Source organism: Cavia porcellus, unplaced genomic scaffold (assembly GCF_034190915.1).
Source record: "Cavia porcellus strain 051 isolate PalLab524CR breed Dunkin Hartley unplaced genomic scaffold, mCavPor4.1 scaffold_5, whole genome shotgun sequence".
In the NCBI taxonomy this organism is placed as follows: Eukaryota; Metazoa; Chordata; class Mammalia; order Rodentia; family Caviidae; genus Cavia; species Cavia porcellus.
Window position 1 is genome coordinate 12,897,481 of NW_026947488.1, and position 50,512 is coordinate 12,947,992.

At 54.2% G+C, this 50,512-nt stretch overlaps 1 protein-coding gene across 1 annotated transcript; it reads left to right on the forward strand.

The window, feature by feature from the left end:
• The first annotated feature begins 8,530 nt into the window (after positions 1-8,530).
• Positions 8,531-42,306, forward strand: Ptgis (prostaglandin I2 synthase). The gene is made up of 10 exons (XM_063248193.1): positions 8,531-8,679; positions 16,939-17,062; positions 18,499-18,677; positions 19,494-19,637; positions 22,619-22,770; positions 28,875-29,056; positions 35,502-35,670; positions 36,552-36,733; positions 38,150-38,301; positions 40,648-42,306. Exons 1-10 carry the CDS (start codon positions 8,603-8,605, stop codon positions 40,790-40,792), a joined length of 1,506 nt encoding a protein of 501 aa, XP_063104263.1. The 5' UTR covers positions 8,531-8,602; the 3' UTR covers positions 40,793-42,306.
• Positions 42,307-50,512: the final 8,206 nt, after the last annotated feature.

A 50,512-nucleotide genomic window follows, 5' to 3' on the forward strand; every position in this document is an offset into this window, starting at 1 on the left:
TAGCTGGACTTTCTAGTGCTAAACCAGGAAGATGACCAGGGAGAGTCAGTTACATGAGCTGTGTAGCAGAATCCTGATGTGTGCTCCTGAGTCACGAGGGTTATTTGTCCACTCCTAATGTGATGGGGAGCCCACCTTACCCTCAGGTCAGCCTGGCCTTCACCTCTCTCTCTCAGGCCTCCCCCTAAACCTCTATCACCCTTCCTGAATTCCGCTGAGCAGTTTAGCTGGGCCCCCCAGCTCTAGATCTACTCTGCAAGCCCCAGACGGCTAACCCACACTGCATAGCTCAGCTTGGTGTGACTGTCTCCAGAATAATTCTTTAAATTCTAAAGAGAAAAAAACCCACAAAAATCAAGAAGCAAATACACCTAAAAAACAACAATAGCTATGTACGTTTTCAAAATAAGATGGCAGGAATTTAACAGTGGTTGTTATGTTGCATACTATTATCTTCAGAATGGTTGCTCAGGTTACCAGACACAGGGATAAAACAAAACAATAAAAGAGATCAAAACATTTGATTTCAAAAGTGAAACAGAAGGAAATCCCTGACAGTTGCCACAGTGCCCCCTTCCACCCTCCAAATAGACGCCCAGACCTCCGGCCCGTGGCCTTCAGACCACACAAGCTCCCTTCACCTCAGTCACTACCACGTCACCCTGAGTCCTAGTGAGCCAGCTGCTTGCAGGGGGTGAGGAGGGAGGGGGCTCTGCTGGTTTCCCAGTCCAGGCAAGGGAAGGTGTGTTTGGCTCCTTGTGGAGTCTTCCTGTCCCCCATGGCAGACCCTGGCTCACAGAAAGGCGTGATTCGGCTTCTTCCCAGGTTGCTTTGCCCTGGATAGTTTTCCAGCAAATAAATAGATCAGACCGATACAGGAAACTTTATAACCATCCACTAATGCTAGGTATGTGTCTGACTCTTTGATATTTGCTTAAGATAAATTGGATGCATCCCGGCTTGGGTGAGGTCGCTTTCGTCTCAACCCAGCCTTCTGCACGCAGGACCACATATAGGTCAGTAAGTCCCCAGTACATTACAGCCTGCAGCTCCGAGTCTGTCTGCCTGTTTCTTGGGTCTCCAAGCACTTGGGCCTGGTCATCACTCAGAGAACTGTGAACCAGCCCTTGGCACAGCTGGATTCCAGGCCCACAGCAGGGGGTGGATGTGTGTAATCGGCCTCACCCCCCGCCAACCCACTGCCGATGTGTGTTGCTAGGGGACCGACCCCATCACATTATTTTAAAATAATCCGAAGCATTATTCTGGTTTCTTTGGAATCAGAAGGCATGGCCGCACCGGGTGTGTCTTCCTGTATGGGTGTAGCAGGCAGGAGCTGAGTTCCAAATGGGACGGCACCTTGGGGTGTTCTACCACCGCCTCCCCCCCCCCCCACTGCCTCCCTGAGTACCCGGCTCTGCCGTCCACTGCTCATTCTCACACGGAGACCGCAGCTCTCCACCCTCTGTTCAGCGCCCCGATCTACAGGAGCTTCCTCTCCACGCCTCCCTCCACCTGCTCCTGCACGGTTGCAACTGTGCCCACAAAAGCATGGACAATCGGCTTTGTTGCTGTTTTAGTGGGCAGCTGTGTCCCTCCTGCATGCACTATATAGAAGGGTGCTTCTCAGCGCCCCTGGGAGGGAGGCTCACTGGCTGCAGGCGTCTGCACAGTCGGGCACTGCCAGGCTGCCCAGGGTCTGCTCCACCACTCACCCAGGGTGGCGGGGCAAAGCCAGGCCTGTTCCCTGGAGATCAGGGTCCCTCCGGAGCCTCGCCGAGCTCGCAGAGCTGCCTGTGCCTGTGACACACCTCCCTCCCCCCTTCCCTCCCTCCCTCCTGTCCACGTCTTCCGCCCCTTCCCCCCAGGGCCCTGGCCCCTCCTCGGTTTCCTCCCCAGCATTTCCTCCAGTCAAAGCCACATCTCATGCATCTCGGCTTACTCCGGGACCTGAACTGACTAAACTCCTTCCCATCACGCATTAGTAGAAGCCCAAAGGCAGAGAAAGACGGGGCTTCCAGGTGAGAGCAGGGCCAGGCAAGCAAGGAAGCCGTAAAATCCCCGGTGTGCGCACGGCCCGTGCGGGAGCAGGGCCTGTCCCAGGGGACACCGCAGTCCCGGCTCCAGCCCATCGCAGGAAGTCATGTGTGACCTGGGGGAGTGACCGACCCTCTCAGGCCTTGCGCCCACCAGCCGCAGTAGGAGGAATGACAGTGTTCCCTTTACCGGGCCTGCATAGCGGCTGAGTGACTCATTAAGAGAAGAATTTTTGGGGCTGGGGCACAGTGCCTCCTGGCAAGTGTGAGGTTGTGAGTTCGATTCCCTGAATAAAAAAAAAAAAAAAAAAAACAGAAGAAAAGAAAATTTCTGACCAGGGTGTGCAGCACAAGCCTGTAATCAGCATTTGGGAGGCTGAGGCAGGAGGATCACTGTGAATTCGCAGACAGCGTGGGCTACAAAGTGAGCTCAAGCCTGCCTGAACTGCATAGCGAGACCCTGTCTCAAAAAAAAAAAAGAAAGAAAATTTCAAATGTGTAAGTTGCTAACTAAAATTAATATTCAACACTGTGCTTTGCTGATGAGGCTGGTTTTCACCTTTTTTTTGGACAGGGTTTCACTATGTAGCTTAGGCTGACATGGAACTCACAGCAATCCTGTCTCAGCCTCCCAAGTCCTGTGATTACAAGGTCGTGCCACCATGCCTGGTCAGGTTTTCAGCTTTGAAGAAGGCAACATATACCATATTTTCCTTTCCTACCGCAATTTGTGTGTACTCTTCAGGATGCCAACAAAAACACAAGCCAGACCTTGTTGCCAGCAGGCAGGAAGCCGGGTGTGGAGTGGGAAGGGCTGCCCTTTCCCAGGCAGAACGCTGTGTGTGTGTGTGTGTGTGTGTGTGTGTGCTGGTGGGGCGGGAGGGGGTCCTGACATCATGCTCATGACCCCGTAGGAACCAGATAAGAGAGCAGAGCTGCTGCGGGGAGCCTGTCCAGATGTCTGTTTTCCGCTGGACAGTGGACATCTGGATACTCGGAGACTCCTCCAGCGGCACATCTGGGGCTCATCGCCGAGGGTGGAGGGTTTCCTGACATCCTCTGTACCGACCTCACTCCCCAGATGAAGGCTTAGGAGCCTCCTGGGTGACGTCCTGCAGTCACCACGATAAAACGGCTGCACACTCAGCGCAGTGAGGCTCAAGGAGGGGCCGTGGGGCAAGTGAGGGGTGAACTGGCTCTCGGGTGGGCTGATCTGGGGTACCTTCCCCATCCCCCAAGGCCACTCCAGCTCTGTGCTCAGCAGGCACCTCTCACCCTCAGCCCAGGGAGTTAGGATTTCTGTGCCATAGCAGGGAGCCGATGTCCTCTCAGCCTGATGTCCACAGGGCCGCACGGAGCTCTCACAGCTGGGGGTCGAGGCCTGAGCGTTGGCCGGGTGATGTTGTTGCATCCTTGTGCCCTCCCCACAGTTATAAGCAGAAGGTCATTTTAGGGATATTTTTGGCTTTACGTAAGAGAAAAACTGATTTATGATGTCTTAACATAGGCATTTGATTATTGCGTTGAACAGGAAGTCTAGAGGCCAGCGTCTCCAGGGCTGGTTCTTCAGTGGCTCTGGTTCAGGGTCCTGGTTTTCCTGCTTCAGGATACTGCTACCCCGCACCCATCACCTTCCCATACGATGGCAGGGAGGGAAGCAATTTCCGGCAGCTCCCTACAGGTGTCTGGGCTCACACCAGAGGGCCAGGGGCAGGGCCTGCTGGAGAGCAAGGAGCCAGGCGCGTCCACATTCTTCCTCTGTTGAGTGTGCGCAGCCGAGGTGCCCTCTCAAGCAGGGTTTTGCCCTGAGTAGAGGTGGGAAGGAGGCAGAGGGAGGATTCAGGCTGCGTCCTGAATTGGGGGTGGAGGAGCTGACACCCACTGAGCGCCTGCATTGTGCCAGGCCCTGCACTGAATAATCCATTCTCTCACCATTTAACTGACCCCTGTGAGGAAGGACTGGTTCTTCCCATTTTACAGATGAGGAAACTGAGACAGAGTCCTGATCACAATATTGGGAGAAGCTGAACCAGAATAAGCACCATTAGTAGCTAATTTCTATGAATGCTGGCTGTGTCAAACACTGGGATGGAGGTGTCTCCTGGATTAGGTCACTGCTCTTATCCTGAAGCCATGAGATTGTTGTCTTAGTTTCTTTTCTTAGCTGCTGAAACAAAATACCCAACACCCAAAGTTAAAGGGGAAAGGGTTTACTTAGCTCCCGGTTTGTAGAGGTTTCTATCAGGGACCTGGCTAAGATCTCCAACCACCTGCGGGTGGACAATGACAAAAGGGTGAAATAAGAGACAGAGACAAAGTTAGCAATGCATGACAGGTGGAGGGGAGGTCAGTGCCTCGGGTGGGCGGAGAGAAAGGCACTGGGAGGGAGCAGCTGTTCAGTGGGAGCATACAGTGGTCCAAGGGATTATCAGGACTCAGCCGGGCATAGTGAGTTCACCCTGATGAGAATCTCTATGCTGATGAGGAAGAGGAACGAGACAGGTACAAAGTTTGTCCTTTTCCCAGGGTGAAACTATGTTTATCACTACTGGGGTCTCAAGGGCATCCTTGGCAGATGTGATCTCACCCTGGGGCATCACAACATCTCGACACCCCACTGTGACCCAAGGCACCCGGAAACTGTGTTCCCACATTCCACAGCCCGCCCGTCTCACAAGCTCCAGGACTCACCAAAGCCCCAATCACTGTTTAATTCTGAAATGATTTTTCCCAACAATTATATACATGGTCCTCGACAGGTTCAGTCCGTCATCAGCTGGCTCCAAGGTAGGGTGGCCTGGCAGACAGGGGTCGCAGCAAGCAGTTCATGGATGGCGGAAGTTAGCAAAGGCAAGCAAGAGATGACCACAGCTTTTCTGTCCCTTCTGTCTCATCCAGGTGACTCAGGGCAGGTGGCAGTCTCAGCCCTAACCCTAGTGCCCTGGATGCTAGCGTTGCACTGGGAATCAATCCTACACTCTACACCCGACCACCCGTGGAGGAAGGAGCCCACCCATGCCCGCACGAGGCTTTGGGCAGACATCTAGACACAAGCATGATAGCTGTCTTCCTGCTTCCACTGAGATGGACCTGCCGCCTTCACCGCTGGAGTGGACCACCCCAGGCCACAGAGCTGGGTCTGTGCTGAGCAGGCTGGGAACCCAGTACCAGAACACAGCCTGAGCGGCTCAGATTTGGAGAGAGCCACCCAGGGCCATCAGGCAGTCTTCTGGGGACTGCTGGCACCATGGGCAGACAAGAGGTTCATTTTCTTACTTGCTATTCTGAATCCTGGAGGCAACATGAACAGGGTACATGAGGTTCGTCCAGCCGCATCTACTGCTGAGATTAAGTGGGCAGTTTATAAGCTGAATCTCTAAAATGTGAAGTACAGAAGCTAAGCGTCATGGTTAGCTGGTTGTGTCAACGAGAAGTTTAGAGGCTTATCTAAATCAACCCAGCTGGGGATTTAGCTAAGCGGCATAAGCGCGCCTGCCTTGCAAGTATGTGGTCGTGAGTTTGATCCCCGGCACTGATAAAAAAGAAAAAAACAAAAAAACAAACTGAATTAACCCAGCAATCCCACACCCTACGGGGTAGAAGACCATGCAGCTGGTCGCCTGGATGGCCCAGACATGAGAGAGGGCAGATCTGCTTCTGTTTTTTGGAGGAGTTCAGTCTTCACCTGCAGCCTGGACAACATCTCCTGGCTTCTAATTCAGATTCTTTGCGTTCCTGGGGTTCCGCCAAGGATCCTTCAGCTTTCTACATCCTTTGGCCTCCTGATAAGGACTTGCATGGATCCTGCAGGGCGCTCCAGACCCGGGACTGAATTGTTCGTCTCCAGCATGCACACTTCCTCTTGTGACGCTGTGGGTGATCCCTGAAAGCCGACCTTGTCATTTCTTATATATTTGCATAACTTTCTAGTATAACACTGACTGGTACACTGTTAGAAATTAATATACAGTCAGAGAGGACCTGGGCCCTCGTGGAAGTCAGCACAAAAAAATGAAGACATTGAGGCTGGAGGCCCAAGATGGAGACCAACGGCCGGACAGGACACCTCCCTAAGGGACAAGCAGCATCTTGAGGTTAGAATGCATGAGCATTCAGGTCCAGATCAGCATCATCAGCCAGAACCTCTGGACCCATCTGGACCCAGCCCGCATGGACCATAAAAGCCTTTGTTTTCTCCATGTACCCCCGCTTCGTGACTTCTGTCCCTCTTGGGTTGACACCAGCTAAGTGGCTCTATGGTGATCCTACAGGTTGCACTCACGCTGTATCAATTACTCAGGACAAAGAGTCTTGGTGACCACACACTTGACCCCCCCTCCCCAAATCCAGGAGCAATTTCTTCTCCTCATTTCCAGTAAAACTTGCCTGCTCCCTCCTTCGGTATGGGACTTCATCCTCCACGTTGAGAGACAATGAACTCAGCACCTTTGACAGCTTACTTGACAAGCTCTACTTGTCCTAAGTCACTGACACACAGGACTAAGTGGACAATTTTATAAACTGAATCACTGATGGTTGGAGGAAGCGTGAGGTACTGAGGTTACATCACCCTCAGCAAACAGGAAAAGCCAGGAGCCCCGGTGTACTCCCCCCAGGGAGGCACGTCTGAGCAGAGGGGTGCTTCTGGGGAGGGCAGAGGTCCTGGGTGCAGTGGACCAAGTCAGGGAGGGAAAGGGACTGGCAGGTCGAGCTGGTCAGCTGTGCTCTGTGCAAGTCTTGGGACTGGTTCTGACGAGGTTCTGGTGGGAGACTTTGGACTTCTTGGGGGGGACTGGACTCTAGGGAGACCAGAACAGAGACCAGGATGCCAGAGACCAGGGTACCTCACAAGATGACGGGAGTCTGTCAGACAGAGCAGGGCGAACTGCAGGACAGCGAGTACAATGCCACACTTCCCGGGTCCCAGGTCCCATTTGGTCCATCGTTTCATAAAACGTAGCCTGTGCCAAGGGCTCCACAGTCTGCAGTTCCCAGCTATTAACAAGCTGGCCAGCTCCTGACGCCAGCGGTGGGTGGGAAGCACGCTCTGAGCCATGTGTTTGGAAGGAGCTGGACCCAGGGAGGTTAAACTGATACAGAGGAAGGAAATTCCTGACCTACCATATGTCTGGAATGAGTTTATGCTTTAAAATCAAATGAATTTTAGGAACAACGGAGGTTAAGAGCAGAATGTATGTATTGAGAGAAAGATTGCTGCTCTCTGAGGCAGAGACAGAAGGGGTCCCGAGTGGGTTGCCAGGGACTCTGTCTTTTCTAGGGGGTTTATAGAGGTGAGGTGGGTCTAAAGTGGGGAAAGCTGGGAACTCGCCAGGTGTTAGCCGGGGGCACAGGTGGGGCAGAGCTGTGGTCAACCAACAAGTTTAATTGTTCAGGTAAAATTGACCAAATCAGGGACAAATGGGAAAGAGAGTCACGTAGCAAGCCAGCATTCTATGGATCCATGACTTTCTGTAGGGGTTTGGAGGGGTGACTCCCAGCTTCTCAAGGTGACCCACAATTAATCCCTAAGGATTATATTTAAGGGTGTGGTTGCATTTGTTTTGCCTTCTGTCCTGAGATCTGGCCCCCAGCAAGAGGTGTGTGTCCCTTCCAAGGTCACCAGACACCTGGTCCTCTATGCTGGCTTCTTCGGGATCCTTCTGGCCGCCTGTGATATTTCTAGCTGCCCAGGTGTAAATGGGGTGGGGTAGTGGGCCCAGCGCAGGCTCCATCTCCCAGGAGTCCCTCTGGGTGGTGTTTCTCCATCTCCCAGGAGTCCCTCTGGGTGGTGTTTCGGGACAGCAGTGCTGCCCACCCAGTGACAGCCCGGGGGCTCAGCCTGGCTTGCAGGAGGGGACTGGACGTCTCCAGGGCCGGGGCAGGGCGGGGTCGTTGCATTGGTGCGATGGGAAGGGGCGGGAAGCAGCTCCACCTTGCCCTGGTCTCCCATCTGCACCCCCTCCCCCTGCACCCTCCTTGCACCCCCTGCACCCCCTACACCCCCTCCCCTGCATCCCCTGAACCCCTGCACCCCCCTCCCCCTGCAGCCCTCTGCATCCCCCGCCCCTCCCCAGCCCAGCACTGCCCTTCCCCCTGCACCCCCCTCCCCCTGCATCCCCTGCACCCCTCCTGCACCCCCCCCTGCACCCCCTGCACCCCCGCCCCTCCCCAGTCCAGTGCTGCCCCTCCCCCTGCACCCGCCTCTCCCTGCATCCCCTGCACCCCCTGCACCCCCCGCCCCTCCCCAGCCCAGCGCTGCCCTTCCCCCTGCACCCCCCTCCCCCTGCATCCCCTGCACCCCTCCTGCACCCCCCTCCCCTGCACCCCCTGCACCCCCGCCCCTCCCCAGTCCAGTGCTGCCCCTCCCCCTGCACCCGCCTCCCCCTGCATCCCCTGCACCCCCTGCACCCCCCCCTCCCCCAGCCCAGCGCTGCCCCTCCCCCGGCAGCCCCCGCCTCCCTCTCCGTCTCCCCACCCTCATCCCGCCGCGCTCCCCGCCCAGCCCGCATTCTCCTCCGGCCGCAGCGGGTGCAGCGCGCTGCCCTCGCGCGGGACCGGCCGCCTCCATGTCCTGGGCCGCGCTCCTCGGCCTCCTGGCCGCGCTGCTGTTGCTGCTGCTGCTGCTGAGCCGCCGGCGCGCACGGTGAGCGTCCCTTCCGTCCGTCCGTCCGTCAGTCCGTCCGTCCCTGCCGGCCCGGAGCCGGTGCGCGGAGCGGGCTCAGGTGCGCGGGCCCCCCGCGGGCTCAGCGCCGGGTCCCCGGGCGGGGGTGCGGCAGCCCGCCCGATGGCACCGCCCGCGTCCCGGTGCCCACAGCCGAGCCCGCGGCGAGGTCCGGGGCTGCGGCTGGAGAGTGGAGGCCCGGGCGCAGCACCCCGAGCCTCCTCCCGCGGGACCCCGGGCGCTAGCGGGGAAACTGAGGCCCCCAAGGCGTCCCCAGCCCTGACCGCGGGGACGCGGCAGAACCGGGCCTGCTTGTCCCAGCCTCGCGGGCCCCCAAACTTTGGGACTCTAAAACGCAGCCAAATCATGGTGCTTGCGGTAGGCTTCCTTCCTGTTAGAAAGGAGTTTTAAAATGAACCTGAATTGCCCGAGGATAGCAGAATCTATTTCCCAGCCACTTATCCTGTTCTGGGGAAGACCGAAGCCCCTCACCCGGTCCCAGGCCTCGCTCTGCTCGGTCTGGGCGGAACCTCACATTTCTTTTTCCCTGCATGTTTTCTGGGAGACCAATTTGAGATTTACAGAAAAGGTGCAGAGACAGTAAAAGAGTCCGGAGCTCTCCGGCTGGCTCTGCGTCTCTCTCTGGTCGTTAAGCTCCTGCATTACAAACATGGTACATTTGTCAAAACTGAGAAGCCCACGCTGGTCGGGCCATTACAGTTAACTAAACTTCAACCGCTACAGGAGTGTTTAATCAGCTGCCCGGCTCCGGTCCCAGTGCAGCGGCTTGCCTTTAGTTCTCCTGCGCTTCCCCAGATGTTTTAATGTTACTCCTAAATGCATAGAATTTGTCAGTGCAGTGTGTGTGTGTTTACCTCAGTGTCTGAAAATCCCAGAAACACTGGGGAATTTTCATTTTTAAACAATGTTAGTTGATTTTTCAAACAATAAGTTCTCTGTAATTTTCTTCATTCTTCAGACACTTGCAGGCTGAAATTTAAAACTATGTATTCAAATATTCACCTAAAAAAAAAAAAAAAGGAAAGAATAGAGTAAGTTTCCCTGCAGAGTCACGAGTTATTTTTCTCAGCTTGTCAAGTTTTCCAGCGCTCTGTAGGCTTGCTCTCAGAATGTGCTTTGGTTTTTTTCTTTCCGTCCAGATTTCAGATTTGACATTGGTTTGTGCTGCTGCGTGGGGATCTGCTGGTTTTTTGAGCTTCTGTAGTCCGTCGTTTGACGGAATGAGGTTTCATACACACACCCCAGTTAACTCATGTCTCTGCTGATGGCCTTTGTGACCCCTTCTGGGGCTTTCAGTCTTTCAGACACGTGCTGTAGTCTCCGGCCCGTGGGCTGCACTTTTTCTGAGATAGATGAGGCAGCTGGATGGGTCAGGAATCTGAGTGTCTGGCCTTCTTTTCTTTCTTTCTTTCGACAGGGTCTCACTATGTAGTTCAGGCTGGCCTTGCACTCACTTTGTAGCTCAGGCTGGTCTCGAACTCGAGATGATCCTCCTGCCTCAGCCTCCCAAGTGCTAGCATTAGAGGTGTGGGCCACCATGCCTGGCTGTGCCTAGCATCCTTGACATGTGGAAGTTAGGATTCTGTTTTCTGGGCCCGCTGAAGCTGATGAGTCCATGTACGTACTAGAAATTCTTTTTGTTTTCTGGGCCTCAGTGTGTCCGTCTGCATCTTGAAGTTGCTCGCAGAGGTGTCCTCTCAGTCCCTAGCCCCTTTACCAAGCCGAGGACAGCTCCCTCTTTGGGCTTGCTTGGCCGCTGCAGGAGGCATGGACAGAGGTCCCTTGGGTGGGGCACCAGAGGCCACATGGCATTGGGAAAGGATTCCTGTGGCTTGTGGCTGGTTGGGCCCCCATAGGATGCATAATTTCTAGGATATAAATAAATCCGCTTTACTTTAGTGGCCAATACCCGAGCAGAGGTCAGTAAACAGTGGGCCACAGCCTGGTCAAACCACTGGTTTTTCTGTGTAGTATGAGGAGAGAAAATTGGGGGATTCTGTATACAAAAACTCAGGTCTGCAGCTGTAGCCGCGCTTCCCAGGGACGCGCTAGCAGTGTCCTCTAAACCTCCCCTCTGTCCCCACTGCTCGCTGTCGCCCCTCTGTGGTGCACCTGTTCTGCTTCCTGTGCTGTTCTTCTGCTGACTGTGATCCGAATCTGTCTATCTCAAAAGTAGAAAATAAAAAACCAGAGCGAGAAGGCTGTGTGCTGTTCCTCCACGTCTGGAGGCGGGGTCGGTGTGGAAGAGGTTAAAGGAGCTGCCTGTTTCGGGTAGGAGAAGCCCCTGGCGGGCTGTGGGGCAGCCCCGGGGAAGGAGAGGCAGAGCAGGTTACTCAAAAGTGGAGGTAGCTCCAGCCCAGCAGAGCAGAAACCGGCCCTCCTGGCTGCAATCAAATCCTCCCGGAGCCTGAGACCCCGTGTGCCAGGCACCGTCCTAGGCACTGTCTGCTCTTCTGGAATGTCCCTCCAGGGAGAATGCCATGGCTCAGGGGCCCAGAGCTGCGTGACAGCCCTGCCCTGGCATGCAGGGGTCTGGAGGGACAGAGACTCAGGCAGGAGGCCAGGGGGTCTTCGAGTGACCAAGGACATTTCTAGGTTCCTGCTGGGAATCGGAACTCCGGGGAGAATCAGAAGGGGCGTCCTGCCTCTGAGCTGCGTTGAATGGGCCACGGTCGCCGTGTGAGTCAGGACTCTCTCTGCTCCCACTCGGGGCTTGGCTGTGCCCCAGAAGTGAGAGTGTCAGCGGGCAAGGCTGGAGACCACAGGCGCTAAAATAGAGCTCCTTTGCCTCAGCTGGCCGCAGGCTGAGTCATGCTGGAATGTGGCTGGACCTGGGGAGGCTGGGGCCCAGGACCAGGGGAGGCGGCCAGCCATGGTGGGGCTGGACCAGGAGCCTTGACTCCCGCTTCCTGCCTTTGTCTGTGCCACCTTGGGCTTTTCTGGGGAAAGAGGCCAGCTGACAGGAATAATACTTGGCTTGGTGGGCAGTGCGGGCCACCCAAAGAAAGGGCAGGCCAGGAAGCCTGTCACCCCAGATGTCTCAGGGGAAGACCTCAGCCCACGTGTAGATAGGTCACTGAACTCTGTCTTGCTTTGCCTAGCAGTGTGCTGGGGTGGCCTGGGGCCCCGAGGTGTCCAGAGCTTGGGCTCTGCAGCCTGCCCTAGATAGCAGCCTGGGATGGAAACCCAGCTCCTCCACAGTGGGTCCCGGGCAAGGGACTCAGCCACTCTGCCTGTTTCCTCCTCTGTAAAATGGGCCTGAAGCTCTGGGTTCGGGGAGGAGGCACAGTGTTAGTAGGGAAACTGCCTAGGGTGGTGCTTCCCGTGGTCAGGGCTTTGTGACTTGGTCATTGTTTTTTTTTTGTTTTTCCTTTGCGCCAGGAGTGGAACTCAGGACCTTGTGCTTGCCAAGCAGGCACTTAGACCTCTGAGCTACATCCCTGGTTGAGTTGGTCATTCTTACCAAGCAGGGAGACAGGTGGAAAATGCCAAACCTAGAGCCTGAGGTGTAGTCAGTTCTCAATCTATGTACCTGGGAGGCTTCTTGCAGGAAATTTTTTTTGTACCTGAAGTTGAACTCAGGACTTTGTGCTTGCCAGGCAGGCACTGTGCTACTGAGCTAAGTCCTCGGCCCCTGGGAGTCTTCTTGATCCTGTGTCCTAGCTGCATCCAGGCTACAAGTGCCAGGTACTCTCCTAGGGGCTCTGTGACTCCCTTCATCCCTTTCACAGCCTGACAAGGTCAGTGATTAAGTGACAAGGTCAGTGTTAATCCCATTTTACAGACCAGGCACCTGAGGCCCAGAGAGGCTGTCACAGAGCCAGAAAAAGCTTGGCTGGGATTTGAAGCCAAGAAGTGCATGGCTAAAGTTTGGGCTCAAAGCCACCAGGCCCTCCTGACTTTTATGCACAACTCCCCACCGTTCAGGTCCTGTCTCCTGGGCTCCTGTCCCCGCATCTTCCCTGGTCAGAGGGTCAGCCCCATCTTCCCCCGACGCTAGACCTCACGGCTGGCTGTCGTCTCCTGTCTCCCCCCGTCCCACCCTTCGGGTTATGCTCAGGGACAGGTGTGGAGGGGAAGCGGTGGAGCAGAGGGGTGCTCCCCTGAACTGCTTGTGTGGACGGACTCCTGCCCTGGAAGTGAGGGGCCCGGGCACCAGGCCTGCCCTTTGGGGTGACCACAGGGGTCTCCTGGTGTCTCCCTGCCTCCTCTTGGCTCTCTCTGATGCTGCCCACAGCCGTGTTGACAGAGATGAAAAAACTTCACTCCCGGCCTGCGAGAAGTCAGATTCACCGAGTTTGAGTTCACCAAAATCAAAGAATGTATTCTAAGGAATTCAGAGGTTAAAAGTGGGAAAAATTTAGTGAGAGAGAGAGAGCTCCTGGGAGTCGGGGCAGGCAGGGGGGACCCGACAGTGGTCGTGACAGAGTCCACTTCTCAGGAGACGTTTTATAGAGCAAACAGGAGGTGCATACAAAGTCACAAGGTGAGTACGACATGGGACAAAACTGCTCAATAAGATTGCAAATATAGCTGCTTAGGTAGCCTTGACCCGACGGGAAGCAGGTCACATAGCAGACCTATGTGGAAAGACCAAGGGGCTTTTTGGGAAGAGAGTCAGGAGGTCCTGTCACCCACTTGGGTGACTGAGGAACTACCTACACTTGATTGGATCGGGAGGAACCAGTTATGGTATGATCTTCCATTTATTTCTTCCCCCCCCCTGGGGAGGCAGGTGGGCCTGCTCACCCCGTCTTTATCTTGAGGCCTGGCCCCCAGCCACAGTCCTGATTCTTCCCATCTTCTGCACTGACTCCCTGAGGGCCTGGCCCTGTCTGCCTACAAAATTTCTACCCAAAGTAGCTGTCTACAACAACATCCTGATACCCGTTCCACACCTTCCACTTGGTCTCCTCACACTTGGCCGAGAAGCCACACTTCACCTTGACATTCAGACCCTCAAGGTCATCTCCAGAACACTCAGCTGGATATTCTCCACTCCAGCCACATTACTGCTATGTCTTGCTCACCCTATCCGATTTGCTCCACCACAGGGCCTTTGCACCAGAGGTGCCTTCCACCTGTGGCACTCTTCCCTGATCTCCCAGCGTCCCTCATGTCCTTCCGGTCTTTGCCCATGTGGACCCTCCTTGGGGACCCTCCATTGTCCACCTACTGTGACCTGTCTCCCACTGTTCTAATCACACTTCTTCCCTATTTGTTCTAGAGTGAAATGTAATTCACACACCATAAAATTCACCCCTGTAAAGTGCACAGTTCAGGGGTTCTTAGTATGTTCACAGGATCGAGCAGTGACCACCACTATGAAGTTCTGGAATATTTTCATCACGCCCCAAGGAAAACTTGTATCCATTTGCAGTCATTCCCAGCTCCCCTGGCAACCACTGATGGCCTCGTCCCTGTGGGTTTCACCCACGTGGCTATTTCTCTTCAGTGGGATCTTGTGTTGTGGTCTCCTGTCTGGCTCCATGCACACAGCCTAGAGGTTTTGAGGTTCGCCTGTGCTGTAGCACGAACCAGAACTCGGTTCCCTTTTTTGACTGCGTACTGTTCCAGGGCATGGATGTACCACACTTGGTTCCTCTGTCCGTCAGTCAGTGGGCATTTGGATGGTTTCCCTTGGTGACGACGCCGCTATCAGGGGTGGAGTGCCAGCCCTTGCATCACCCTGAGCCTGCCTCACCCTGAGTCGGTCTGTGTTTAACTTAGTGAGGAAACCGGCTGGTGACTAAGGCGGCCCCACCCTTCCCCACTCAGCCAAGGTCCCAGCTTCTCCACGTCCTGGCTCACATCTCTTTTCCTTTTAAGTGTTTCATTGGCGGCCACGCTCATGGGCATAAAGTGGCACCTCGGCCTGCTTTGGATTCCTCTTTCGGCAGTGATGCAGGGCAGTGAGCATCTGTCTGTCTGCTCCGGGCACTTTGTGTACCCGCCCTCCGCCCTTCACTCATGCTCGGGCCCCGCTCAGCTGCTCCTCAGCCCCTCGGGGGCACCGGGCACCTGGGCTTCCTACACCCCCGCTCCATTGGGTTTCTTTTCTTTTCCTCTTTTCCCTTCCATCTTTTCTGTGCCTCCTTTCTTTCATTTCCTGTATTGCGCTGTTTTCCTTGTTACTTTTTTTCTTGAAACTGTTTTCTAACACTGTCAGTTGCCAGCCGTTCTAAGGCTGAGACAGGGTGCTAACCTGCTTTTAGAGACTTCAGGGATCCAGTCCTACAACACTGTGAGCCTCAGAGCCTCGTTCTGTGATTTTGTTTCTGTTTTTTTCTTGTTTGTTTTCAGAGACAAGGTCTCGTTATGTAGTTCAGACTGGCCTGGAACTCTTCTTTGTAGCCCAGGCTGGCCTTGAATTTACAGAATCCTCCTGCCTCAGCCTCCCCACTGCTGGGATTACAGGTGTGAGCTACCACATGTGGCTCATTCTTCGATTTTGACGGGGACTCTTTAGCTCATGGTGGTCTTTCCTTCACAGGGTGACAAGGACAAGATTATGACGTAGGGCAGGGCCCGGTCAGGGCGCTGAGTCTGAGTGTAGCGGTTATTTACTGCTGTGGAACAAATTGCCACAAATTTAGCAGCTTGGGCAGCAGCTGGTCAGTCACTCACAGCTGTGACCAGAAGTCAGTGAGGCCGCTGGGCGAGGGGCCACAGCTCGAGAGGCTGAGATCGATGTGGTACCAGCTGGGAAGCTCACGGCGAGACCCAGCTTGCAGGTGGGAGACCAAGGCCCCCATCTCCCTGCCCGCAGTCCGCTGAGGTCCCCTCACAGCTCCCGGGGGCCCACAGCCCTTCTGTCCTCCAAGCCCACAAGAAAGCTTCCCTGCCATGGACTCTGCTGTGAAGCGAGCGGTCCACCTGGCCTCGGCCGCGGTGCTCCTAACTCCTCTCTGTTTCTTATTCTCTGGCTCTCCTCTCTCTACTTTTGCTAGTGTGACAAGTACAAATCTCTAGATGTAGCAGCGAGTTGCCTGGATGCTACAATTCAACGCTGCTCTATTGCTGACGGAGGTAAAGCTCTTCCGTGCAGTAGGGATCTGCTGCGGGTCAGTATTATTCAACGTTCACCCTGTAACTCTAGATCTCTTTCCTGTGCTTAAGGGTGGTGATTATTGTCCTTAGAGTTTGTCAATATTCGGTTTGTCTTTGATGCTGTTATTGTTGCTGATTTTGTTGCTGTAGCCAGGTGACAGGGCTGTTGCTGTCAGCCGGTTTTCTCTGGACGCCAGTCTCTGGCCCGCTTTGGGTTCCGTGCCTGAGACCTGGGGACCGAGCCACACACACTGCAGCTTCCCTGGCCAGGTCACTGGGGGTGGTTCGCTCCTGGGACACGGGCAGAGACAGCAGCCAGCCACACACACAGGGCACTGAAAAGTGGACACGGACTAAAGGGGTCTCAATCCTAGTGATGAAGCTTGCTGTGACCCACGAACCTGAGCACGACAAACAGAAATGTGGGGTGACAAGGAAACTAAACGCCTCCCAGAAGTCCCAGCACCCCCAAAGCTGATCCGTGGGGTGTGGGAAGGGAGAAAACCCAGAGCTACACACAATTAATTGAAAGGTAATAGAATGGGTCGGGGAGGCATTTGGAAGACATAAATTACCAGATAATAGGCCAAATGAAACAAGCCAGCCAGTCTATTAAAAAACCAGCAGAGCTAAACAAAATGATGCAAAACATGAAAACGAGTATAGAAAACAATTAGAAGCTGAAAGAAGGTTCTAAATAGAAACCCATGGGACCCCGTAGTATGGCCAGATGTTAACTGCTCCCCTGGTGCCTGCTCTGACCCTGTACAGTCCATTCTCTACCCAGCAGCCGGAACAATCCTGTGAACACCTTGTGTCCCTTCACTGCTTAAAACTCTCCCCTGGCTCTGCATCACTCAGAGGAAAGGTCAAAGTCCTCACAGCTGCCCCCCATCACCCCTCTGGCCCCAGTGCCTCTGGAATCTCATCTCTGTCTTTAGTCCAGCCACACTGACCTCCCTACTGAATACACAACTCAACCCCAGGGCCTTTGCACTTACCAGAAAGCCCTTCTCCTGGATGCCCATGTGCCTCCCCACCACCACTCCAGCCTCTGCCCCGTGCCTCCTCAGTGGAGTCTGCCCTCACCTACCCAGTGACCTCCCGTTGGCAGCACTCTGGCTCCTTTCTTGCTTTGTCAAGCAGTGCTAAGTGCTGTGCCTTCCACAGGCGACCTGGTGAACCTCCGCTGGACCTGGGCAACATCCCATGGCTGGGCCACGCCCTGGAGTTTGGAAGAGATTCGGCCAGCTTCCTCACTAGGATGAAGGAGAAGCACGGTGACATCTTTACTGTAAGCACCTCCCGGGCCTCTGGAGGGAAGGGGATGTGCAGCTGGCCTTGTGCCTGGTGTGGGCTGCCCTCCCCGCCTCTGTCCATCGGCCGCCCTCCCGTGCACACCCATGGGTCAGCCCTCTGCCAGCTGTGCACCCAGTGCGCCTCTGACTTCCGTTCTTCCAGCATCATCAAACTGTATGGTCATTCAGCGTCTGCCCAGTACTCGTTCATCCACCCCGCCGGCCCCATCCATTCCTTAGGCTTCTGTCTCTCCAGCGTCCATCTGTCCATCTCGCTCTACGCATCTGCCTTCTCAGCATCTTCCCAGCACCCTCCCCCCACCCATCTCTGTCCATGCGTTCACCCTGTTCATTTATTCATCCATCCTTTATCCTTCTGCCTACTGAAATTTACCCGGAATTCTTACACCCATGTCCTGAGCAGCTATTGAAATTTCACCCCTAAATTCAATTCCCACTAACTTCCATCTTTCTATCCAATGACCACCGTGTACCAACATAACCTGCCTGTCCAGTCAGTATCTTGTGCCAGCCCTCATCTATCTATACCTCCATCCATCCATCCATCTATCCATCCATCCATCCTTCCTTCCCTCTGCCCGTCCATCCATTCTACACAAATCCATGGCATCCACCTGCTGCCCCTGGTAGGCACTGTCTTGGCTGCTGGAGATACAATACTAGCTAAGATAGCCATGGTCAGTGCTCACAGGCGAGGTGGCTGTGCTTTAAAAATACTGAATCAGCCCCAATTCTGCCAGTTGTCAGTGGTGAAATCTGGGGCCTCACCTCACTTTTGCCTGGGTGAGCACTAGCCTCTCCCTCCTCCTCACAGGTGATGATGAGGGTGGGTAAGAACATCGTTAAGTCCTTTGTGGGGCAGTGCCCGGCAGGCGAGATGCCCCTACTGCTGGGAAGGAACTGTGCAGTTATCTTAGTTACTTTCTTGTTGCTGGGACACCCACAAGTTAAAGGTTTATTTTAGCTCACAGACTGTAGAGATTTTAGCTCGTAGGTTCTAGTTCCCAGGAGGGCGCCTGACGGAGACACAGTGCACGGTGTGCAGCATGGAGCCTCCCTTTCCCTTTTTGTTCCCTTCAGGCTACGAGCCTATTGGTTGGCGCCTCTGACACTCAGGGTGGGCCTTCCGCCTTCAGTGACTCTAGGAAGCCACATCCGGAACCTCATTAACCAATCAGTGGCCGAATCCAGTGATCACATCAATGACCTCATTAACCAATCAGTGGCCGAATCCAGTGATCACATCAATGACCTCATTAACCAATCAGTGGCCGAATCCAGTGATCACATCAATGATCCGATCACACCCACCACCCAGCCACCCCCAAAAGGCCCACTGGGAGCCCTTGAGGCTTCAGGGGACATTTAGATAAAAACCGCAGCAGGGGTTCACGTGACATCTTGCCCTCAGGTGCTGGTCAAGGGCAGGTATGTCACTGTCCTCCTGGACCCGCACTCCTACGACACGGTGACCTGGGAGTCGCGCACCAAGCTGGACTTCCACGGCTATGCCGTCATCCTCATGGAGAAGATTTTCAACGTGCGGCTCCCACATTACGACCCCAGTGACGAGAAGGCCAAGATGAAACTGTGAGTGGCTGAGGCGGTCCTGCAGGTGGCCGGGGTGGGTGGTCAAGGCCTGGCCCCACAGCAGCCCTACCGTGGAGAGGACAAAAGGCCAGCAACGGGAGCCCCTGGCCGGTGCGCGCCGGCTGTTCTTCCCGCTGCCAGCAGGGGTCGCTGTCGACCTCTGGCTTTGCGCTGCCCGGTCCACCCATCTGGCCATTCACGCCTTAGACAAGAGGTCCGTTTCTTGGCCTCTAATTGCATCCAAAGTTTGGCTCACCATGGACCCTGCCTTATGGAGACTCAGCCGAGAGGCCTCTCATTTCTGTCACTCTCTAGACAGGGTCTCTCCTGCAACCCCAGAGACCAGGTTACCCGCCCAGAGTCCTTTACGTATGGTCATTGGCCTGGAGTTGTGTCCCTTTAGCATCCTTGATCAGGGGACACTTAGTGCTCTAAACAGGGCCTCCCTGAGTGTCAAGGAAGAGTCGGTTCCTTAGTTTCTTCGGGAGCTGTGCCTCAGGCCGGCATGGCCTGTTGCAGTTGGGTTTAGCCTGCGTCGGGCAGACCGGGCCTCGGTCCCAGCCACTCCTCTCATGGCCTCTCCTCTGTGTTCCTGTTTCTCTGTCTGTAACTGTTGTTCCTATGCCAAGAGGTCTGTGCACTTAGCCCGTTTAAGAGGAGCCATCACTGCTGCTGCTAGTGACCCTAGAGGCCATTTCCCACAGCCTCCATTTCCGGGGGACATGAGCCAAGGGGCCTAGGTTTGGGGAGAGAAGTGGCCAAGGGTCTGTGTTTCCTTCGGGGACCTGAACTTGCTCCCTTTTGTCACTGCCTCAGGACCCTGCAGCACAGAGACCTGCAGGCACTCACTGACGCCATGTACTCCAACCTCCGCACTGTCCTGCTGGGGGAGCCCGCAGAGGCGGCTGGTGACTGGCACAAGACGGGTCTCTTCGAGTTCTCTTACAGCGCCCTCCTCAGGTGAGCTCAGGACCGTCACTGTCCCAGCAGGGGCCCCCACACTGGACCGCGTCAGTCACAGGCAGTGGCCAAGGGGACCAGGAGCGTGGAGTCATGCCCAAAGCAACCAGCACAGGGTGGACACTGTACATCGGGGCCCCAGTTCACCTGGCCCCGCCCCTGAGCTGGAACAGGCCCTGTGGCCAGTCAGAGAGGGAGCAGCAAGGCCACAGGCCACCTTGTCCTGCGGCTTCTCAACTCTAGAGTTTGCACAGGGAGGCCCATCCAGGGCTGCACACAGTGTGCGTTCCCTCCTACAGCAGGGCTGGGTGCCCTCCTGGGCTCTGGGCATACAGCAGGGAACAGGCGGATGAGGTCCTGAGGTCAACAGGGGTGAGCCTGAGGGCAGGTCCACGGAGGGTGACAGCATCTGGGCCGCTTTCGGCCAGGCTGACGAGGGAGGGATCGTCTAAAGATCCAGCCTCCAGCAGAGACCTGTCTCCAAAGTGCCTTGGTGCCACCATCCTGGCAGAGACCATGGCAAGTGCAAAAGGCCCAGATGTGGGAAGAAGCTTGGCAGGAGGGCCACTGTGGATGGGGCAGAGTGCCCAGGGACAGGGTGGAGATAAGGTCACTGAAGCTGGCAGAGCCAGGTCTCCCCAAGCTTAGCCTCCATGGACCTTACTGTCAGCATGAGGGGGTGATACTGAGGGTCTTCAGCAGGGGCACAACAGGGTCCGATGGAGTTTTTGTTTTGTTTTGTTTTTTGACGGGAATTGAATTCAGGGCCTTGTGCTTGCCAGACAGGTGCTGTGCTGCTGAGCTGCATCCCGGCTCTCGACGCAGGGGTTTAAAGCCCACTTTGGCTACTGCAAGGAAAATGGGTAGCAGGTCGGGGGGCTGAAGTTGTGGGTGACTTGGGAGGTGGGCGGTGGCGGGCTGGGGCTCCGCCTGGGAGTGGCGAGCGGAATGAGCTGAGCACAACGCCTTGGCTTCCCGTGCTGCCGGTAACGGACCCCCTTCTGGCAGAGGGCTTCGTCCTGCGGCAAGCAGAGCAGCTGTTTCAGGAGCAGGGCAGCCAGGCGCTGACACAGGAGCGTGCATGCATGATGCACCTATAGCCTGGCGTGCATCTGTGTAGACGCCACACATCAACTCAGTGCTCACAACAGCACCACGAAGCTGGCTACACACCCATTTGACAGAGGGGAAAGCTGAGACCCTAAGTCATTTGCTGAGTCCCCATGAGGTGGAGTGGGGTGCAGCTCCAGACCTGCGCTCTCAGCCATGCCCTCGTCTGCCAGTGACCCCGTTTTCCTCCTCTGCCTGCAGTGGGGTGGAAATGGTCTGGGTCACTCTATCATTGTAGGCTGGGGACTGAGGGGGCAGCAAAACTTCCCCGAAAGTTCATGGCAGGGCAACTTGCAGCTGTCCCTGGGCTTTGAACTCCTCAGCACATCCTGCTGGCCTAGGTCCAGGGGCGGAGGAGCGGGGAGAGGCCCAGGGCTGGAGGGGCGGGTGGCAGGCCAGTCCAGGACTTAGCACTTAGCTCCTGGCCTGGAGCTGCAGCCTCTGCACTTGTGGGCCTTTGCCACCGTCTGTGACCCTGGAAACAGAAGGAGAGTGGGTCGCTGCTAGACGAGGTGGCCCAAGGCCTAATCCCAGCTGAGGCAGGAGGATCGCAAGTTCGAGGCCATCATGGACAACTTAGTAAAAGGCTGTCTCAACACCCCAGATTCGATCCCCAGGCTGGAACAGAAAGGATGGAAGTAGGGATGGGCAGGCAGGGCACAGAGATGCCGGTGCAGACTCTGCGCACCCTGTGAGGTGCCACGGCTTGAACCTCCCGGCCTGTCCTAGATCTGGCCCTGCCTTAGGGCCGAAGCTCTCCGGCTCCCTCCATCACGCGGCCTCCCGGCTGCCGGGGGCAGGTTGGGCATGCTCCTTTGCGAGGCCCCTGCTCTTTGTGACCCCCACTCATCTGCATGGCTCCTGCTTCCCTTTGGGACACCACCTACCCCGCCGGGGCCCTCAATACCTGGCCGGCTCCACCTTGGTTTTTCTTTGTGGGGCCTGGCGCCACCTAGGGGCTGTGTGTGTATTTACACAGGTGATTGTTACCTGTGGCCGGAGGTTCCCATCACAGGTACCCTGCGCCGTAAAACCTCCTCGGGGTCCCCGAGTTCATTGTTTGGTCTTTATTTGCATTGTACACTCCTCCCCCACCCTGTCACCGTTGCTCAGTCCTTCCCCACACTGTCCTGCAGGACCAGGGCTGTGACTGGCCACCAATGACTTTGAGACACTCGGCCCTCGCCCCCTCACACTGCAGCTGGGCAGTGACCCTCCATCACTGGGAAGCGCTCTGACCAGGCTGGGGCTGCTGCCTGGCCTCTGGGTCTTTGCATAGGCCCTGCCTGCTGCCGGCACACCTCCCCCTGCCCTTCTTCTGTTCATCCTGTGGGTCTCATGACAACCTCTGCCTCCTCCAGGAAGCCTCCCCTGACCCTTTCCAGGTGTCTCCTCTCCTCACCTCTGCCTCTCATCGTATCCTGTGGCCCCCTTGCTTGCTCACTCTCCTCCAGCCTCACCATCCTCCTTGGTGCTCTTCAACACTTTGGTTCCCTCCTGCCACAGGACATTTGCACTTGCTGTTTGTCTTCCCCCTTTCTTGCTCCTCCCGTGCATATCCCCTGTCACCTTCCAGCTTACCCAGGAGATAAGTGTCACCATCCCACCCTCCCTGAACTGCCTTCCTGCCCCAGAGCACTGCTGACATGGAGCTCATGTAGCTCATTCCTCTGGCCTGTCATGTATCTCCTGTGCTACAGTTTCAGCACCAGAGAACAGAGATTCTTGCCTGTCTTTGTTCCTCATGCCCAGCACAGAGTCAGCACACCAGGAGCTCCACCAGTGAATGGGCTGAGGAACTTCTCAGCCACCGTGGAGCGTGGGCTGGGAGTTTCCAGGGAGGACCCCTGACCTGCTGCTGCTGTCCCCAGAGCCGGCTTCCTGACCTTGTATGGAGTGGAGGCGTCACCAGGCACCCCTGAGAGCCAGGCCCAGGACCGCACCCACTCAGCCGAGGTCTTTCACACCTTCCGGCAGCTCGACCTGCTGTTTCCCAAGCTGGCCCGAGGCTCCCTGTCAGCAGGTAAGCGCCACACACTCCCATGGGCAGCGGGCTGGCGGGGAGCCCCTACGGTCTTTACTGATGGAGGAAGCACCAGCAGCCACATAGGAGGAGGGACACCCCACCCCACCCCACCCCACCGTGGGGGCTGCAGGAGCACAGTGCCGGGAACACGGGGCTTGGGCCAGAGCTTCCTTGTACAAGCTGTGATTCAGCACACACAGAGTGGATCTGTGTGTGTGTGTGTGTGTGAGTGTGTGCCTGTCTTCCTTTTCTTGTTTATTTTTTACAGGTAGTTCATACTTGTAAAAAAAATTCAAGGCTCTGGGAACAGTGAGAGCGTTTCCCATGTTCTCCCCATGTCCAGCCCACCACAACCCTCCGTAGAGATAAGTGTTGACGCTCTCTGGAGTGTATCCTGGCAGCACTTTCTCTAAACAGATTCCTGTAGAGACACACACGTGGACACAGAATTATGTGTCGTTTTATTGTTTGTGAAGCTCTTGTATTTTTGTTTGTTTGTTTTTGGGCTGGGGCACTGGGTCCCACTCTGCAGTTCAGGCTGGCCTGGAGCTCACTCTGTAGCCCAGGCTGGTCTCAAACGTGCATCAGTCCTCCTGCCTCAGTCTCCTGAGTGCTGGGATTGTAGGCGTGAGCCCCACACCAGCTCTATTTCTTCCTGTGTAGTTTACATTTGGGAAAGCGCACACACTCTGTACGCACATCCGAGAGAGGCTCTACACGTCGCACCCTCCCGCCACTTTCAGCCCTGAAGGAGACCGCTGTCTGGTCTTTCGCCTCCTGTTAGCTTTGCCTGTTCTTGACATTAGCAAACATGGAGTCTCACGGTGTGCGCTTCCTGAGTTCGGTTTCTTTCATTCAATGTAACGTCTGGGAGTCATCCGGTTGCCGTATGTGTTGCTGGCCTGTTCTTTTTCACTGTGATGTAATATTTCACCAGAGTAAATGTTCCTTGTTTCTTGTTGACAGACGGTTGTGTGGTTTCCGCTTGGGGGCAGGCACAAGCACTTGTGTGTGTCTCAGAGCTTGTGCACACTCGGTTCTTGTAGCTGTCAGCCGTGTGCTTTTGTAGCGTAGATCCATCATGTTGGAGGAATTCTCCTGCCACTTTGAGGCGTCAGTGGGCTCCATGGTGAGCGCATTTCCACACTGGTTTGGAAAACCCTCCTCATTCCTTTTCTCCTCCTGGCTGCGGAGGGCAGCAGTGTTAGGGAGGAGCTTCTGGCCAGGCACTGCGCGGCCTCGGGCACCAGGGGCTGCACCGTCTCCGGGTCCCCGAGTCTCTTCTTCCCTGTGGGGTGCGTCCTCAGGCTCTTAGGTACTCGCAGCACAGGTACTGGGTCCCCTCGAGGGCTCTGGATTCCAGATCTCGGGGCGCCTGGAGGGCCGCGAGCGCTGGCCGCCCTGAGAAGGCTGGCAAGTGCCGTGTGTTTGGGTCTCAGGCGCTCACAGAAGTCTGGGCTCGAGTCCCTGCACTGCCCTTTCCTGCTGGCCACTCAGCAGGTGACTTCCTGCAGTTTCTGCCTTTGGGGGCAGAGTCAGGAGCACGGTGAGGACAAACTCTGCCTCGAGTGGCTTGAGCTCCGCACCGCATCTCTGCGCTCTCTCTGTGCCTCTGTGGCTTCACCTGTGAGGTGAGGAGTGCAGTGGGGTCGTCTAAAGGCGGCTGTGAGGACGGGCAGGGTCGGGAGAAAACAGCACCGGCTGAGCACTTGGTGCTGTGTGTCAGCCTCGCCAGATGTGTCGCATTCTGTGCTCAAAACACCTGGACACCACTTCCTTTCCTATGCATTTTTATAAACCAAGTTTTGCATGTTAATGATTCTGTGTATATTACAAAAGAAACATAATTTTGTGCCTAATAATTTAGAGGTACAAAGCCTGGTGTGGTAGTGCACTCCTGTAATCCCAACACTCAGGACGCTGAGGCAGGAAGATCATTGCAAGTTCGAGACCAGGCTGGCTACAAAGTGAGCCCAAGGCCAGCCTGAAACTTCATAGTGAGACCCTGTCTCAAAAAGACAAAAAAAATTAGTTTGTACAGCTAGTAGAGACTAATGATACTGCTTCTCCACTGCCAGCATCTGGGACGTATCCCTGTGCAGAAGGTGCATGCTCACACAAACAGACACACACGTGACTCTATATGTATTATATATATGCATATATATGTTGTGTATATATGTATAAATCTAGGGTGTTTCAGTGTATGTTTAGAAAGAGAGATTGCACAGTATCTGCTCTTTGCAATCTTTAGTTTCTTCAGAACGTACACTATAGCTGTGCATTCTCCCCTGTCAAATAAACATCTTTTAGAAGTATCAGCCAATGCAATTAGACAAGGGGAACCAATTACAGATAGAAGATTAGGTAAAGAAGTAAAATCTTTGATCTCCGTCACATTCAGATGATTTGATATGGTACCAGGAAAATCCCAGGAATCAATGGCAAAACTTACTCGAAGGCCAGGTGTGGTGGTGCTCACCTGTAATCCCAGCATTTGGGAGGCTGAGGCAGGAGGATCACTGTGAGTTCCGAGATCAACATAGGCTACAAAGTGAGTTCAAGGCCAGCCTGAACTGCACAGTGAAACCCTGCCTCAAAAAGACAAATAATTGCTTAAGACAAACTTAAGCAATAAAAGAATACAGGAAATTAGAAGATAAGAATCTAATATAAAAATGTCGACCTCCTGGTCTTGGCATGGCTGGGACAGTAACTGGCTGTCTCCCTTTGATGGATATTTATTTATTTTTGATGGCTATTTAGATTGTTTTATTTTTGCAATCACAGTATAACTGCGCACCACTTCAGGCTACCATCTGTAGATTTCGCTTTTCTCTGACTCTCTCCCAGAAGTGGGATTACCAGGTCAAAGGCCATATACATAAAAGTTTTATTAGCTGTGTCATTTCCAAAGCCATGGAGCAGTTCAAAGCCAGGCCAAAGGAAAGGGAGTCCGCAGCGCTCCACCAGATGTTTATCCAACCTTCCGTTTGCTTGCCAGTGTGTTGGACAGAGGTGGGAAACCAACTGTTTAAATATGTATTTTTCCACAACCTTGTCCGTGCAGTTTTGGGCCTAATTCTTGCTAATCTGAGCAGAAGAGGGCGTCTGACTTCCCGCAGCATTTCCGTGACCACCACGCAGGGTCTTTCCGTGGTTCACTCGCCAACTGCATTACCTCCCTGTGAGCTGTCCATCACGGTGCATCTTTCTAGAGACCCTGTTGTGTCAAATCCTGCCATCACTACTGAAGACCACACAGGACACTGAGGCCAGGAGAGGTAGAATTTTTGGTCACAGACAACGTGGAGTTGCTTCCCAGGAAAAGTTGGGTTTTGTCATGGTGCTTTCCTGGGTAAACGCAGAGCGATTCCATCATCTGGAAGCTGCTCTGTGCATGGGAGGGAAGGCTGCATTTCCCAGGGTGAGCAGCAGGTGGCAGTGTCGGCAGACGGTCTTGCACGGCTGCTGCGCCCAGATCTTAACTTGGGGAACACACAGCAGCGTTCTCTCTGGAAGACAGCTGGGCAGAACCCACCAGGATTTAAAATGTACATCTCTTGATCCAGTACTTTGGCGTCTAGGAATGGCTCCTTCAGAAATACTTGCATGTGTCTACAGGTATGCAAAGATAGCCATTGCCCCCTGCTTGTGAGGGCAGAGCTAGAAACTGAGGCGGGGAAAGAAACCGCCAGCCTGCCCGGTGTCCGCACAACGGGGTCTGCGTTCTCTAAAGTCGATGGATGACTTTAGGAACAGCAGAGAGTCAGAGCAGGAAGAACTTACTGAGAGAAAGAGAGCTTCGACTAAGAGGGACAGAAGGGGACCTGGAAAGCAGGTTGCCCACCCACCGAGCCACAAGGTGATTGAGGCGGGTTCAAGCTGGGACAGACCTATAATCAATCAATAAGATTAGGAAATACTGATTCAGTAGAAAGTCAGAATGGGTGCGAGAGAGGCCAAAACCATGGTCAACCAACAAGCTTATAACAGGTCTGGTCGCTTAGGGATGTTGATTAAATGGGGCTCAAATGGAGAAGTAAGTCTCACGGCCAGCGCCACGGGACAGATGAGGACTCTCCCGGACGCGGGTGAGGGAGGTTTGTTCTCCACCCACCGGTATCAGTCAGTGCTGCCCATCGGAGGAGGACAGGGGGAGTCATTCCTTGCAGGCTGGACCCCAGTGCCGGCGTTGCAGCCACAGCTGTCTCCTCTACTGACCTACCGAGGCCTCAGGCCCGTCTGACTGCTACAGTATTTCTGCCTAACTTGGTTCTCTGGAGTACTATCACCTGGTCCAAAACGTCTGGATAGACGTTTGTCACCCGGGTGGGTGACCAGGACCTCCGGACTCATCTCTCCCAGAAGTGTCCGAGCTCTTTTCACGGACACCTGCCATGTGACCTGCTTCCCCATTGGGTCAGTATTACCTAAGCAGCTATCCTTGCAACCTTATTGGTGGGTCCTAGTTTGTCCCACGTTGTACCCATCTTGTGATTCTGCTCTGTAAATCTTCTTTTGAGAAGTGGGCTCGTTGGAGCCCACTCAGGCCCTCTGCTGGAGTCAGACTCAGGACCTGGCTGTTGCTAGGCAGTGGTATGCTGCTGAGCTATATCCCGAGCTGAAAGATTCCTGCTCTTCCATTCCTGAGAATTCATCCTTTGATTTTGGGGAATTCAGCGTATCTGACATCTGGCAGGTTGGGAGTTATAATATTTCCCTTATATCTTTTGGAGGTCACCCCAGGAGAAGCTGGATATGTTGTCACATACATGTAATCCCAGAGCTCAGGAGGCTGAGGCAGGAGGTTTGCCTTGAGCTCAAGGCTTGCTTAGGCTACACAGTGAGCTCAAGGGCAGCCTGCACTATAAAATAACACCTTGTCTCACAAAAACAACAAAAATAAATAAAGTAAACAACACCCCAGGAAATAGTTTGTAGCACCTGGAAATTTTACAGCAACCAAGGTAACTCCCACTTTTACCTGGGTTGATGCTGGGGGAAACCAAGCCTCATGTGTGGGCATTTGGTCCTGCGTGGCTTCATGACAGGATGTACGGAGAAGTATGCTGTCAGGTGATTTTAATCTGGTGTAAACATAGAGTATAAATCTGCACACTGAGACCACTGTGATGTCACTGGAAATGTGACCCAGTGAGTCCGCTGTCATTTGTGCGGTCTGCCATTGACTGAGACACTGGATGGCTGTGTGTGGGGCCTGAGGTGTCATCCTGCCTGGAGCCATCGTGCCTGGCTTTATTCCCTTCCCACCCATCTTTGTACTCTTAGAGAAGTTCCCATTTGCTTTCTGCTGGTGGCTTTTCCGGAGTATAAACACTCCTCGGTTTATTTACTGTTAAGTTGCTATCTGGTGTCCTTGGGGCGGTGTTGACCTTTAGAGATGCTTTTGTGATCTGAACAGTGACTAAAGCTTCTTACTTAGATGCTGATTTTTAAAACCCCAGAAGCAGGGCTGGGGTACAGCTCAGTGTTACAGCTCTTGCCTAGCCTGGCGAGGTCCTGGGTGTCATCCTCAGAGCCAGGAAGCAAAAACACTGGACGATTCCACTCACACATCTACATTTTCAGCTGCTTCTGCAAACTCAGGCCCTCTGACGCCGTGGAACCAGCTTCTCTGTTAGTGCTGAAGGGGCCGGTAGGGACAGTCTCCCTTCCCTGGACGGCGGGGCCGCCTTTGGTGCTCAGCCCACCCCTGGCTCAGGCATGCGTGGCCTTGTTCTGGGTCCAGCCCTGGGAAGAGAGGGCCATGCCTCCCAAACGGCTCTGCAGAGAGTCACCCTGCATAGGATGCGTGCTTGGTGGATGGCTGCTGTGAGCCCAGGCACGGGAGACACAGAAGTGGATGACACAGGCAGACTCCTGTCTGCAGGAGACAAGCATCTTGCTTCTTTCTGCCAGGACTGAGACAGATAAGGAGCAAGGTGACATTAAAGGCTTCCCCTGGGATTTACCTCACAGCCTCATCCCCCCCGCCTCCACTGAATGATATCCAGAAGCTGAGACCTGGGAGCCAGGGCTGGGCAGTCCTGGGCCGGAGGTGGCCCTGCACCCTCCACTTTCTCTTCTCTGTCCCTCAGGGGAGAAGGACAGCGCATGCAGCGTCAGAGGTCGCCTGTGGAAGCTGTTGTCACCAGCCAGCCTGGCCCCCCGAGCGCTCAGGAGCAGCTGGCTGCAGAGTTACCTTGGGCACCTGGAGGAGCTGGGGGTATCGCCAGAAATGCAGGCGCGGGCCCTGGTGCTGCAGCTCTGGGCCACACAGGTGGGCACAGCGTGGGCGAGGTGCACGACATGCCCAGACGAGTGAGTGTGTGTGTGAGTGTGTGTGCGGACCAGTGTGCATGCAGCCAGTATGCAGGTGACTGCTTGTGTGAGCACGTGTGTGTTCGCGTGCAGGCATGAAGGGCGTGGGCTTGTGTCTGTCTGGGTCTCACTTACTGTCAAACAGTACCGGGACGGGATCATTCATGTATGTTTTTAAGTCTGGGAAAATGTCAAACTCATAGCAAACTTTTGTGGTTCCACGAACTCCTGCATAGAGGACCCAGTTGTGATGAGCGGGGTCCCCGCCCCTGCCACGCCCTCCCCTTCCCTCACATGGTTTCAGGCCTCCCCCCCCCCTCCTGCTGTGATTGTTTGATTGGATCACTGCCAAGTAGCTTGCCGGCAGTGAGACTTTTTGCCCCTAATCACTTCGGGTGCATCTCGGGAGGAAAAGCCTCCTCTCCCCTGTCCACTGAGCACCATCAAATCCGGGACGGCTACCAAGTGCAGGCCGCTGTGCCCTCTACATTCTGCCTTCCTTCGAGGTTCTTCTGGGCAGTGCGCCGTCCTGGGTCACACATTGACTTCAGTTTGCTTTAGTTTTCTTGAATCGGGCAGTTTCTAGTCATTTCATTGTTTTTCATGACCCTGACGTTTCTAAAGTGTGCAGACCAGGGTTTGGAAGAACCATTGAAGAGTCCCACCGAGTGTTTACTGTGGAGCTCAGAGGTGCTGCTTTGCATTGCTTTCACTGTAATCAGAGTGGGCAGAGAGCAGATAGTCAGGGAGACAGACCTGCAGGTTATAAATGGGGCTGGGAATGGAGACCTCCTGGGAGTCTGTCCCAGCCAAGGGCCTCTCTGGGGCCGAGATGTTTGACGTGATCCCTGGATCCAAACAGGGCTAGACTCAGGAACGTGGGAAATGTACAAGGGAGAGCATTCTGGGTAGCAGCAAGTGCAAAGGCCCTGGGCCTTGCCAGGTGCTGGGATAAAGCAAGGAGCTGAGTGTAGCTAACGCAGGCTGGGTGGGGAGTGGAACTGAGGGAAGCGGTCACGGGCAGCCTCGCAGGTCTCAGCAGGTGAGGACTGGGGTCTTCCTCAGGGTGAGGCGGGAGCCCTTTGAGAGCCTGTGTCCAGGAGGGGCAGGAAGGGGACACCAGTGCAGATCAGGTGGCGCCTTTGTGGGGAGTGAAGAAGTGCATAGGGTTTGGAAACTGCGGTGACAGCCAGTGGCCTTGGTAACGGCCCGGATGTTGGCGTGAGAGGAAGGCGCAGCCCTGGCTGGTTCCTGCCCGCAGTCCTGGCTCCCGTGAGCCCTCTGTCTCCGGGTCCCACCCTGGCTGTGGCCTTGTGCAGGGTAATTCCTCTCCCATCAGCTCCAGACTTATGTTTAGTTCCTTCTCAGAGCCAATAGACGGCTACTTGGGCCGAGGCTGGCAGGGCAGGCAGGGTTTCATCGGCAGCTTAGGAGCTGACACATAGTTATGGGCGGGGTGACCTAGCTCCAGCTGTCACCAGGCCCTGAACACGGAACCGGACACTGGCTGGGGGCTTGAGTCAGAGTCCAGGGAGCGGCCTGGCTTTGGCCGGGAGAGTGTGTGGGTGCTGGGGCGCCAGGGCACCGGGGACAGGATGCCCTCAGCGGGCTGTGCTCTGGTGGGTGACATCCCTTTGGACGCTCCAGCATGGAGCATGGGATCCCAGCTGTGCAGCCCCAGGGCTCGGGGGCCAACTCTGACCCACCTGCCTCTTCCTGGTAGATCAGTCCTTTGGCCCTCAGTACCTCAGTTTACCTAACCTAGCGCCTTCCTCGGGGCGTGGTGTGAGACTAGGATGAAGATCTAGAACCGTGCAGGGCAGGTGGCAAGGGTTCCTCGGGTGCTCCACTGACTACCGCCCAGGGCCTGCACTTGCCGGGCTCCCTGCTAGGAACTGGGGGCCGGAGTGACACACAGAGCTCCCCGAACTGAGGAGCTGGCATTCTCGTGAGAGAAAATGACAATTCATAGACATGGAAGCTGATCAAATCATGGGAGGGAGTATGTTCTGGGACAAAAGAGGAAGACAGAAGAATGTGGAGGGAAAGGAGGAGGGCCTGATTCAGATAGGGAAGCCAGGGAAGGTCTCTCTGGACAACAGCATGTGTGAAGGAGCAGGCCACACAGCTTCCAGAATGAGGGCTCCCAAGCAGGAGGAGGGCAAGTGCAAAGGCCCTGTGGTAGATATGAGGGCAGTGTGCAGAGGGGTGGCAAATCCCAGACCACATAACATCCTGCAGGTATGGGGAGGGCTTCAGCTCTTACGCTGCATGAGGCAGGTGACCTTTGAGGTCTCTGAGCAGAGGCCAAACATGGCCTGTTTTATGCTTCCGAGGGACCCTTCCTCCTCCATGCTGACAGAGGACCATTGAGTGTGGAAGTGAAGGCAGGGAGGAGGGTACTGCAAGGAGCTGGACCGGGGTCGGGGCTGAAGGGGTCAGATTCCAGATGTGTTCTGGGTAGCACCAACAGGGTAGACACTGGAGAGAGTGTCAAGGACCCCAGCTTTCACCCTGCATGACAAGAAGGATTCAGGCGCCCTTAACGATGAGGAAGAGGATGGGGGAACAAGTTCGAGGGGGGAGCCGGGGTGCTTTGGGCACGAGCAGTTTGAAATGAAGTTGGTGTCCGTCTGGAGATGCAGGACCTGCAGAGCCTTGTGCACGGAGAGATGGGGCTGGGGGAGGTCTCGGGGTGAAGATGGCAAACAGCGAGGGCCAGCCCCGACTTCAGACAGACTTGGGTAAATCCCGGCTCTGCCACCGAGCAGGCATGTGACCTTGAAGAACTTACTTTGTCTTCTGGGGCTCAGTTTTACCATCTGTGAAGAGGACTTTTTTTCACTGTGGCATTGATTTTGAAGTAAATTTAGGTTGTAGAAGAGTTGCCGAGAAAGTACAGGAAATTCCCAGGTTTCTGATATTATGCAGCCACAATACAGTACTACGTGTTACTATTAATTAAAATCCTTACTTTATTCAGATTTCCCAAGTCTTTTTAGGATACCACTGTGCATTCTGGGTGCTTGTTGATTGTTTGTTTATTTTTAAAATTTCTTTCTTTCTTTCTTCCTTCTTTTCATCTTTTTGAGACAGGATCTAACTATGCAGCTCAGGCTCATTTCATAGCCAGGCTGGTCTTGAACTCACAGTGACCTTCCTGCCTCAGCCTCCCAAGTGCCGGGATTGTGGGTGTGCATCACCATACTTGGTTTAAATTGAGTTTATTTTTAGAGCAATTTTAAATTCATATCAAATTGTACCTGAAAGCACAGGCATTTTCCCTGTAGTCCTGCTGTCATCAATAACACCCCCCAGCTGGTACATTAGTGACAGATTATAAACTATTTACTTAATATATCATTGTTACCCTTGGGACATTTTTCTATTCCCTTAAAATATTTTTAAATCAGACTTCAAGGAAGCACAGTCTGCACCTGGAACCTTGGCTGCCCATTCCCCTGTGTTGACCCCGGGTTCAGCTGGCTTCCTCGTGTGGTGGCCTTGGTGGCCCTGGCGTTTCAGGCTGCTCAGCAGAAGCTGGTCTTTCCCAAGAGACCGGCATGAATCTGTCCCCTCTGAACGGACCATGTTGCAGCCCCCTCAGGTCACATACCCACCCCTGACGGCAGCAGACGCTCAGCCCCAGACCATGCCTGTGGACTCGAGCGAGGTAGAGGTCATTCTCTGGAGGAAAGTGAGGTGCTGTCACCCCAAGATGAGCCAGGGCAGCCGGATGGGTGCGTGGACCACCAAGTGTGTGGTGAGGCACAGGGAGCGCCCCCTGCAGGCCAGCCACACCCTTCCCTGCAGAGGCAGGGCCAAGGTGGGACCCAGGAAGGCGCTGCAGGTCCGGGGCTCGAGCCGTGGCAGGAGGGAATGTGCTGGGAGCAAGTGTCTTCCTGGTAAGCTGAGACAGGCTCATGGGAGAAAGTCCAGCACCAGGCAGTGATCCGGCATCCCTGTGACACAGCGTGACTACACTCATGTGTGTGCACGCCCCACACCTGCCTACAAGGCCACCCTGTTCACTCCCTAGTTTGTACAGCTTCTTCCTGCAAGCAGAGGTAACCCAGCACAGTGAACTCCGCTCCTGCTGGGTAATTAATAAGCAGTGACCCTGTCTGATCATCGGGGCAGGATGAAAGGGCCTTGGCGCTGCGCTGCCTGCTGCTGAATCACCACGTTCCCTGGTCAGCTAAATGATGGACAGCAAGTGACCTTGCCATCCCAGCCAGGCGTCTAGTGTGGGAGGGGCTCCGAGGGGTGCTGAGGCCACGCTTGCACCCGAACCCCGAGGAGGGCTGGTGCTAGGGGTCCACCCCACAGTGCTCCTCTGTGCCCCGGTCTCAGCTGACCCTGTGGCCTCCCCATTGTCCTGAGGAGGACTCTGAGGCCTGGAGGAGTGACTTGTTCAGAGTCACAGAATGGGGAGCTGCGAGCTGAACCCCGCTATGTTCAGGTCTCTTCCAGCCCATCTCCAGGATGTCTTGGAGCCTTCTGATCCCGGGGGACACAGGTTAACTGCATGCATATCAGTGAGGCCCTGCTAATGCTGGGCGGTGGGTCGTGACCAGGAAGGAACTCATTTCCCCTTCTAGTAAAAGTCCTGATTGATAGCAATGAATGCTTGCTGAATTAGGGAACATGGTGCCTGCTCGGTGCTGAATTCAGGTGAGATAGAGGTGCAGAATTCGTCTTACCATTGCAGATGCTCTGGTGCGTGCATGTGTGTAAGGTGCATGCATGTGTGTTAAGGATTGAACTGGGGGAGCACTGAGCTGGATTCAAGCTTTTTTTTTTAAAAACAGGGTTCTCACTATGTAGTCCAGGCTGGCCCTGAACTCACTCTGTAGCCCAGGCTGGCAATCCTCTTTGCCTTGGCCTCCCAAGTGCTGGGATTACAGGTGCGGGCCATCACATCCCAGTGCCCTTTTTATTTTGACATGATGTCTTGTTAAACTGCCCAGGTTGAGCTCAAACTTGGAGTCCTCCTGCCTCAGCCTCCCAAGCTGCTAATGCTGCAGGCGTGTGCCACACGGCAGCTTGCACACTTCGTGACAGCCTTTGTCTGTGATTTTCTTCTGTGGTTCAGGCGGTACAGTTGTTTTAGTTCAGATTTCTGTTTGATTCAGCTCTGTACCATGAGCATTTCTCATGCCTTTGCAGACCACTGTGAGAATCATTCAGTGCCCTTCTGATTTGTTTAAAAATAGGACATCTGTGAAAAGCTCGGAGCCTTTACCAGGGTTTGTGTGTATTAAAGGAGAGGTAATCTTCCTCCTGCATCTGTCCCAGAAGCCACCTCAGGGCCAGTTCCTGTGTCTCCTAGAGGTAGCCCCCACTTCTTCTATCGTGCCTCTTCACACACAGACCCCTACTCTACACTCTGCTGTTTGCACACTCGGAGTGTGGGGCTCAGTCCACACCAGCCACCTCCGAGCTGGCTCCTGCATCCCCTTCCTATGACGGATCACCGGTCAGCTCACCGGTCGCCTATTGGCAGACACAGGGCTTCCTGCCAATGCTTTTTGCTGTTCCATGAGCATTGCAATAAATATCCTCCTGCCTGAGTCTTCTGCCCATGTGCAGTTATGCTTGTAATGAGATTACCAGGTAGACATAATGGTTAATGATGATTTAGTGTTCCATTGTTGTAGTTTGACAGTGTAGTCATTTATGATAGACAAACCATCCCCAAATGCAGATTAGTTGTATTCCTCAGTGTCTGAATGGCTGAAGTCTGCCCAGTGCTGAGGCCAAAATGTATATGCAAATGAGCAGCACAGGCTAAAGCCTTGGAGCAAGACATTTCGTTGATTTTCATTATTTATCTATTGGAAAGTGTCAAGTAAGTATTGTTAAAAAAAAAAAGCACTCATAGTAATTGTTACTATTTTGCTTTAAATGTACATACATCTATTTTTCAAGTGATTGAAATTGTAGCATATAAGGAAAATTTGCATCCCAATTTATATTTAGACATTGTATCAGTTAGCTATTGCTGTGTAACAAACATGCACTAAAACTCACAGGTCTGTGATCTGGCTGATCTGTGTAGGGTTCTGCTGAGCCACTCAGCTCTGTTCTAAGTGTCTCATCCTCTTCCTGGACCTTCTGGCTCAGTGGACAAGTGGAAACACATGACGTGTCTTAAAGCCTTGGTTTAGCATGCTGTTCTCTTTTCCGCATTGACAGTGGCCCTAAACAACATGCCTGGCTTCTGTCACTGATGCTCGCTTTGCCAGTGAGCTGTGTAGACTGCCCAGGAGAGGACTTCAGTAGGTGCTAGGCTCGGCCAGGGCCCCAAGCAGGTTTCAGCCGCAGCCAGAGGCTGCAGACAGACGCTGGCTGTGCCTTCGCTGGGCTGTGCTCCGTGGTGTAACGGTTCCTTCTCACCACAGGGAAACATGGGCCCTGCTGCCTTCTGGCTCCTGGTCTTCCTTCTCAAGAATCCAGAGGCTCTGGCTGCCGTCTGTGAGGAGCTCGAGCGCATCCTGTTGCAAACAGAGCAACCTGTCTCACCGATGGGTGCCCTCCCGCAGAAGGCCTTAGACAACACACCCGTGCTTGGTGAGTTGGCCAAGCCCCCCAAGGCTGTCTCCAGCGTGGCTCCAGGCCCCTCGGGCTCCTCTGACCTAAGGTCCTTCTGAGCTTCTCCAAGCCTCGTGGGCTCAGAAGACCACCTTTGGTTGTGAGTGACCAGAAACCTAAAACACTGGCTGAAGTAGAAAATGGTCTTCATTTGGGACGCACAGCTAGACGGGGTAGCAGTATCTGGCTTCAGGCATGGGCGGATCCAGGTGCTTGAACAGTTACCAGGACTGCCCTGTGGTCTCCTAGCCTCAGTTTCCCCAGTGGGCTCAGTCTTAGGCTGGCAAGGTGGTCTCTGGCTGGCTCAAGGCTGACAGTCCTGGCTGCCTGAGGGCAGGGTGAGCCTCTTTCACAGCAGTCCTAGCTGAAGTCCCAAGATTGTGTCCTAGGGGCTCTCTGGATCATACGCCCACCCGGAAGCTCTGATTGGCCAGTCAAGGCCACATTCCAGCGGTTAGGAACAGGAGCAGTGGCCTCACCCCTGAAAGTAGGAGAGGGGCGGTCCTGAGAAAAATCAGGGGGCTCTTTCCAGAAGAGGAATTGCCCTGGGCAGGCAGCAGCAGATACAGGTGGCCTCCCGCTCTCCTGCCTCCTGGTGTCTCCCTGGCTCCGGCCTTCCTCGCAGCTTCTCCTGCAGTCAGACCTGGATCCCTCACAGTCAGGATCTCTGAGAGACCGGAGCTCACAGCTCATTGTCATCTGGCCTTTCCCACCTTGCTGTGTGACAGTGGGCAAGGTCTGCGCCCTCTCTGAGCCATTTCGCCTTCCTCTACAAAGTGGGACAGGGTAACACTGAGCAGACGGGGCCGGGGGGGGGAAGGGGGACACAGCCTTCTCACCTTCCCGTGTCACCCGTGCAGACAGCGTGCTGAGCGAGAGCCTCAGGCTTACAGCCGCCCCCTTTATCACCCGGGACGTTGTGGTGGACATGGCCCTGCCTCTGGCAGATGGGCGGGAGTTCGCTCTGCGACGCGGTGATCGACTCCTCCTCTTCCCCTTCCTGAGTCCCCAGAGGGATCCGGAAATCTACACAGACCCAGAGGTACGTGACAATCTGCTCCTACTGGGATGACGGGGAAGGTCACTGACTGTGGGAGCAGCCAGCTCTGGGTGCAGCCCGGCTGTGCTCTTTGCCTGCTGTATGACCTTAGCCAGGTGGCTTCATCACTTCACACCTGTGAAATGGTCCTTTCAAGGCTAGCAAGCTCAATCATGTAAGAAAAGATTTTGGCAGTGCCTGGCACACACTTTCCTAAGCAAGAGCTGAGTGATTTTGTTTATTTATTTATTTATTTATTTATTATTATTATTATTATTATTAAGACACAGTCTGGTCTTGAACTCACTGTATAGTCCAGGCTGGACTCGAACTTGCAGTGATCCTCCTGTCTCTGCCTCTTGAGTGCTGAAATTACAGGCTTGTGTCACCATGCCCATCTTGAGTGATTTTATTTTAATTTAGAATGTTATATCCATTTCTCAACACTTTCCCTTCCTTTGTACTTTTTAATGAAGAAAACTTTCATACGTACTGAGTGCCAGGTCCCATGCTACAATTTCCCCCATCCATTCATTCATCTATTGATTTATCCATGTATCCATCTGTCCACTTATCCACCCATCCATCCATCTATCCATCCATCCATCCATCCATCCATCCACCATCCTTCCCTCCACAGCCCACCCGGCCACCCGTCCGTTACTGACCCATCCCTCCCTCCCTCCGTCTGTCTGTCCGTCCACTGGATCGCCCACCTGCCCTTCCGCCCACCTTTCACTCAGCACTTAATCCACACCACACCCCACGCTCAGGTACCGTCCTTGCTTTGTGAAATCAGCTGTAACCAAAGGAAACTGACCTCTTTTCTTTATGCTTTACATTCTTCTGATGGCGTATTACAAAAGTAATACATATTTACCACAAAACAGCAATGTGGAGAACTATGTTTAAAACTGAAAAAAAAGGTCAGTCTCCTTTCCAGTTCCGCAAGGTTCCCTAACCATGGTTTGGAGTGTGTCTTTTCCCCCTTTTTGTCTGTCTGTGTACTGGAGATGAGCTCAGGGCCTTGCGCTCGCCAGGCAGGCACCTGTGCCCTCCCCCACCCCCACCCCCACTCTTTTCTAGAATGTGACACTAGAAGTATTTTTATGCCTTTAACCAGTGTGTGTCTACACACACGCACACACACACACACACACACACACGGAAAAATGAATGAATGCATAAGATCCTACTGCTCTGAAATTTGTGGTTTTTTTCTCTCAATAACGAGCAACAGAAATGTTTTTTTTTATGTAGCACACAAATCTTTTGCCACAGTTTTAGCCAGTCCCCCGTTTGTCGGCTTTCACATTGTCTCATTTTTCCTCCTTCTATAAGCAAGTAATCACATCCTCAAAACATTACTCATGGTGCAGGTTTGTTTCAGGGATCAAATGGACTTCCTTTCTCTTTCAGGTATTTAAGTACAACCGATTTCTGAATCCCGATGGATCTGAGAAGAGAGACTTTTATAAGGGAGGGAAACGGTTGAAGAATTACAACATGCCGTGGGGCGCGGGGCACAATCAGTGTCTGGGGAAGAGTTACGCCATCTACAGCATTAAACAGTGAGTGAGGGGCGGGGCCTGCGGGAATAGGCGGGGCCGGGGCGGGAGTGGGCGGGGTGGGCGGGGTGGGGCGGGGCAAGGTGGCGCCCGCCCCCTCTGGTTGGCTCAGACGCTGCCGCTACTGCGGTGCTCAGCCCGGCCAGTGGTTTAGGGCAGAGATTCAACTAGAAGGGCCGTCTCCTGCCCACAAATCTATTTGTGTTTTTAAAAATGTGTGCTATTTTTTTTAAGCCAGAAGAGCTAATATAAAAAGCCAGACTTTGGATTTCTTGTGAAATAATCTGATCTGGTATCAGATTGTGTCCACATATTAAACACGGACATGCCATCTGGCTGACCACAACTGACCATCTGCAGCTGCCGTGGCGTGCTCAGAGCCCCGTGTCAGAAGCTGGCCAGATGTCAGTGGCTGTGTGGATGCCCCGGGTCTGCAGGGCTCACAGATCTCCTCAGGCTCTGAGAGCCTCAGCTCTCCAGGGTCACAAACCCGCAGTACCGGGGCTGATGCCGCCTGCCCTGGCTCTCTGTCCGGCTCCTGTGACATCTTAAGCTCAGTAAATTTCCGAGCCTCTGTTTCCTCAACTGTAAAGTGGGGTTCCTAACTGCAGCTGCACCCCAGGTGTGTCAGGACCCACGAAGCTTGCCCCCCACTGCCCGGGTTTTGCTAATTGTTAACTGCTGTATTATCAGAGCGCAGGCTGTAGGCTGGGGGATGGATGCAGCACACCAATGCTTTGGCTTCAGTTTCCTTAATAGTAAAATGGAAATCATAACACTATACAGTCGTCCCTGCTCCAAAACGAGGTGTGTGTTCCTAAAGTCACCTCCATGTGAAACCAGGCAGGAAAAACCACAGAGGTTATGTGGAAAAGGGAGCTGGGGTCCAGCACTCAATAGCTTCATCAGGCCCCTAAAAAGAGGGGCCCCATTTTAAAAAAGACAAGAAGCCGATAAAACATCAGCCCAGCTTTGCCCTTGTTAAGTGGTTAGGAGATATGTAAGTGCTAGTTGATGTGACTGCCGACAGACGTCCAGTGTGTGCGTGTGCACATGCGACAGACTTCTGCACAGCCGGGCTCAGCGGGGCCAGTGTGCATCATCACCCTGGTTCCTCCAGGCGAAACTGCGCGTGAGCAGCAAGTGCAAGGTGTGCGCTGCACACAAATGACACAGTCACGTATCAGTTACAGTGGAGCAAATTCACGCATCAAAACAGGCGCCGCAGAACTGGTTGTAGTTCCCACTTCATCAGGCTCTTGGGCAGACAGGAAGAGAGAATGGATACCGAGCATCGTGTTTCAGTAAATTAGCCGATTCATCATCGTAGTTACCTCAGTTGTCTTCGCCACTGTGCTAGGTTGGTTTCAGTGTAAAACTGAGTCTGGCCCGGTCAGATACCGGCCTGGTCAGTAGAGGTGGCAGCGTTCAAACCCAACTTCCATCCCTGATAAACTCACCCTCCAGTATCCAGCAGCCGAGGCCTGGAAGGGACCTGCCTTACCGCTTCCCTTTGAGCAGACGGGGGAGCTGGGGCATGGAGCTGGAGTGAAACCTGGTCAGGGCCGCGTGCCCTCATGCCCTCGTCCTCCTGCTTCTCCGCTTGGCAGTCAGAGGAGCATCCCCGCTCTGTGCTCAGTCCTGCATCAGGTCCCTTGGTCTGGGTGGCGGGACAGTGCTGGCACACAGAGGAGTAAAAGATACACGCCTGACTCCCAGGAACGCAGTCTGTGACAAATAGTAAAGCAGGTGGCCAGGGGTCTGTGGGGGCACCATGGACGTGGCAGCCTTGCACATTGCTCAGGCTGATTCCAGAAGCAGTGTAGGGAGCTCTTGTCTTGCAGAGCTGGGAGATGATGGCCCGGCACCAAAGTGTCTTGTGAGAGTGGTGCTTGTTTTAATCTCAGCAAGACACTGATGGGTGAACAGCAGCCCCGGCCAGGACAGACAGAGTTCCAGGTCTGGGAAAAAGGATGGTAAGGGGTCAGAGGAGAGGCAAGAGCCACGGCATGCAGCAGGGTGAGCTCTGCCTCACTGCTGTAATGAGCAGCTGGGGGCTGAGAAACACACAGGCGTGCTGGGCTTGGGGCTCCTTCACCCCGGGCAAAGATGGGGGCCAGGCACTTTTCCTTGGGTGGTGCCACGCTCTCCATAGGAACCTGCACAGCCCACCAGGCGGAGGGAAGCTGGAGAGCCCACGCTGGCTCCCAGGGTGTGTGTGGGGGGGTGTAGCACCTGCCTCTTCTGTGCCTGCTCACGAGCCTGTGCCAGGACTGACCCCGGCCTGCCGACCTCCAGGGGCTGGCACACCCACAGTTACCCATAGCCTCCAATGCCATCTCTCTGCAGATTTGTGTTCCTCATGCTGACGCACTTTGACCTGGAGCTGGTCAGCACGGACGAGGAGATCCCCAAGTTCGACCTCAGCAGATACGGCTTCGGTCTGATGCAGCCGGAGCACGACGTGGCCGTCCAGTACCGCGTCCGGCCATGACCTGTGGGAGCCTCCAGCCAGCCTGTCCAGCTTCCTGACTTTTCTGTGCCAGCACTGCCATGCCCCTGCTCTCCCCCTACATGCCTGCGCCTCGGGGTGAGAACAGAGTGGAAACCATAAAAGACATCAAAGTCAAGAAAAGACATCGAACATTCTACATCTTATCACAGCAAAGTTTTAGTTCTAAGTCAGGCTCGCTCTTTCTTTTTCTTTTCTTTTTCCCCTTTGAGACAGAATCTCTGTATGTAGTTCAAACTGGCTTTGAACTCATTATGTAGCCCAGGCTGGCTTCAGACTCACAGTGATTCTCCTGCCTCAGCCTCCTCAGTGCTGGAATTACAGCCATGCACCACCATGCCTGGCTAAATCAGGCTCTTTCTGCTGCCAAGGCACCTTTCCTTCTCGCCTTGTGATCTCCACAAAAGCTAATCTAAACAGGGTAGAGTCAGGAGTGCTTACTTTCATGACCCCAACTCCCAGAGGACTCAGTGTCCCAGTCTTGCACAACTGCTGTGGCCTGGGCCTTCACCAGTCAAAGAGAAACCGGCCATGGAGAGGCCTGGATAGTCCTGGCAGTGTGTCCATTGGCATAAGTTCTGTCCCCAGTTATTCAAGTAGCCAAACCCAAAGAGTCCCTTAGGCCATCTCTCTCTGGATGCTGCCTCTAATTCATGAGGGTACTGGCGAGCTCCCGCAGGCTGGTGCACCCAGCCACAGGCACTGCCACACTCAGCACTGGGCACAGAGGCACAGAAGTCTTAGTTCGCGAGCTGCAGGCACCAAATGGGCTGAGCTTTCCCTGCTCGAAGACTCAAGTAGGGACCTGAGTAAGACAACCCTGCCAAGGTGGCTGGCAGGAGCCAGCCAGGGCTCTGCAGGTGGCTCAAGGTGAACCCCAAAAAGAAATGAGCTTCTGGGCTCCAGTGCAGATGCTTCCACCGCTGCTGCACAATCCAGGCTGCATTTGGGTTCAGCTGGGCCTGCACTTTAGAAAGTCAGTTTAGAGCTGCATACGGTGGTACGTGCCTGTGATCCCAGCTACTTGGGAGGCTGAAGCAGGAGGAATCATGAGTTCAAGGCCAGACTGGGCAATTTGGCAAGACCCTGTCTCAACAAAATAAAGCAAAACCAAACCGGAATTGTTATCACATCACCATTTTTAGAGTTGTGACAGATGTCCAGCTTCTTGGAAACTTGGAAGCCGGGGCCACACTGAACCACATTGCCCAGGGAATCACTGGCCAAGCTGAGTGACAGTATCCCCTTAGTATGGACATGTGCTGTGGTCCTCACATTTGGGCTGCATTGCACCTGGCCTGAAGGCACTGGACTCTGATGCACTACATGGACCATAAGTGATATTGTACGAGGTGGGGGTGGTAACCAGCTAGTGGGGCTCCAGGCCGGTCATTCATGACAGTCTTGAAAGAAACAGATCCATGATGAAAACGTGCCTTTGCCTCAGCTTTGGGAACAAACCCGCTTAAGAAGAAAACATTGTCTGCAAACCTTGATTCTGATGGTAAATGTGGCTTTTTAGGTCCTCGTGATCAAGTGCCCTTTACATGCGCGTGACAGGAGTATGTGTGCAGAGAGGGCAGTGTGCCAGCTTTTACACCCAGAGAGCAGGCTCAGAAAGGAAGTGACCGGCTCAGGGTGGCGCAGTTCCTAGGTTGGCAGAGCTCACCTACGCTCTGCCTTGCCTAGTCACAGATGTTGGCAGGGCAGCTCCTCATTCCTGGGGGTCTGGAGGTGGCAATGAAGCAGTTGTATTTGGCATCGGAGAGCAGACAGCCGACTGTGGGTGCGGTTGTGCACTGTCGCACCCGTAACACGGTCTCTAAGCTTTAGCAGGAGGCACAGAGAGGCCCTGAGTCCTCCCAGTGCCCCAGGGGTGAGTCTGCTTTTGAAGCAATCCTAAGGTTTGGGGGCGTCCCTGGTCCTAAGCTCCAGGCACCCCCAGGATTCCCAGACAGACAGCGTGATTGGCAGGAGGCTGGATATCCCCAGGGAAACCCATCTTCACGCCTGGGTGACCCCACTCCCGCCTGCTTCTTAACTCTGCAGGAAATCAGAGCTGGCAGCCTCCTGTGGGAGGATGAGCCGGTTTCCATAGCAACCTCAGCTGCCTCCTCCTGGCTGGAAGGGAAGGAAGAAGGCCCAGAAGAAGCTGCAGAAGGGCTGCGACCCCGGCGTGCAGGGAAACCCTCCGGCTTCCGCCTTCCAAATAGAACTCGGTTGGCATAGCAGCTTGATTCTCACCTGCGTTCAGAGACAGGCCCGTTCACTGCAAAGGGGGTGCCTCCGTGGAGCCGCCATCAGTGTTAGGGAATCACTGGGAACCGCGTCCTCCCAGCCAGGCGGCTCCAGCTGGGATCTGAGACTGAAGCGGAGCCTGGAGGCAGTGACTGAAACCTGTCCTTGTTTTAATCTGTATCATTTTCTAATTTTCCTTTCTCGATTTTTCCTTTTTTTTTTTTTTTTTTTTTTTAAAGTAAGCTTCCAAGAAAAGAGGGAGAGACAAGGTTAGCTGCTCGCTGAAGGTTGCTGGGAAGGAGCAGATGTTACAGGTTCTTCCTGCCCTGTGTAAGAATCACAAAAATTGCAAGACATGCTAAGCTAGAATTCTCTTAACGGCGACCTGACGGAGGGCTTCCTGAGCATTCTTATTATTTTTAAACATTGTAAATTCTTGTTCACCAAACGTTTTCATTTAAACAGACTCACTTTTTTTGGCCAGGTGTGGTTGCACACACCTGTAATGCCAGTGTTGCAGAGGCTGAGGCAGGACGATCCCCACAAGTTCACAGCCAGCCTGAACAACATAGCAAGGCCCTGTCTCAAAAAAGAAAGACTCGTTTTTAAAATTTAAATTTGTTTTTCAGTTGCTGCCAGTGATGGGCCACATGTATTGCTCAAAATAGAAACCGACTGTGAAAAATAAACCAGCTGGGGAAGGGGCTTGGAGCAGCTGGCCCAGGCTCACGGCCCCAGCGCCCTCTCCTCTTGTGTATGGAATGAACCCAGCAAGGTCAGAGTTGCCTGAAGGCTCTGCTGCTTCTCCCAACCTGAGAGAGGGTAAAAGGCACAGGGGACAGGTGCTCACAGCAGGGGCCCCACCCCAGGGAGCTGGTAATGTCCTGCTTGCCTGATCTCCAGACAGAGCCAGCCTCAGGGGCCAAGAGGAACGCACAGACCTTGTGTTCCTCATTGACCTTGACGACCTTGACGTTCTGGATAAACAGCATCCCCCGAGTAGCATAGCGGTGTGCCTTGCTATTTCAAAGCAGAGCTCTATTTACACAGAGCCCTGTTGAGGAGGAACATGATGGAACCTATTAAAGCATCCTCCTTCGAGAGAGCTTCTTGTGAGATTCCCAACCCGGCAGCTGCATCTGGAAGGGTGCGGTCAATGCCCGGCTCACATCACCGGCAGCCTACAGGGCAGCCTCGGGTACCACCATTCTCATAGAGGAGGAAAGTACAGGTCAGAGAAGTGGACAGCTTGCCCAAGATCATATGGTTAAGTAGGAGCTTGAGGTTCAAATCAGGATTCTCTACTGCACAAGACCCCCCTGGGGGTCTTTCTGTCCACGGTCCTCCTAAGGATGGAGGTGCCTGTGAGAAGCTAGGGTGCAGGGTCATAAGGAAAAAAAAGGATCTCTTAAAGTTTTACTGGACCAGCCAGTCATGGTGGAGTACGCCTGTAATCCCAGCACTCAGGAGGCTGAGACACGAGGAATCGCTGTAAGTTTGAGGCCAGCTTGGGCTACCAAGTGAGTTCGAGGCCGTCCTGACCTGCATAATGAAACCTTGTCTAAAGACCAAAAGTAAAAGAGAAGAAAAAGTTACTGGGCCGGTATCCAGGTGTGTTCGTCACCCTGCAAGCAACGCTCTTTTCAGGAGGACACAGCAACATCTTACATCCTACATATTAAACTGTTTACATTCAAAACAGCAGATGTTCCTTGCTCACACAAATACAGGAGACCAGAGGTGGTGTGATCTCAGGATCACTAGACCCCTCTTTTTTTGCTCTCTCCTGTATCTAGTGCTTTCCAACTCGGGGGCCAGTGTGGCTGCTTGAGCTCCAGCTGTTCGTCCACATTCCAGTCAGCCAGCAGGGAGGAGCCAAGAAAAGAAAAATCTCTGCTTTCTTCCTATTGGCCAGAACTTGACCATGTGACCCATCGTGCTGCATGAGGGGAAATGTAGTCTTGTTCTCTAGGTTTTCAGTCAATGCGCCACTCACCAGTTTGAGGAGCTATGCTCTCCTGTTTATCAGGCACTTTAGTTACATGGCAGGGCCACAGGGCCAGGGCTTGGCTTGTCCAGTCAGAGACTTTATATCCTGGGCTCTAGAGCTCTGTAGCTCTGTTACTTCCAGCATCAGCCCACAAAAGGACGATTTCATGCTCCTAAAGCCGATGCTAGAATCAACACAACCGCTCTCAAAGCCCACACTGATGACAATGCTGGTCGAGTGACTCCATGTCTGTATCAAAACCACAGATGCCAGGCACAATGGCCCACACCTGTAATCCCAGCTACTCAGGAGGCTGAGGCAGGAGGACTACAAGTTGGAGCCCAGCCCGAGCAGCTTAGTAAACCTTGTCTCAAAATAAAACTAGACATTCTGAGTACCTCGCACGTCCTGGGCCGTGAGGATGTTTTAGGCAATGTGGGTGTCAACAGTAGGTGACAAACTCTGTCTTCATGGCGCTGACACTTTGATGGAGGAGGCCAAGTAACCAAATCAATAATATAAAGTGCATCCCATGGTGACCGGTGCTCCAGAGGAAAAGAAAGAGGAGGGGCCGTGTCAAGGTGGCAGGGACCTGGGCACCGTGGTTCAAAGGCACAAGAGGAGCAGAGCGGGTGGCGCAGAAGACGCCGCAGGATGCAGGCTGAGGCCGCGAGCAGTCCAGGGCCACTGCTTGGTTTCGGGGTGGCGCAGGCTTTGTCTGACTGATGCCGTGGGGTGTGGGGAGGCCCGAGGGGACAGCCAGCCTCAGCTGGGGGACCAGGGCTCTGTTCACATCGGGCAGCGGAGAAGCGGATCAAGGGGCTCCAAGAGGCTGTGAGGACGCAGCCAGCACTGAGTGACGGCGGTGACCTGGGGTCGGAGGGGCCCTGGAGGGGCTGGGAGTGTCAGCGCCTCGCACGGAGCTGGGAAGAGAGATTCGAAAACCCCAAACAGGTGGAGGGCTGGAGGGAGGATGCGGGCGGCCCTGTGCACCCTGGGCCTCCGGGTGGAGCAGCTCCGCCTCCTCCCCGGCCAGCCTGCGCCCCAGCCCAGCAGATCGCACTCTGCAGCAGCAACCTTCAGAGTCCTGGCCTCTGGGGCAGTGTCCAGAGCTGTCCCTAGGACCCCCGGGGCTGGAGGCTGATGACCTACCCCAGGGCCTCAGGGCGGCCTCGGGAGCACAGCAGGGCCACCCACGCTGTGCAGTGCCTGGAAAGGGACCCGAAGGGCATCTGGGTCTTTGGTCAAAAGTGACTTTGGGTTTTCAGAGAGCCTCTGTAGAGGGAATGCTGGTCACCTAGTCAGACACCAGGCCGCAGCCTCCTCGCCAAAACAAACCCTGGTGTCTTCCCATTTTAGACAGCTGTGCGTGCAGAGACAGTGGGCCCAACCTCCAACCAAAACCAGGCTCGGTCAAACAGGGCAGGCAGGTACTGCACACCATGGATTGGCCCAGGTCATGTGACCCAAATGCAGGCCAATAAGGTGATCAGGAAAGTCGAGCAGATCAGGATGTTGGAGATGTTCCTCTTTTCTCCTTCTCTTGGAGTTACCATGTGAGAACCTGTCCATGGCAGTTATCTTGTGATCATGAGGTCAAGAGACTTACAGAAGGACATCAAGCCTCCGAACGGCTGTAGGGACAGACCCTGGCATTACCTATTTCTGAATTTGGTGAGAAGCACAGAATAAATGCAATTGCTATTCTGGCTCCACTTAGAGGTCATGTTTGATAATGATAGTAGCCTGAGCTCTGCCCAATCTCTGCTGAGCCTTTGACGACCAAGGTGATTTGGGGTGATTCCCTGTGCCCCAGCTCCTCCACCTGCAAAATGGGGATAATGGGTAAAAACGCTTCTTTGACAGGGTTTTGTTTGTTTGTTTGCTTGTTTGTTTTGAGACAGGGTCTCAAACCCGTGGCAATCCTCCTGTTTCAGCCTCCCAAGTGCTGGGATTGCAGGTTGTGCACCATACACCCAGCATTGATGGGGTTCTTAGGAATGTGGTGAGTGAACCCTAGGAGACAGAAATGTAACTATCCTAAGTTAACCTCATCATAATTTCTTGGAGGAAAAATGAACTCAGACTATGAGAGGCAGGGTAGGTGGCCCAGGATATGGGCTTTGAAGGGTAAGTAGGAGTTCACCGTATGGGAAGAGAGGAACCAGGCATCAAACTTTCCCGTTTCCCTGGCCTTGCTGTCTTTTGGCTCCTTCTCCCCTCCTCCTGCCCCAGGGCCTTCGCTCCTCCTCTCCCTCCCCCCCTTACCCTGAGATGTCCTTCCCCACGCCAGCTCAGGACTTGCTGGTGCTTTCTGAGTTGTGACCCCACAGTGTGACTGTCCCTGTCTCCAGCAGTTCCTGATCTATCTCATCTTCCCATTCTCGTTATATTTCACGAGTTTGCTTATTTCCTTCACAGCAGTTGTCGATATTAGCTTATTTTTCAAATGTCCCTCTTATGTCCCACTGACGTGTGAGCCCTGCGGGTCAGGCTGGCCTCCTGCGGCTGCTCTCCCAGCATGCAGTGCCAGCCCGACGCGCAGTAGTTGCTCAAGAAAATGTGTACTAAGTGAGGGAATAGCTTCTACCTCCTCTGGGGACCCTGTCCTGTACCTTGGGCAGCGAAGAGTCAGGGAGGGTTGGAAGCAGAGCAGAGGCATGTTTGGTGCTTTAGAAGTCTACTCTGGGAAGGGCATGGTGGCACACATCTATAATCCCAGCACTTGGGAGGCTGAGGCAGGAAGATTGCCATGAGTTCAAGGCCAGCCCAGACTACACAGTGGGAACTTGACTCAAACAAACAAACAAACAACAATGAAGACCCTACCGTGGTAGCTCAGGGAGGATGGATGAGAAGAAGGGAGAGAATCCAAGGAGGCCAAGAAGGACTGCCCAAGGGCAACAGAGAGGAAGGAAGGAAGCCACCAGTCCCCAAAGGGCAGAAGAGCTGGGCTGTAATGAAATGCTATCCTAGGAGGGTTGTTCATTACCGCTTCAGCTCCCGTCTCCGTGGCTCTGCTTCCCTGCTCTTGCTGACTCAGCCCTCTCCCAAGCTTCTTGGAGCTCCCGACCCTCCGCGGGGCAGGGAGATCAGTTTCCCTCTAATGGCTCTGCCCTGCAGTTCATCACCGTTTGGCCACACACCCTGGAAGTCGATGGCTTTGAAAGTCCTGGCCACAAAGAGGTTTGCTGGAAGACATGCAGGCTCCCTCTGTGGAGACCCTCTAGTGGTACCCACGTTCCCCCCGCCAGGAAACAAAGCCAGAGAGGCCAATCAGAGCTTGGCACAGAGTGTTGTGTTAGCTTCCCGCAAAGCATTGCACCACATGCTAGGTGATGGGGGAGTGGGGAGAACTGGATGGGCAGGGAGCTCTGAGAACGGATGGGTGGGTGGGTGGATGGATGGATGGATGGATGGATGGATGGATGAGTAGGTGGATGGATGGACAGATGGATGGATGGATAGATGGATGGATGGATGGATGGGTAAATGGATATGATGGGTGGATGAATGGATGGATGGATGGGTGGGTGGATGGATGGATGCATGGATGGATGGATAGATGGATGAATGGATGGATGGATGGATGGATGGATGGATGGATGGATAGGTGGATAGATATGATGGGTGGATGAGTGGTGGGTGGGTAGGTGGATGGATGGATGGATGGATGGATGGATAGGTGAGTAGGTGGATGGATGGATGGATGGATGGGTGAGGGGGTGGATGGATGGATGGATGGATGGGTGAGGGGGTGGATGGATGGATGGATGTGAACCCTATCAAGGAAGTGGATGCTTGAATATTTGGGGTGCATGAGTGGATGACTGGCTGAGCAGGTGGACAGATACAGTGAATGGGTGAATGGATGGATGGTAGGATGGACAGATGAATGAAGAGGTGGGGAAGGTTTAGGGTTTGTGGATGGGTGAACACTTGGACAGGTGGGTGGTGGAGACATTCAGTGTGGGCAGTAGGTAGCTGGATAAAGGGCAGGCGGGTGGGTGAGTATGGATGGGCGGGTGGGTGGATATGATGGGCGGGTGAGTGTGGAATGTGAGTATGTGTGAAAGAAAGGTGGATGAGCGAGTGGAGGGGTTTGGGAGAGACAATCAGGCCAACAGGGAAGAGGGCAGAAGCCGGTCACTCAGGATCCCCTAACAGTTTGTGTTAGGACATCTTGTAATGGAATCTCATTTCTATCAGAACGCTGAGCCCAGGGCGAGGGAGGCAGAAAGAGCCTGAGCAGGTTGGACGTGCACCAGGCGCTCGGTGGGGTGGCTGGGCTGGGGGTGGGCATCCGTGTCACTTCTGCTCCCGAACGAGCGCCACGCAGGACGGGAGCACGGTCTGCCTGACCTCTCACGCCCGCCCTTCCACGCGACTCCTGTCTCCGTCTCCGCTTTGCTCTGACTGATTACAGTCATCAGGTGCGGCAGAGGATCGAGCGGGAAGAAGCCCGGAGTTTTAAGCTGAGGGGAAAATCCCCGGGGCTGAGCGAGGGCACCCCTGAGAGCAGCCACAGAGACGTCGGCTCAGGGACGCAGCACCATTCATGGGGCCTCTGAGGCCCTGTCACTGCCTCGCCCGCACTTTTCCTAATTGGACTGCAGGGGTGGGGCAATTAACCTCGCTCCTCCCCCGGATGTGCCAAAAAGCCCAAATCCTCGGTCAGCGGGATTATAACAAATGATGGCTGCTCTCACCGAGACCAAGAGGAGAGGAGCTCTGAGTTCAAATGCAGCGTCCCTTGCCAGCACAGAGGGAATCTCACTTGGACTTACATGGATGAATTGGGCTGTGCAGAGACCATGGCCTGCACAGCCCCATCAGGTGCCCCAGGGTTGGAACAAGGCTGCCCACATGTTGGCTGGCCACTGTTTCCTCCATGGGCTCATCCATTGGGCATTTCTTTAAAAAGATACTACAAATACCAACGTAGCTGACACTGGGCCCGGAAATGATTTCAGGGGGTCTTGTCCTCAAAGCTTGGAGGGACAGGGGAGTTCTTGTTGGCCACCTTTGTCTTTCTGCTTTGAATATGGTTCTATGAACACTGATGCCTGGTGTGACAGCAGCTATTTTGTGACCATGAAACACCATACCTGGAACAAAAAGCCCATGTGTTGAGAAAGGCAGAGGAAAAGGCTGGAAGCAATCTGACTTCCTCGTAACATAGCTGAGCAGCTAAGTGACTTCTCATCCTACTCTCCTGGTTCTGTGAGTTAGTTAGCCATTCTTACCCGAAATGATCAAGAGAGACCAGCTCCAGCCCTTGATGACCTACAGTCTATCAGATAACACAGATCAGCATGATAAAGTACTTTTTATAAAGTCCTCATAATAGCCCTGTAAAGCAGATTCTGTATTATCATCCCATTTTACAGAGAGAAAATTGAGGATCAGAGAAGCTAAACCACTTGTCCAAGGTCAAAGTAATGCACCAATCATTCTGACCCCAGAAGCCTCTC

Excerpts from the sequence above, each read along its gene's own strand:
- Ptgis (XM_063248193.1), top strand. The coding sequence starts at position 8,603 with ATGTCCTGGGCCGCGCTCCTCGGCCTCCTGGCCGCGCTGCTGTTGCTG. Across the intron at positions 8,680-16,938 it reads CTGAGCCGCCGGCGCGCACG|GCGACCTGGTGAACCTCCGC; the intron begins GTGAGCGTCCCT and ends TGCCTTCCACAG. Across the intron at positions 19,638-22,618 it reads TCTTACAGCGCCCTCCTCAG|AGCCGGCTTCCTGACCTTGT; the intron begins GTGAGCTCAGGA and ends TGCTGTCCCCAG.